The 70,495-nt window shown below is 41.7% G+C and overlaps 1 protein-coding gene across 3 annotated transcripts; it reads right to left on the bottom strand.

Moving 5' to 3' along the window:
• Positions 1-14,005: 14,005 nt before the first annotated feature.
• Positions 14,006-40,089, bottom strand: SPACA1 (sperm acrosome associated 1). 3 transcript variants are annotated; one of them, XM_084624483.1, is made up of 8 exons: positions 39,465-39,759; positions 33,077-33,133; positions 28,846-28,947; positions 28,350-28,456; positions 26,812-26,947; positions 19,202-19,280; positions 14,657-14,777; positions 14,181-14,352 (listed from the first exon to the last, which is right to left on the bottom strand). In XM_084624483.1, exons 1-8 carry the CDS (start codon positions 39,619-39,621, stop codon positions 14,314-14,316), a joined length of 798 nt encoding a protein of 265 aa, XP_084480609.1. In that variant the 5' UTR covers positions 39,622-39,759; the 3' UTR covers positions 14,181-14,313. The 3 variants fall into 3 exon arrangements, with proteins under 3 accessions (XP_084480608.1, XP_084480607.1, XP_084480609.1); XM_084624482.1 differs by lacking the exons at positions 19,202-19,280; positions 39,465-39,759 and adding an exon at positions 40,024-40,089 and having other exon boundaries at positions 14,006-14,352; XM_084624481.1 differs by lacking the exon at positions 19,202-19,280 and having other exon boundaries at positions 14,006-14,352.
• Positions 40,090-70,495: the final 30,406 nt, after the last annotated feature.

The raw sequence follows: 70,495 nt of genomic DNA, 5'->3' as shown, positions 1-70,495 counted from the left end.
AAAGTTTTTCCTAATATCCAATCTAAACCTCCCCCATTGCAACTTGAGACCATTACTCCTCGTTCTGTCATCTGCTACCATTGAGAACCGTCTAGAGCCATCCTCTTTGGAACCCCCTTTCAGATAGTTGAAAGCAGCTATCAAATCCCCCCTCATTCTTCTCTTCTGCAGGCTAAACAATCCCAGCTCCCTCAGCCTCTCCTCATAACTCATGTGTTCCAGTCCCCTAATCATTTTTGTTGCCCTTCGCTGGACTCTCTCCAATTTATCCACATCCTTCTTGAAGTGCGGGGCCCAAAACTGGACACAGTACTCCAGATGAGGCCTCACCAATGTCGAATAGAGGGGAACGATCACGTCCCTCGATCTGCTCGCTATGCCCCTACTTATACATCCCAAAATGCCATTGGCCTTCTTGGCAACAAGGGCACACTGCTGACTCATATCCAACTTCTCGTCCACTGTCACCCCTAGGTCCTAGAAGCTGCCTGCTCTTGTTACCAAGGGTGAAGGATCCCCAGTAGAAGAAAACCTGCCCAGGCCCTGGGTGCGGGGGGAGTGACAACACAGCACATTTCCTTTCCCTTCACTAGAGGAACACACAGCCAGCCAAAGCAGTTGATGGCACTGGGCTGTGGAGGAAGCATGAGTAAGGGAGGTGGGGAATGTGCTGATTCAATCCATTCCCTTGGGAGTTTCTTCCAGCTGGCCGCTATGAAACCTCAACCATGGTCTACAGCTGCCCTCTCCTAGCTGGGGGGCAGTAGTACCAATCACTGTGTTTATTCTCTTTCCTTGTGGGTGTCCTTCGGGGCACAGCAGCACCTACTGGATCAGGGAGGTTTCACTTGCACATACCTAGCATATGTAGGAGTGAATCAGACTTGGAGAGTGGCAGAAACAATCAGACGGACAAAGTCTGTAAAGTCTTGCATAGAGGCTCATTTTAACGTCATTGGCTGAGCTTGCACGGCCTTACACTCAACTCGACAGCATTTATTTCTCTAATGTGATAACTTTGAACGCCACATCCAATCAATTCCAAAAAGTCAAGAAACATTTTAGGCATGAATGGTCAGAACCCTACTGATTTTGATAAAATTCAGAAAACTAGAAGAGGGAAGTGGGGGGGGGGGGCGGTGCTCAGAGTCCCTGGTATCTTGTTAGTGCACACATCGGCTTTATCCAGCTCTGAAATTCACTGTAGATCAAAGAGCCAGACTATAACACCTTCCAGCCTAATAATACGTCATCCCAGTTCTGCCTATCCGCCCAATACAGTTTAAAAATGTTGATACCCTGAATAATTTATCTCCCATACTGGAGGGGAGGAAGATTGGAGGAGAAGAGGGGAAATGGGGGCCACGCAGAGCTCCTGAGATGGGATCACATAGAACACTGGGTACAAGGAAGGGGGACCCTGGAATGGAGCCCTGGGGGGGGAATTGGACGGCCCATAGAGCATGTAGTGGAGGGGAAATAGGGTGCACACAGATCACCACGGAACCTAGAAATCCGTTTGCCGTGGAAAAACACAAAAAAAGTAGAATTTGCGTTTTTACTGAGAATCTTTAGTTTTTGCATTTTGTGAAAAAATAAAAACACACATTAACTATATTTTACTGAAAGTACCAGTGTTATTTATCCAATGTGCACAACCTCCCCCCCTTATGCTTGATTTTTGAATGCGCTGTAGATGTACGTAGCTAAACGTTCTCCAGTAAACTGCTTCAAATGTATAGAGGTTACTCGAAGGCGTATAGGGGTTTGTGTTTTAATGCATCTCAGATTTCACTTCAGCCTCCAGACGAGAGTAATTAAAGTTATGAAAAGATGCCGAAAACGAAAAATCACCCCTAAAGTCCATGTCACTGAGTTTGGCAAGGACAAACTTCACGTTGACGTTAATGTGCTGTTCTGCACTGTTTGCAGCAAGACTTTAGGTTATGTTCGAAGGCGGACACTTGTAGAACACATGGAAAGCGCTAAACATAAGCTATATGACAAGAAACGAAAACAAGAGGCTGAAACAGCAGCGCCATCGATAACAGCAATGAAACAATGCTAGATCATTCCAGCATTTTACAATGTAAATATATCAATAAAAAGAAAAGGAGGACTTGTGGCACTTTAGAGACTAATGCTTATTTGAGCATAAGCTTTCTCACTTCATCGGATGCTGTAGCTCACAGAAGCTTATGCTCCAATAAATTGGTTAGTCTCTAAGGTGCCACAAGTCCTCCTTTTCTTTTTGCGAATACAGACTAACACGGCTGTTACTCTAAAACCTGAAATATATCAATAAAGCATTGTGTTCTACTGATACGTATACATTTTGTGGCTAGGGGAACCAAAGTTCCGTGTTTCATTTTAATAGCTGAAAAATGTGGATTTTTGGTTTTTATAGGAGAATTTTGTGTTTTTTTATCATGGAAAACTAAGATCCCTGCTGGTCAGCAATCAGACTATACAGTGGTAATAACTAGTAGCAAAAACACAGATTATATATTCTAAGTGGTAGGCTGAAATATGTTTCCAGGCTCCCAAGTCACTCAGACACTTTCGTAAGGTTTATCCTAAATCTACTTAAGCCGAATATAAGAATCTTTTATTCATGTGGCATACTGTCCTTAGAATATCATTATTGGTGTCTCACAGACCATTCTTCTATTGCTAAACTGTATGAAGGCTTTTTCCCTTCCCACTGGTGTAAAGCTGGCTTTTTCTGTCTGTTGGTTACACACACTCCTTGATTATTCATTTGTTTATTTTTAATTCTTAAATATTATATGTGAACATATTCAGCCTATAGGATCTGTATTTACTGTGTGGTTTTCTGCATTGAAAAAAAAAACAATTTTCTAAAAATATACAATACAAACATAGAAGGGTTTGGTAGATGTAAGAAATACAAATTGCAGTTCTATTAATCTTACATTATTAAAATGAATGATGGAACTGGTAGGCTTAAAAATTGTAAATATATCAATAAAACATTATGTTCAACTGATATATACATTGTGGCTGGTGAAACTAAAGTTCAGCATTTCATTTTAATCACAGAAAAACACAGATTTTTTATGGTTTTTATCAGAGAATTTTGGGGGGGGTTATCAAGGAAAACTAGAATCCCTGCAGATCCCGTACAGTGGTGGGAAAGGGGGAACTGGTAGAAGGGAAGAATGAGGGGGCATGCATAGACCCTCGCATGAGGAAGGACGATGGGGACAATGGTATGGGGGAGGGAACATACATAGATGCTGGCATGTGATGAAGGAGGGATTTGGGCAGATGCAGAACCCCTGCTATGGGGAGACTGGGAGGGGTGCAAGGTGTCCCTAAAATAGAGGGGGATGGGAGGATGGCACACAGAGAGTTTGTAGGGAACCGTGAAGAAATGTAAGGAGTCTCTGGTGTGAGCAATGAACTTGGCCTGCCAAAGCAACAAAGCACGTGACTCTCTTGTGTATAAGCATTGCTATCAGTGCTATTATGCAAGTACACAACACACGCTCAGACAGACAGCCGCATCCTGGCCACGGCTGCATAACTGGCTGATGGAGGATTCCACTAGTAAGAGGAAATCCCTGGGTGGCATATTGCTGTTGTCATGGCACCCAACCCACCCCCATCTATTCTGGACCTCAGGATAAGGGACCTGGCTAATGGAACATGAACACAGCTTGGCCATCTCTATGTCCTGGCAATACTCAGCTGGGAGGACAGCACTTTGGGGCCAAAGGCAGCTGGGTGTAGGTTAGAGACAGCATCATAGTTAGGTGGATAAAACTTGCACTTACAAGAGACAACTAAAAAGAGGTATTCTGCACTCTGTTCCAGTACTTGCATGTGGCATCCCACTTACATGCTTTCATTCACAGTTGAAAATTCTGCCAATACAATTCACATCTCAAGTGCTCCTGTGAATCGGTCTTCCAGAGAAGGATGTGGCTTCTGAGAGATGAGGAGTGATAGATATAATTCATTCTCCTGGTAACATTTTGACATGTCACATTGACGAACCAATCTCACAGAATCCGAGTTGAAATTACAAGCTGTTACAGAGACACAAGCCAGGTTCCTTCCAGGATTCTGTGGGAATGATTTCGCCCTGTTATACTGGAGTAAATCCACAGAAATTGCTCTGAAGGCAATGGAGTTACACAAGTGTAAAGCAAGTCTAAGTGAGATCCAAATAAGGCTCTGTCACCATATAGCTTGTGCAAATCATGCTTAAGAAAAGAGGTACTAGCTTTTAGCAACGATGAAAATAACCCCAAATTGATATTCTATAAACATAGAGTCTATACCACCAATCACTGCGTGATAATGATCTCCTATTTATACAGTGGCTTTCAGACCCAAGGACCCCCAAAGCACTTCAGAAACCTAAACACACATTAAAACCCAGCAATTGCTTCACCCACCACTGAAATGCAGCAACCTCGAGGGTGTAATGCAGCAAGTTTTTAACATCTCACAGCAAGACTACATAGTAGCTTAGGACATTTAAATTTATACATAGCTATTGCTTGGATTTAGGATGCAATTTGAGTAAATTAGAGAGGGCTTCAGTCTATTTAATGAAGACACCCATATAAAAATGGCTGTGGCTACCTTATATATTTATTTGTTTAATATATAGATTTGTAAATGTCATGAATATTCCTGTTTTGAGTGAGCCCTGTGGGTGCTTCCCAAGTGAAAACATTGTTGTCACACCAGCCGACACTGCAGTTTTGTACAGGAGAGGAAAAAAATCCTCCCTGTCTCCCCAAGGTGACTCACTTGCATCCCAAGTAGGAGATCTGATTAATTAGCCTGCATAACTTCAAGTGTAAAGAAATTCGTTGACGTGACCAGGGCCGTGGCAGCAGACACTCTAATGAAGAGCTTCCCTCCCCCACTTCTTTTTTCAGTATAAAGTACAATCAAAAGAAAAGGCATGTCAGTGGTATGTTCTCAATATTTAAAGTTCCTGATTGCAGTCACAAGGATTGCTACTTTTATTCACTGTGAAAGGGAAAGCTGCCACAGAGGACTCCGAACTACTGCTATGCTTCATTCTCACAAACCATGAAAGTCCCCCATTGGGAGAGCTGGCTGAAATTTTGTGACTGAAAACTTTTGCTGAGAAATGGGGTTTTGTTGAAAATGAATTTTTTGAAGGGAAAATGTTATTTTAAATGTTGTAATGTTATTTTATTTGGTTATAATGTTATTTTACATTTATTTTAAATGTTATAATGTTATTTTTTTTCCCTGGGGGAGAAAAAGGTTTTTTGAAATGTTTTGTTTGTTTGTTTGTTTCATTTCCGTTTTTGTAAACTGAAATTTCTGAAGCTTCTGATTTTTGTTTCTTCCCCTGACTTGTCCCTCTTTTCCCCCTGGGTACAATAAAATAAATGACTACACCCCTTCCCCCAGCACACCCTTTTTCTTTTTCCCACTGTAACTTTTCAAACCTTCCTCTACTTTTGGAAAGCTAGAGTGGCAAAAGGCTATTCTAACTCTTGAAAAGTTTCGGGCTAGCAGCGTTAGAGAGTTTCACTTTTCCTTTTGCTACTGTCACTTTTCAAGAATTAGGGAAATTTTGAAAAGAATTAAAAAAAAAAAGAGGACTAAGTGGGGTGACGAGAAGGGAAGGAATAGAGCCCTGCAAGCTGGGGGTTGATTTATTTGATTGCAGTCATGGGCCAAAAAGGGGGGGGGGAAAGCGGGGCAGAAATGAAATTTCACAAGTTTGAAAATTTGGAATGTTTTGAAAAAGATTTCACCAAAAAGTGCCAAATTGCTCCATTTCAAACCCTTTGAAATGGAAACAACGTTGAAAATTTTTGTGAAGTATTTTTCCCCTTTTCAGCCAGTTCTATCCATTATCAGGGGAGCGGAATTTCCTGAGGATCTATATACCATGGAACCCCTACATGTGCAAGTGAGTATTGGGACAGCAGAACACCCCCCACCCCCCAAAGATACTCTGCTGATGTCAATGGCATCATGGGAAAGAGGACTGGGACAAGGCGGGGAAAGGAGACTGAATCCTCATGCATGTGGATTCAGTGGCTAGGGTGCCCTCAGTTGGAGTAGTGGCCATGAAGAGCTACAAAGAAATTATTAAAATAATGGAAACGCTGATATGGGATTCAACTGATAAAGAATTAATGGCCAGAAATATACTTGACGCCAATCAACAGGTTTTATGGTTTTAGGTCTTGTCAAATACAGCTGATTTCATTCCTTGAGGACATTGAAAGTGTGGTGGATAAAGGTAAGTTCATAGATATAATATACTTACACTTTTGTAAGGTGTTTGACTTAGGCTACGTCTACATTGTGTACCAATGAGCAGCGGTAGCTTTGTCGGCAGGAGAGCGTCTCCCGCCAACAAAGCGCTGTCCACATTGGCCTTTTTGTTGGTAAAACTTCTGTCGGCCAGAGGTGTGTTTTTTCACATCCTTCACCGATAAAAGTTTTACCGACAAAAGTGCAGTGTAGACATAGCCCTAGTTAGCCAGTGTGCTCTACTGACATTGTATAATGCTAATTTTTAGCTGCACTGACAAATCTCAAAAAGTAGTTGTCAGTGAAGAATCATCATCAAATGGGCGTGTTTCTAGTGGGGTTCCCTAGGGATCAGTACCAGGCTGACCCATTTCAACATTTTCATCAGAGATCTGGAAGTGAAAATAAAATCACTGCTGATGAAATCTTTGTGTGGAGGACACAAAAAGCGGCAGAGAGGTAAATAATGAGGACAGGGCAATCATACAGAGCCAACTGGATGGCTTGGTTAGCTGGGCCCATTCAAATAAAATGTGTTTTAATATTGCTAAATGTAAAGTTAGACATCTAGGGAAAAGGAATTCAGGCCATTCCTAAAAAACAGGGGACTGTGCTGGAAAACAGTGACTCTGAAAAGGATTTAAGGGTCATCGTGGACAGGCAACTGAACACGCACTCTCAGTGTGATGCTGTGGCAAAACGGGCTAATGCAATCCTTGGATGTACAAACGAGTGTAGGAGTAGGTAGGAGATTTGTCCTCTCTTTGTTGTTTTCAAATTAATACTGGATGCCTTTTTGGAAGATATGCTTTAGCCAGCCACAGGTTATTAGGCTCAGGATAGGGGTACCTGGATGAAATGTAATGGTCTGTGGTATACAGGAGGTCAGATTAGATGATCTAATAATCCCTTTGGGCCTTAGACTCCATGCACTTTGACTTTTCATGCTTTCTGTGGAAATCAAAAATGTCTTCCCCTGAGACTAGTAAGTGCTGTCTGTGCAAAACACAGGCGGCCTGAATAAAACACACTGAAATAAATCAACACTGGAAAATAAAAACAAGAGATTTAATTATATATGACTTGCCTTTCGAATATTCAAAGAGAACTGACATTTTAACTTCCACTGGCTGGGGAACTGCTGCGAGGGTCACTTAGACCAGGAAGACTGATGGTCTTTTGAAAGAACTACATAACTGACCTAATGAACGTTTCATGAAACAAGAGATTTACCTTATTTTTTAACAGGAAAGGAGGACTTGTGGCACCTTAGAGACTAACAAATTTATTTGAGCATAAGCTTCATGAGCTACAGCTCACTTAAATAAGCTTTCGTGAGGCTACAGCTGAAGTGAACTGTAGCTCACGAAAGCTTATGCTCAAATAAATTGGTTAGTCTCTAAGGTGCCACGAGTCCTCCTTTTCTTTTTGAGGATACAGACTAACACAGCTGCTACTCTGAAACCTTATTTTTGTAACTTTAAAAGTCTGCAGGTTTTAAAACTTAAAAAAGGTTGTGTTTTATAGCTATTTACAAGGAAATACACACTTGTCTATCAGTAAATGTGTGTGTGTGTCTGTGTGTGTGTGTGTGTATTCACCATCACATCATATTCAAGATTTTAGGGTGAAATAATACCCCCACCGCACCTAATGGCAAAATTCCCATTGACTTAAATGGCATCAGGATTTTTGTTCCATGTACCTTTTAAGCCCTTCTCCACTTATTAGCTTGTGTACCCCATCCCATTGCCGTGCTTCTTCTGCTCTGTCAAGCATATCACATTTGATTGCTTTTTTATCCACCTCTCTAATAAGAACCTTCAAACTTTGTTCTTTGTTGCCTTTTCTGCAGGGAGTGTCTTCCCCAGACTAATCCATAAGCCCATGTGCCATAACGCATATGCACAAGGAGGCCAAAATAAGGTTGCACAGGTAACTTTAAGTCTGACATTTCCTAACTTTTGAATTCTTGGCTTTTCTACCTTCATAATGTATTTTAACATAGTTTTTATGCATAATTTCCTAGGTTTTTAATAGAGCAAACTGAAAAAACGAAATTCCATCATGTGGCATCATACTGATACCCGCATGGATCATCAGCGGGACTGGTACCTTGAGAACTACCATGCAGACCTCTGCCATTTGAGCTAACAGAGTTAGCAATAGTAGGTTGTCACCTCTATATGGACCAGCATTAGAAGAGTAAGACTCACATTTTATTAGCAAACTTCACAGATATTTGCGGACAGCAAAGGAAAGGAGAGACCTGGGAATCTTGGGTTCCATTCTAGACTCTGGAGGGGAAGGCACTCTAATGAGCACCGACTCTTGCCCATTTCCCCTAAACTTGATCCCTTTTGCCCCATGCCTTCTGAACTCTCTCTGTCCCAGGCCTAGCTCTTCCACAATCCCAATCTCCTCACCTACCCAGCCCCAGGATCTACTCCTCAGGTTTCTCATCCCAGTCCCAATCACCTTGCCCAGTCATTCCTTGTCTCCTCCCTCGGGCTCGCTGGCCAATTTCCCATTCCCCCCCATGTGACTCCCAGCCTCTCCTTGTCCCCATGCCCTGTCCCATGCTACTTTCTCAGATAGTCTCACTTCCCCACCACCACCCCAACTCCATGTCCCAGGCTCCTTGCCCAACCAGTCACAGTTTGCCCCCTGTACTCCAGATCCTTGTCAGATCTCGCTCTCCTCCCCTACTTGTGCCTTGTCTTTTCCTTGCCCAGCCAATCCCAGTATTCCCCCTCTCTCCAGTCCCTCACCTAATCTCAATGATCTTCCCCCTCCTCAGCCATTCCCTCACAAATCCCAGTCTCATTGCCACCATCCACGATGCACCAGTTCCAGTCTCATTGCCCAATCACTCCCAGCCTTCCCTCTCTCCCGCAGCTCCCTGTCCCAGCCTCCTGTCCCTCACATTCCCAGACTCCCCCGCACCCGATGGCTCCCAGTCTGACCCTTCCCATCCAACTAGTCTCAGACTGCCCTTCCCAACACAACTCGCAGTTTTCTTGCCCAGCCAGTCCCATTCTCCCCCTCCCAGTTCCAGTCTCCTTGATCAACCATTACCAGTCTCTTTCACTTCAACTCCCTGTCACAGTGTCTCTCCTCTCACCTCCACCAGTCCCAATTTCATCAGATTCCTCATCCCAATCTCCTTCTTTCCCTCCTCCTCATCTGGCTTTTGTCCCCTCTGCATTTGAATCAGGCAGCTTTCTCATCCACGCTGCCCGGGTGTCAGAAGGGTGGATCACTAACGAGACATGCTCCATTCTCTCAGTCCCAATGCCTGGCGCCATCCCAGTCCAGAGACTTCAGTGTTAATTTTTCTGAGCCCCCAGAGCACTAGGCTGGAGCATGCTCAGTTGCAGTAGGGATGGCACATGTTTAGTCCAGTCACATAGGAGCTACAAAGGGAAGGTGGATGCATAGTCGGGTCAGCAGCCCTTGGAGTTGTGGGGGCATGGAGCATGCTCAGTTGTTCTGTGGGGATGGAGCGTGTACACTCTGATCAGCACTACGGTTTGTGAGAGATTCAAGCCTGTTCAGTGAGGACAGAATCTTCAGAAATTTTAGCTAAATTCTAATAAATCTCTACTGAGCATTTGTGAACTCTGATTTTATTTGGTGGGATTTTCATGAGAATGGCAAAAGACACATCCTTTTCACAAAGGCCATACCTGGCCTAATTTCAAGTTCCTGATCCAAAGTATGGGGGTGTGACAGCTGTGCAACAAAAAGATCTCAAGAGTTTTTTAATGTGGGCAAAACAAGATATTTTCCCTAGCTTCGTTCTCGGAAATGGTTGAACCATTTGGCTAACATTTTCCCAAAAATTCAGCCAAGGCAGACGGCCAGCATAGAAAACTTCTGCTCAAACAGTCGAAGTTTAACAATGTTATAAGAATCTGAAAACAGGATCTTATAATGGAAAGTGTTGGGCACCCTAAACAGCAGCCAGTGCTAACAGCCCTGCATATAATAAGACTGTGAACTTTCCATATATAGTACAGTGTAGTTTTAGCCCAAGGGCTTAATTGATTCTTGTGTACAGTATGTAGATATTAATATTTAATATTTAGACTGTGGTAACATCCAGAAGGCCCAGTCTGGATCAGAGCCCTATTGTGCAAATACGTAATAAGACACTTTTCAGAGTAGCAACCGTGTTAGTCTGTATCCGCAAAAAGAAAAGGTGTACTTGTGGCACCTTAGCATTCATCCGAAGAAGTGAGCAGTAGCTCACGAAAGCTTATGCTCAAATAAATTTGTTAGTCTCTAAGGTGCCTTTTGTTAGTCTCTAAGGTGCCTCTAGGTACTCCTTTTCTTTTTTCAGTAAGACACTGTCACTCCTGCAAAACGTTTGCAATCTACCCTTAAGAATTCATTGGTTACAGCCCCACTCTCTTCAAAATGGTCATTAGACTGCCTAATTTGAGCTGTGGTCTGTTCCACATCTTTAGGGTAGATACAGTACAAAACATATATTGCTTAAGAATTTCCAATAATCAATTGCACATTTTCCAGTCTGTGCACTCTGATCCAGTTATTCACCCAAAATTATTTCTAGACAGCTAATGTGAAACTTAGTAGTGAAACACAAGTGCACAGAATTGGCCTAATTTAAAGAGATGCCCATAATGAAGTGAGTGGAAGCTGAGGGTGCTCAGTACCACTGAAAAATAGTCCATATATTTTAAAAAAATAAGTAAATTGCAGAACTCAGGCTTTCTACTATTTCTAAAAAAATAATTGCATAGCCAGCATAAACTACTGTATATTTGACTTAACATTTAGCTGATATACAAATCAAATTATTTGCCTCCTGTACTTTCAGAACACTGCTGAAAATATCACTGCTAATCACAGAGAACTAAATCTGTTTTCAACTCATGTTTTTTTAATTTCATTTTATGGAGCATCTGGTTAAAAATGACCTTTATTTATGCTGCTAAGTTATCCACTATGCATAACACCAAAGAAAAAGCTTTGAGTGCCTAGTGTTTTGTTAAATGTGTTTGACTAAATAAAGTGATAAAATATAATGAAAATCTTTGCAATTCAACATAAAAAATTCATTTCCAACAAGGACCAGTAAAGCTGTCAAAGAAAAACTGATTTCCATCATATATAGTATTAGATCAGACGTAAATGAAACATACATCAAGACTTAAATAACTATATAAAAGTATCCTAAATTTTCTGAGACAGATGGTGGATCGCATGCAGACGAGTTATGAATTCCAAAAGGATCATCCTTGAAAAGAAAAGAAAAGAAAAGAAAAGAAAAGAAAAGAAAAGAAAAGAAAAGAAAAGAAAAGAAAAAGATTTTAAATCCTGTCAGATTAAAACAAAAATAGCAAGGTGATTAATCAAATCTAGATAATGCAAGGCAAATGAAATAATGAAGATGACATAATCAATTTGGCCCCCATTCAGGAAATCACTTCGCAGAACTTAAATAGATGTTGAACTTTAAATGTAGGTGAGATTCTCACCCCTGTTCCTGCCCCTTTATGCTGGGTAACAGCAGTGTAAATGAGGCTCTAAAAGCCCTGGATCTAGCCACCGGAGAATACACCTAGTGCAGGAGCTGAGGTTGACAGCTATGGCTGTCCTCTGAGGACTACCTCATGTGAGCAACTGGCACTGAGGACATGATGGAATAGGTTTCAGCCTGGGCTGGCCACCTCAAAACAAACCCGCAAGGAGCCCTGGGGGCATACTTGGGTGGCTGCCCAGGCTGGGGTCCATGCCACCATGTCTTCTCTGCTATTGTTACCCGAGATAGCTAGCTTAAAGCTAGAGTGGGTACATCTGCCTGCGCTGCAATGACTCCTTCATTTGCAGTGTAGACTTACCCTTAGACAGGCCCAGATCTGTCTAAACTACTCTGAGAGCTGCTCTGGTCCCACAGGGAGCTCAGAATCAGGAGGGCTGAGTTCTGTGCTTCTCCTGCTAGGGCATGTCTACACTTCGAACTGGGGGTATGATTCCCAGCTCTAGGAGACATATTTGTGCTGGCTTTCATCAAGCTAGCATGCTAAAAATACAAGGTAGCCACAGCAGTACGAGCGGTTGGAGGAACTAGCTGTCCTGAGTATGCTCTCGGATGGGAATGCCCTTGGGGTGGCTAGACCCTCCCAGCGCTCATCCTGTTGTGTCTACTCTCTATTTTGAATGTGTTCACTCAATTGGAGCTTGTGCAAGTGTGTCTCCTCAAGCTGGAAATCAGACATAGAAGAGCCCCATATGCTTAAATCCCATTGACTCCAGTGGGACTTACACACATGCTTAAACTGTCCTGAATATAGGTGCTTTCCTGACTTGAGGCCATTGTGAATTTAACATCTATATTTCCATTGCATATGGCTAATAGGAGGAAATGCAAATATTATGCATACATCCTGCAGAAAGCAAAATTTTGGTTTGGGGCTTTGAATTAATTCAGCTGTCAAAACATAACAACAAAAAGGTGTCAGCACGATTTAAATTACTCAAACACAGCAGACATTATAAGACATGTTTAGAGAGAGAGAGGGAGAATACCTCTGACTTTTGAAAAGGAGGACTTGTGGCACCTTAGAGACTAACAAATTTATTTGAGCATAAGCTTTCGTGAGCTACAGCTCACTTCATCGGATGCTCACGAAAGCTTATGCTCAAATAAATTTGTTAGTCTCTAAGGTGCCACAAGTACTCTTTTTTTTTTTTGCGGATACAGACTAACACGGCTGCTACTCTGAAATTGCCTTTTGAGTGCTTGTGATCTCATAACCTTAGAGTTGTAACAGAAAGTGAGTTGCAACCTTAACTATGGAGCAGCTAGGTACTGTTCCGTATTTAATGCTCGACTTTTGCATTTAATTTTCTTGGGACAGCGGGTATTGTGGGAGGTTTTAGAGTGCCAAAAATTAAGAAGAATAAAACCCAAAGATCACCATTTTTCACAATATACAAGCTCTTCACCAGTTGAGTGTAAATTTCCTGGATCTGCACCTTTATGGCTACGTAGCTCACATATGCAGATTTGTCCAGTAGTTTGTAAATTCTATGTTCTGTATATATTCTTCCTGTGCTTCTTTTTTTAAACAATATACTTTTTGTTTATTGAGAACCAATTTTGTCCATTCTTGAGTATCTGAAATGAGTCATAATTTTTTTTTTAAAGTCACTATGATGTAAAATACCAAAACTGTTATTTCCTAGGGCCCCTTTTCAGAGATTTCTCTTATCCAAGGAATTTGGTCATAACATTTATTTTAATTTTTAATTATTTGGGGGGCAAATTTTTAAAGGGCCCCTGTGGCGGTGTATGTACACCCCATCCGTTTGTCCATCTCTGATCTCACCATGCTGGGGCCTAAGGATCAGCGAAAAGTTAATAGCCCTGGTGCCTAGGGCAGAGTGGCCTAGCGGCTAGAGTTAATAGGGCTGCCCTTCAATACAGGACAGCTTGGCTTAGTAGACAGAGTCAATAGCGCAGCCCTTTGGTGCAGGGCAGTGTGGCCTAGTAGCCAGAATCAATAGCACAGCCCTTTGGTGCAGGGCAGCGTGGCCTAGTAGCCAGAGTCAATAGCACAGCCCTTTGGTGCAGGGCAGCGTGGCCTAGTATTTTTACAACACCAGCTTTAAGGTTCAGCTCTATATACCCAATGTATGTAAAAAAATTCTTGAAACTAGTTATGTGAGTATTTTAAACATGCTTTATTATAATCTGTTTTTAGATAATTTTTTAATATAGTCTAGCCTTATTTTTCTTTCTAATTCTCTTCTTCATTGTTCCATTCATGGAAAGACTCCTGTTCTTGTCCAGTAGTATCTACATGTGATGCTGTTGGTGTTGGTACTGACACTGTTGCTGATGCTAATCTTGATCCTGATGCTAATCTTGATCCTGACGCTAATGCGGATCCTGATGCTAATCTTGATCCTGATGCCAATACAGATCCTGCTCCTGATGCTTCTTCTATGGTTCTCATTGAACCTTGAGAGCTTGATTGTTCTTCTTTGGAGCTCTTACCAACTTTTGATGCCCAGAATGCTTTTACAGCTGCCCTGATATGGAAATAATAATTGAACAAAAATGTAAACTTAAGTAGACTTACATTCCCATTACCTCACACAGAATATGCTATATCATGTCCCTTCCCATCAATAATCTATGGTACTGCTTTGCAGACTACTTCTTTTCAAGCTACTCTAGTAGAAAGAGAAGCTGTCAGATATACTGATCAATAGCAACATAAATATCCCAGTGTAGAAAAATTAAATGATCTCATCTGAGTGTCAGGTTTGCAGTTAGTAGTACTATACTTTGATCAAAGAACACAAAAATTACATTTGTGTGCTGTCCACCTACCAGTGAAGAATTATGAAGATTAATGCAAAGATCACACCAATACAAACAATAACTCCAGTTATCAGGACAAACACCAGAACTATATCTGTGTCTGGTCTCCTTAATCTTCTTGTTTCCAATTCTAAAGAGAAGAAATACTTTGATCATTATTGCTCAAACATCTTGTTGAACAGATATTAAATGGAAGGAAAATAATAGAAAAGAAATAAGGCCTGATTCTCCATTGCCTTAAACCTTGTGTAGCCAGTTAGACCTGTGAAAAAAATTAGTCCAAATCAGAATAGTAGTATTTTACACCCACTTTGCACAGGTGTGTGTATAGAAGATGCACGGCAATGGAGAACCAGACACATAATGCCTTTAAAAAGCCTAGGAGTAGTAAGGGATAGTAAATTACATTAGTGCTTGCAATGTAATATGATGGAAGGAAATAAGAACCCAAATCAATTATGAGCTCTGTCCAAAGAGGCATCCCATCACAAGCAGATTAGATACATGGTAGTCCTTCTCTAGACAGCCCTAGTAAGACTGCACATAGTTCTGCACACATCAATATCAGAAACATGGTAACAAACTGGATGGAATTAGGAGCAGCACAAATTATTAAAAATATTAAAAGATTGAGATTAGGAAAAAATTAAAGCATGCATATATATATATATAAGCACCTAGCTGGTGTTATGAAAAGAATTAGTAAAATAGTAATATTTTGCTTTTTAGAATTTTTTTTATAACCTTTGAATAGATTAAGGCAAAGGTAGGTGGACTGTATACATTTAAAAAATAAAAAAATAAGTAAATTAAATCGTTTGCTTAGATTGTAAATTCTTCGGGGCATAGATTGACTCTTTGCTCTGTGTTTGTGCAATGTCTAGTACAAAGAGGCCTTGATCCATGGCTGGGGGTCCTAGGAGCATGCAAATAAATAATAATAATAATTAAACAATAATAAAAGAGAGGATGTTAACTGTATTGTATTTGAAGCATGAAGCACGGAAAGGAATTGTTTTGGGTGGACCAAAGAGGTAGAAGTAGAAGTAACAGGATGAAACTGAGCAAGGGAAAACTTAAGGTATCAGAAAATATTTCTTAACAATGCAGTACGTTAAATGCCAGAACAATCTTCTAAGGGAAGTACTGGCAACCCCATTAACTGAGACATTTTTCATGATATCAGACAAAATACTTGAGAACAAACCATAAGGAACAATCCAACATTGGTAGAAGATGACCTAGTAAGTCTTTTCCATCTAATTTATGAGATTCAATTGTCACAGTGCGAAGAAAAATGTGTGGTGGACAAACACTGTCAGCTCTATTCAAAAATGTTGACAAGTGTCCAATAACAATCCAAGTTCCTGAAATGTAATACACCCGCCTCTGATCACGCCAGGTTCACCAATCTACAGGCACTGTGTTCCCTCTCAGGTGCGCACCTGCGTGGTCGCACACGAGGCCATCAAGGGCCACACAGCAGACAGCAGGCGCATACACAAGTGAGTGGGGAGAATGTGGAGGGTGAAGGCAGTGTAGTGAGATGATGGGGGGTTGGGGGAGCTTGGGGTGTGCAGGGCGAGTGGGGAGAGACGCCTCTCTTCCCTGGCCCCAGCTCCAGCCGGGGCTGAGGTGGGGACAAGAGAGGCACCTCTCCCCTAGCCAGGACTGCAGAGGGGAGATGTGTGTGTGTGTGTGTCTCTCTCTCTCACACACACATACACACTTTTTCTGTGTTTCACACACATACACACACAGTCTTTCACACTCACCTCCCAACACATACTTGTATTATTGTTGTTGTTGTTACTTCTTGATAATTCCGGCAAAGCACATACATTCTCTGTAATTTTATTCTTTCAGAGTGCTATTTTATTTTTTTGATTAGTCTATGCATTTCATAATTTTTATTTCTCTCTTATGCTTAAATTTAATTCTTTGAGTACTGAGTTCTAAAATGTCTGACCTGTCCTGGCTGGAGTAATTATCCTTATGGTAACTTTTAAAATATATATATTATATCTAGGTTTTTTGCTTCTACTGGTGGCACACATTCGCACATTACCTCGATATTGGTGTACATAACAAAATTAATTCCGCCCATGGGTGGAAAAAATTAGAGGGAACATTGTACATACACAAGCAAATTTTAATTTCAGATTGATTTCTATCTGGCAACATATATGTTAAAAGCACAGGGTGTGATCCTGACATTCACTGCTATGCAAAATTATCATGGTGATTGCAGTAATCCATAGCATCACTTGAGTATTAATGGGCCCTCTAGTCCATTTTCTTGCACCACAGCAGTAATGATTTCATTATGCCTAAATCATAGATCATTCTTATAATCCCCATGGTCTTACTGCATTATACAGGGTTGACAGGGATGATCACTAGACTGGTTGGAAATTCCAAAACTAACTGTTCTGCATATAGAAAAGGAGTACTTGTGGCACCTTAGAAACTAAGGTGCCACAAGTACTCCTTTTCTTTTTGCGAATACAGACTAACACGGCTGCTACTTCTGAAACCTGTTCTGCATATAGAAATTGTCAGATAAGGTTAAACTAATTAACTGTTTTTAGGTAGCTTCATTTTAAATGCTGGACTGTGACATTTTGGAATGATGGGGGGGATATTAATTAAAAATAACTTCAATTTTGCTATTTAATTAATTTAGATTTTTTATTTTACTGCTTAGTAATAAGCGATTATGATGCTCTAAGGATATCTCTATTTGCAGGCTGCAACAGGGGAGTCTGCTAATGAGAAGTAGGAAGTATCTCATAGTTCATCCAGTATTGATCAATTCACCTTTGCTTCGTATGGCAGATCCACATAATCCCGAACTAGAGTAGTCTATCAGACAACACAAGCAGAGATGCCTTCAAGGCTAGCACATATGATTAAAATACAAGCAGAACAGAGAGAAAAGTGAATGTCCAATCAAGCATTTTACTCTGAGGAAATACTGATTCAGGTATCACAAAAAAGCACTTTAAGAGTATTTTAAAGCAATGCAACTGGCTTGATTCTGTACTCATCACTCAGACAAAACTGCCATTACAATCAGTGAGAGTTTTGCCAAAATGAGCAGTGCAGGACATGGCTCAGTATGTCCTTGATCCACTGATTGAGCCAGTGTAATATTTATTCCAATAATTCTGAAAAAAAAAATAATTTGTTTATTAAAAGTAGAGATAGGAGAATATTCTTTAAAATGCTCTAATAGGAATACTCTAGTAAAACATCTTAGAAGCTGACTACTATTTTCAAATAGCTCCACTCCTGTCAACGTATATTTCATAAGTCTCCAACCTTTACACAGCCATATGTTTTCAATGTAGCTGTTGATTCTTTGATCATGCTTTTCTGGACTGAAAGAGGAATGTGTGGTAAATTCAAGTGAAACTTCTTGTTTTGTTTGTTTGTATTGAAGAAAAGAGAAAAGAAAAGGACAGATTTTCAGCTGCACTTAAGCCTCCATTAAGTTAAATTGAGAGGGGAAGCCATAAATGAGGCAGTTGTAGCTGTCTGATTTTGGGTCAGTTCTGTGACAACTCCAGAGTACTTCAGAGTAGTCTAGATTCTAGTACATCACTAACTATAAGGGTAATTAGCTCTGGAATAGGCTTCCAAGGGAGGTTTTGGAATCCCCATCATCGGAGGTTTTTAAAAACAGGTTGGACAAACACATCAGGGGTGATCTAGGTTTATTGGGTCCTGCCTCACCACAGGGGGCCAAACTTGATGATTTCTTGGGATCCCATCCAGCCCTACAGTTCTATAAAGGGCTATCCACCAGATGGGGACTGCCAGAGTGCAATATGCTTCTGCCGTACCCCTTCTCAGGCCCCCATTCTATGGGTTGGGCAAGGGGAGCAACATTATCTCTAGGCCTGGGACTTCCTGGCTAGGGAGATCCAGCTGCTTTTTGCCCCCTTTCTGTCACCAGGGTAGCACAATTAGGCTAGATCAAAACTCATGACCTGACCCAACGACTCTCCAAAGTTATTGCTTTTGGATTGGGGCCGGAGGAGAAACAGCTTTTAGGGGGGAAGAAGTGAGAATATTTAGGTTAATAGGAGAATTATAAAAAGAAAAGTCTCAAGTGAGTTGTGCACAAGTCAGTGTAGCCTCAAACCAATACAAACATTTTTGGAAGATATTTTAGGAATTTCTGTAAAAATCTGATTTTGTGCAAATTAACAAACACATTAATTTTATTTGCAGTATGAAAGAGCAACATATTATGAGTAACTGAATACTCAGGGCCAAACACTTCTCTGATCCAAAGCTCATTGAAGTCCATGGGAATCTTTCCATTCACCCCAAAGGGATTTGGATTAGGCCCTTAGGGCTTGGCTGCACTTACATTTTATAGCGCTCTAACTTGCTGGCTCAGTGAGTTGATTTAATTTATTCAGTCACTTCTTTTTAAAAAATAGATTAATAATTACATAAATTAAACACATCAACCCTGGAGCACTTTCTCTTCCAACCCAACTTCTAGCCAAAGGAAACCCATCAAATGAGAATGTTACTCACCCTGTGCAGTAACTGAGGTTCTTCAAGATATGTGTCCCTATGAGTGCTCCACTTGTAGATGTGGCAGCATCCCCTCCGCCTGGGATCAGAAATCTTCATCAGTAGTGCCCATCAGACCGCACATGCGCACACACACATACCCTCACGCTGTGAACAGGACATATATACAGTGCTGTGCAGTCTGACTGCCCCCACTTCCTTCTCTGCCCAAGAGCATATTTTTTTTGGCTCCAAAGCAGAGGGGAGGAGGGCAAGTAATAGAGCACCCATAGGGACACACATCTCGAAGAACCTCAGTTACTGCACAGGTTACGTAACCTTCTCTTCTTCTTGGAGTGATGTCCCTGTGGGTGCTCCACTTATAAGTGACTAGAAAGCAGGGCCCCTAACTGGAAGGCTGGGGCTTCAGAGCAACATTTACTGTCGATAATAGGACTGCATATCCTAGGAAAGTGTCTGCTGTGGCATCGTGCATAATAGTATAGTGATGGGCAAAAGTGTTTGTTGATGCCCATGTGGCTGCTTTGCAAATTTCAGCAATGAGGACATTACTGAGAAAGGCTATCGAGGTGGATAATGAACATGTGGAATGTGCTCTGATTGTGGTAGAATGTTGTCAATTGTGGAGTTCATAAGATAAAGGTATACACTGCGAAATCCACTTTGAAAGGCATTGTTTAGATACAGCTGTGCCTCTGACTCTTTTGGTGGTGGAGAGCAATAATCATGGTGATTTTCGGAAAGGTTTAGTCCTGTCCAAGTAAAACACTAATGCTTGTCTCATGTCCAGTGTGTGTAGAGCTGTCTCCTGTTGGTTACTGTGAGATTTTGGGAAGAAGCAAGGAAGTTGTATAGGTTGGTTGAGATGGATAGATGTTGGAACCTTAGGTAGAAATCTCGGGTGTGGATGTAGTGTAACTTTGTCCTTGTAGAATAGTGTGGATGGTGGACATGCCATAAGGGCCATAATTTCACCAACTCATCGGGCAGAAGCGATGGTGACAAGGAAGGTCATTTTCATTGATAGATGCACATAAGAATAGGTTGCCATTGGTTCAAATGGGGGTCTAGTCAGAGAACGTAGGACAAGGACAAGATCCCAGGCAGGGGTCGGGTCTCCTATGTGGGGATAAAGGTTATAGAGACCCTTCAGAAGGCGTTTGGTGAGCAGATGTGTGAAGACACAATGACCATCTATGTGGCAGTGAAAAGCAGTGATTGTCACCAAGTGTACCTGAATGGAGGTGGTGGATAGATCTGATTGTTTAAGGTCTGGCATGTGGTCCAGGATAAGTCCAGGGGAGGCTCACCAGCATTAAAATCTAGTCCTTCAGTGAACATATATGTGACTAGTTGTGTCCCACCTACTATTTAAAAGTATTTGTTTGACTGCCTCTGAACAGGTTACTTCCAAATCCTGGAACCATGGAGGAGCCAGGCTTTGAGATGGGGCACCTTTGGATTGGGATGGAGGATGTGTCCTGTGTCAGGAGCCGCTGCGTTGGAGGAAGAGAGATCAATTGGTGGTGAGACAAGGAAGCAATTGAGCCCTCCTCTTCCTCCTCCTCATTGCTGGGGAAGGGAGGTGCCATCCTTGGCAGAGAAAAGTAGGGGTGATGTGCATTCTGAGAGGAGGGTGGAAGTGGGGGGAGGTCAAAGGAGTGGAGACTCAGAAGTGTCAGATACCAGCAGGTCTTTAGGGTACATAAAGTCTTGTGGAGGGGGAAAAAGCATCATTAGTGCTGGGGTGACTCAATGCCGAAGAAAGAGTGTATTCCCCTGAAGTGTCCATAGATGGTGCCAATGATTTGGCCAGTGCTGCTGACTTGGCTGGTGCCTTGGCCAGTGCAGATGATTTCAATGGTGCCGAGGGTTTGCTTGGTATTGACGGTCTTGTCGGTGTCCAAAAGAGTGCCTGTGCCGTCATTTTTGTTGGTGCTATAGCTCCTGAAGTCAGCCTATATTGTCCCCCAGAGCTCGGAAACAGTGCCAAGGGCTGTAGATCTGCTCGGTTAGGGTCTTTAGACCATTTCTTTGCATCAGTACCAGAGGTACTCGGATGGGCCCTAGAGTTTTGTCCCTGCCAAACAATGTTGAGGCAACAAACCTTGCTGGGGAGGATATGCCTCAAGGTGTGAGGAGGGAGCCCATTTATTTTCATCTGAGTGAGAAACAAAAGACTTTCTTTTCAAGGGACATGGGAGTGAAGATAGGCAAACAACCTGGCAGAGAGTGAGGGCCTCTACAGGGAAAAGTCTGGGCCCGGGTCCGATGCCAGTTGCAGCGATTTCTCCATGAGAAGTTTTAATCTAATGTCTCAGTCTTTTCTGGCTCTGGGTTTCAGGCCAAGGCAGTGGGAACACTTTTGTGGGACGTGTCCCTCTTCCAGACAGCGAATGTAGTGCAGATGTCCATCCATTACCGAGAAGGTGGCCTCACAAGAAACTCACTTCTTAAACTCGGGGGATCTGGGCAAAAGGGTGAAAGGAAAAGGCTTCCTAGTTGGGAAGGGCGGGAAGTGGAGAAATGGAAACCTAAGCTGTGAAATAACTATGAAATATTAAAACAAAATATATATATATATTTAGATAGAAGAAAGAAAGGAGAAGAACATACTAACTGCCTTACACCAACAGATGAGGCACTATCTAGTGAGGGAAATAGGGGAAGCGGGCTCTGCTGCGGATTCCGTCCCAGACCAAAGGCAATAGAGATGGAACTGGGGGCGGTCGGACTGCACAGTGCTATATATACGTCCCACTCAGAGCATGTGGGGGGGGCATGTACAGTCCAACAGGCACAGCTGATGAAGATCTCTGATCCCAGGTGCAGGAGGTGCTGCCACACCTACAAGTAGATCACCCATGGGGACATCATTCTAAGAACTGCCACTGCACCTTGTTTCCCAAAAAATTTTTCAGTGAGTTGGAGCTGTTCCTAGAGCATGATGTTGTAGATGAAGATGATAAAACAGTATTCTCTCTATAAGCAGAATGCTTGACCATTTGTTTACACACTTCAGCAGCATATATGCATTATTTTCACTTAATTTCAGACCCAGCTTTCTAAGTATATATTGTTTGTTTTGCTCCATTAAATAGGAATGCACTTTTTACTCCCTAGTCAGATTTTTTTGTACGTATGTACTACTGGTGCACATATCTTTGTTCCCCTTTTAGATCATCTGCAAGACTCTTTACACATTAAAAATGCATGTGCATGTCCAGATGTGGGAGCAGACTCTCTCTCTCTCTCTCTCTCACACACACAAAGACCAGGAATTCCAAATATGGTCACTGGGATTCCCTATTTCATTACTATATAATGCAACAGAAAAAATGATAATATGTAATATGTCCTTTGTAGAGTAGTCTGTTAGAAAGAGGCAGCCTCTGCCTGAATAGGAAGTGAACTGAACTCATGAGAAATGGGCTGCAGAAGTGCCTCAGCACAACCTACTGCCCACGTGGGTGACGTGCCATTTCTGATGCCTGACAAGCTGCTGCCTCCCCCTCCTCCACTGCTGGTGCCAATAAACACACTCACTAGGGTGATGGAACAAGGGGCACAGTCTGGATTTTGGCAGACTGGCTCCCTTCACATGGCACCATGAGGAAAATCATTCTCTGTCTTCACCCCTTCCCCCGCAAAATCCTCCCTCCCTACAGAACTATAATTAGAAAACATGAATAAACTGCCTTATGGCACTGGAGTCTTCAAAAGCAACTTAACAACATAACAGGAAGGAGTATGAACAAATTCTTTACTGTATCTCATGATAGTGATTTGATAAGAGGGACATATGGAAAATTCAACTCCTAATGGGTGGGTTTTTCCTTGCAATGGGCATAATAATGTTTACTGAAGGAAAAACAAGTAATGGTTTTCTGTCCCCAGGATGCTACAGAAGAAGAACAGAACCAATCAGTCTGGAACTGTGTTGAAAATAAAGAAGAAAAGCCCATTTGTGATGACAGCTCATTGTGAAAAAGCATTATTATTGTTCAACAGAAGGTCAGTGAGAACTATGGTAATCTGCTGAGAAGTGCAAATGAAATCTCTCTATAGGCAGCTTTACATTACACCAAGTTCTTTCATATAGCCACTTGGAATATGTGTGTGAACAATTCCTACAGGTCTCTTCCTGCCCTTTTGCAAAATGCATACTTCTTCCAGCTTTCTAACACATATCCTAAAATTTGAAGTGAAAAAGATCATGCTACATGTTTTAAACAAAAAAATGCTTATACCTGTATGGGGCCAAATTCTCAGCTGGTGTAAATCAGTGTTCTCTATTTCTTCCAATAGAGCTATGCCTATTTACACTAGCTGAGAATTTGGCCGTAATGTTCAAATTACACAAGCATACAAGTCAAAAAGAGGGAAAAGAGAGTGGAATGAGGCCAGAACAATCAAGTTTTCCTCTTACCTGTTCATTTTGTTTTTTATAACTGTTGATCAGCACAAGGTTTTCCTTTCCCTGGCAGCAACAAGCAGGAAACCCAACCAACCAAGCTGAAGCATTTCCACTCCCCTTCCCCAGCCTTGCAGCTCATTCTCCATTTCTCTAGAGGAAGTGGAAGGAATTGGAAAACACCCATTATGATCCTATTCACTTCTCTCCAAGAACACATCTGGATCCTCTCAGGGAAAAGCCACGCTGAGTACCCACTGAACAAAGTTGTGTCGGTCAAAACCAGACCCTTCAGCTGGCAATGCTTCAGATAAGTGTGCACAGATCACCAGAAAGCCACATGCCATAGGTCATCTACTTAGGCTTCACCTCCTTCTACTGGGAAAAAAAGGAGACAACCTGGGTAGACCCTAGCCACACAAGGCACTTCTGGTACTCTGTATGATTCCTGATATACTTTTCAATGACAATCACTGATTGGGGCCCTTGAAATGAACAAAGGGCCCAATCCAATGCCCTTTAAGGTTTATGGGAACCAAGGACACCCATTGATTTTAATGGGAATTGGCTCAGGCCCAAAGAAACTCAGCTTTCTAAAGGGTTCTGTTTTCAAGCAAGCCTTAAGAGTGCTCTCTAGATCTAGGGTATGCCAAATAGTCCCTTTCCTAGTCTTACATTGCTGACAAAAACTGGGCAAGAAAATATCTTGATTGATGTGAAAAGGCAAAAGCATTGTGGGAAGAAAACTAGGGAAGGTGCAAAGAACCCTATATCTGCGGAATAGCATATAAGGGAACAATCTAGAAGGTGTTGAAATCACTCTACTAGTGGCCATTACCACAGCAAGGGAGACTACATAGAAACTTACATTCTATGGATTCAAATGCCTCGAAGGGAAGGTGAAACATCATCTTAGTTGGAGGAATCTGAGGAAGTAACTCTAGGAGATACTGAACAAGGTCCACTGTTATCCTAAGTAAAACTGATCCACTGGGACAAAATCAGCCTGAGACCCTTCCCCTAGTGCCAATTCCATTCTGGTCTGAAACCCTTATAGTTAAATATGGATGCTGAAAAGAAGGGTTTGGCCTTGTAATTGGCCTTGGAAAATGACCAATTCTGCCCCTTGTACCTCTTCATTCCCCATCCCTCCCCCAAAAAATTTGCTTTTAAGGCTCTACCTCACTGGAGATTAACAGATGGCAAAGAAATGGATCCACTCTGAGGAGAAAGGTTTAGATTTTCTGAAATAGGCAGAGATACCTTCTTGTTCAAGAGGTCTGATAAAGTAATGCCTAAACTCTCTGCAAAATATATTTTCAACTTTGGGGTGGGAGGGACAGCATTCTAATATGTGAAGTAACATTTCCCCCTCCCCCACCCCTCCAGAGTCTGAGCAACAGAGCGCTGCAAACTATCAGAGAAGAACTAAGAATGTCTGCATCTAAACACAGGGAATCCTGTGGCATATCTCTACAGCTTTTAGCAGCAAAAGGGACCTTTCAAAAGTTCTGATCCCCTTGGAGAGGTACATGAAGAAATCCTGATCTTGCTGGATCTCAGAAAGCCAACAGACAGCAGATCTGGCTATAGAAGAAAAAGGTCTCTGTAGAACTGTATAACTCACAATCAATTACTTTACTGATGATCTCTTCCACCTTCAGTTTTCTAGGTCATAACAGCTGCATGCACGTTAGGTGAAGTAAGCCACTCATCAGAAAATCCACTGGCAGTCTGTATAGCTTTAGAGCAGATTTAGAGGAAACCAGTTTGGCACTGAGCATGGAATAGGCTTTTTCCATTGTCTTCCGAAGAGTGGAACTTGATTATTTTTTTTTCCAAGGAACAGAGGCAGTAGATCTTGGAGCCAGGCTTTGCTGAGAATCTTATAATTGCATAGCCAAACCAATCATTTCTGAATAGATATTCGTAATCCCTGTGAGACATTCTGTTGGATGGACCTCAGCCTAGCCCTCCTTCAGTAAACAACTTAATCATGTGTTTAAGCTCAAGCATGACTCCAAGTAAATGGGACTACTCAAGTGCTTAAACCTAAACACAGGAGTAAGTGCTGTGTTGATCAGGGTCAAAGGTAACCACTCCTTCCTACAAATGGAATTCAGAGATAGAATATAACCTGATAAAGCCAGAGCTCTGGAAGTTTTGCGGGAGCCTGATGGATTTAAGTATGAAAAAAAAAATTCTGGATACTCTACAGAAGAAAAGAGAAGAAACCTTACCTATGTGAGCAGAGTTCCTTCATGAATTAAATGTCGCTTCAGAAGGACATGAAACCATGGGGGAGTAGAAAAATAAGGGACTTCAAGAGGTTTCCAGTCCCATGCCCTCTCCTCTACAATGTTTATTTGGATAATTCAGTCTTGCTGGCAGCACACTTTTAAACCAGACTCTTTTCATTCTCCTCAATAAAATAGTCCTCCATGGCTCTAGGTCCATCTGAATCCGTATTTTTTTCAGACAGGGATTCTGTCCACATGAATAAGGTCCCCTCTCTTTTCTACTGATTGGGAAGACTGGAGTCTCCAGCTGGCCTCTCTGAATCTGAAAGGCAACTGGGACCACTGCTGTCTCTCCTGACAATGCAAGCAAAAATTACCTGCAGCAGAAGAGGGAAGAAAGCTGTTGCAGATGAACCATTTTATGAAATCTTCTTTTTAATTTTAAGCTTTTCTAAATCCAGAATGCATAATAAATTCAAGATGGCACCTAAATGTGTTAAAATTCAAAAGGTTGTCTTCCTACTTCTGTACTGCACTGGGGAATTTAAGAGGGGAGCTGAGAAGCAGAGAACAAGGTGCCACCAACTGGAGTAGAGCTGCTTCCATTTAACTGGTTGCCTTTCCTGCTTTTTTGCTAGCAGTGAGAGAAGACACCTGTGATCTGTGCAGATTGACCAAGCCATAGTAATGAATTAACAGGACGAACAGAAATAATTTATTTTAGCCTATAAATTTAAGAAATTACTTATTGCTACCATCAAAACCTCGTATTTTCCATAGCCGTGATTTCTTTTATATTCGTCTTTTATTGATAAGCATTTATATGGCACTCATTATTATAGTATGTGAGCACCTGCTCTGATACTAAGGTGAAGTACAGTCTCATGAAGGCGTATAGCTACTCATTAAACACAAGCAATATCTTGTAAAAGGTTTAAAAGCTACTATGTACTTACCATCTGTTGTATATACTGTATATTTTACAGAGGCAACTATCTCATTATTTTCTTTTGTGTCACACTGGAAAGCTACTGGATGGGTATCCCTGTGTACCTCCAGAATAGCCGAATCATTAGGAAGAATCAGTGATTGCTATCCATATTAAAAAAAAAAAGACAAAATGGATTTTTTTCGAATAGCTTTATAAGGGGGAAATGATCTATATCAAAATCATATGGAAAACTGGTTATTCTACTCAAGCACTTCTCAATCAGTTCCATACCAGGATCTCTCCCTCACTATCCAAAACCCCATCACATCTAGGCAGAATCCCCCTCCTATTCACCAAAGGAGTAGGGCAGTATGGTTATGACCCACTGACACTAGTTCACATCCTCCAGGTTGAGAACCCAAGTTCTAAGAACATAAGAATGGCCATACTGGGTCAGGCCAATAGTTCATCTAGACAGTGGCCAATGCCAATGAATGGAACAGGGCAATTATCAAGAGATCCATCCCGTCCTCCACTCCCAGCTTCTGGCAATCAGAGGCTAGGGACACTCAGAGCATGGGGTTTCATCCCTGAACATCATGCGTATTAGCTATAGAAGCACCTATCCTTCACGAACTTATCTAGCTCTTTTTTGACCCCCATTACGGTTCTGATCTTTACAACACTCCCTGGCAACGAGTTCCACAGGTTGACTGTGCGCTATGTGAAGAGGTACTTCCTTTTGTTTGTTTTAAACCTGCTGCCTATTAATTTTATTGCGTGACTCTTGGTTTTCATCTTATGTGAAAGCATAAATAACACTTCCTTATCCACTTTCTCCACACCAGTCAAGATTTTATTGACCTCTATGATATCCCCTCTTAGTCATTTCTTTTCCAAGCTGAGAAGTCCCAGTCTTTTTAATCTCTCCTCATATGGAAGCTGTTCCATACCCCTAATCATTTCTGCTGCCCTTCTCTGTACCGTCTTTGATTCTAATATATCTTTTTTGAGATTGGTGCTCAGAACTGCACGCAGTATACCAGGTGTGGGCGTATCATGGATTTCTATACTTGCACTATATTTTCTGTTTTATCTATCCCTTTCCTAATGGTTCCTTACATTCTGTTCACTTTTCTGACTGCCACTGCACATTGAGCAGATGTTTTCAGAGCACTATCCACAATGACTCCAAGATCTCTTTGTCGAGTGATAACAGCTAATTTAAACCCTATCATTTGTATGTATAGTTGGGATTATGTTTTCTAATGTGCATTACCTTTTGCATTTATTTACTCAAGTAAGAACAAAAAAGGTTACCTTCTAAAATACATTACAGAACTTATTGCTTACTTTAAATAAAGGAAAATTGGAGCTCTACAAAGTAGTGGGGCACACAAGCTCTTGTGCCATCTGACTGTCAAAGAAAAACTGAAAGATTTCATTTGTATTATGATCGCAAAGAAAAGAATTAAACCAGGAGTTTGCGTGAGATTGTTGAAGCAGCTGGTAAAAGTATTGAATACATCATTCTCCTGCACAAGGTGAGGTTCAGTTGCTCACCTGGTCTGGAATTAACATTTTCCAAAGATATGTAAATCGATTCTCTGGAGGTATAAAAATACATGGGATCTTCACAGTTGCAAGGCTTTCAGAAATTGGTCTACCCCCTGTGGAAGAAAATTTTAATAGATACATCTATAACACCTCTGTATGTACCATACATTTCATAATTTACCTAATCAAGGAATGTTATTTTGAAATTGTTCTTTCAATTAAAACCATTTAAAATATCTGCAGTTTGGCTTAATATTTAGAACTACATACATATCTACAAAATAGAAAATAAGTGCAGAAAATGTACTTTACAGCGACTTAAAATCAAACACACATCAGTACAGAAATGAGTTCTGAAATGTTACTAGATTGCCTAATGGGGTAATTGGAGAATAGAATGCAATCATTTCATTCCACTTCTACCACACTCACACAGAATAAGGATGTTTCCCTTGAATAAACACATTCACTCTAAATTCCTATATCATAGGATTCTACTTACATCCGCAATCTACTGGTCCTCTGCATTCCTCTACACGAACAATACATTTTGTTTCACTTCCAGGGCACCCGTTGGTTAATATAACTTCTCGAATGCCAATACCTTTGCAAAAAATATTTAAAATATGTTTTAGTTTCCATTTCTTCTTTTTCTTCCAACATTTTTTGCCTTCTCCCTCTTTATATTGGATACTAAACTAATTTATCTACCATACATTAGGAGAAACAGACCCTCTCAGAGCTTCTGCCAAGGCTATGCAATATGTGTGCTTAAGATTTGGCAGAGAACACTTACTTTTGCCCACTTTCATCACCTAAGGTCCTTTAAAACACACAGATCCTCAGAGTAACCATGTCACATTTTTAAAAAGTCATTCTTAAACTTCTTTTAGAAGAATTCAAAATACAATTAAACTTTATATAGTATACTCCAGATTATCCAAAAAGCATGTGGGACACGGATTTTGTTTGGATAATCCAGAGGGCAGGAGCCATTCAGGAACCAGTAGCGGGGTGGCCTCCCTTGAGACTGAGGGCTCATCCTACTTCTTCTCTTTGCAGCCTTGGCTGGGGTCTCTGCTCTGTCCCACTAGGACTACAGGTTCCCCACCCACGCATCTTACACCTTGTGCCTGCAGGGATTGGGTATCACTGGGCCTGCAGCAGCAAAGGGACCTCTCTCTGCAGCACTGCTGTCACAGCCCCACTCACTCACTTCCATGACAATGGGGTTGCAGAGGACTCCCTGTGCTACCGCAGGAGTCTTTCACCAGCAGAGTGGCCTCCCCTGTAGACAGAGCTAGTCCTACTATACCTCCTTATAGTCCTGGCTGGGGTCTCTGCTCTATGATATGCTTTGAGCAAGGGATTGGACTAGATGACCTCCTGAGGTCCCTTCAAACCCTGATATTCTATGATTCTATGAACCCCCATATTACTGAACCCCTTTCTTGTCCCCTGCATAATATACATGCTACAGAGAGCATGTATTTCCTATATCTCATGCTGGGGGACAAGGAAGGGATTCAGATAACACAAAGGGTTTTGGATAAACAGAAATATTCTGTGTACTGCTAAAAAACAAAACAGCGAATCAAACATCAAAGCTGACTAGCAGTATTCATGAACATGGCCTTTCAGTGCCCAAGTCAGCTGGTGCTGGGAGCATGGTAGAGATAGCCTTCCCACTCTGACCCTGACCCTGCAGTGCACTGGGCACCTTTAATTCACACTGATGTCAACAGGGATTGAGTGTGCTAAGCACCTCATAGGATAGGATCCTCTTAGAAGGAGAGCCTTGAATCACTGAACAGTAACCAGTATTGACTGGCTAAGGAACAACACTGACAGGCTCTGAAGTGAATCCCATTCAGACCTCCTCATTGTGACCCTCATAACTCCACCTAAGACATGGAGGGTCCTACTGAAGATAAGGAGGGGAAGTAGGTAATCATAAATATTGAAGGTTAAGGGAAATGTCTGTATAAAATTCCATTAAATAAAATGTATTTACTCTCAAACATCAGTATTTCAATGGGAACACTGCCTCATTTTAACCATTACAAATTCAAAACAAATGCTATATTTATTTTTGCCAAACAATGTGTACACAGTTCACTGAAATGACATAGGGTGTGGGGGTGGAGGGAATAGTATGTTTAGGCCCAGTAAACACTGAAGAAATTGCCATTATTCTAGCAGCATGTTGTTTACTAAACTGCAGGGGCATGGGAAAAGGGGAGTTAAAACTCTCCTGAAGTATGATAAATGGGAAATTGATTTGAATGCTGAATTAACCCCGCTGATGTGAAGAATAATTTGTTGTGATGTATCTGCCTCCTTTAAATGTGTAGGATACACACTGATAGATTTTAGAATATTTCACAGATGACATATAGCTCATGAAACAATACTTCAAGTGACAGAGTGAGACCACAACACTTACTGAAACTGTCACAAAACAGGAATCATTCTCCACTGCTGAGAACGTCTCATCTCAAGGATGCAGAGACAGAGGTGTAAATGACAATGAACTGACACTTTTATTAAAGACATTCCTCTTACTTTAGAGCTAGGTCTTTTTGTTGTCTGGGAAAACAGAAGGGGAGTGAGCAGAAAACCTGTGAACATCAAAATGGCTTGTTTGAAAAAATCTGGATGCTGAGCTAACTGTGGTCACATTTAGTAGGAAAGAACATGCCTGTTTTAACTACCTGAATATTAAAACTATGGCACCCTATCAAAGTCAAAGAGTTGACTAAAAGAACCCCATCCTGAGACCTACAGGCCAATTCAGTACTCCCCTGCCTCTCCATTTTGACCAGTTTTGTCTTCTATTCCCAGAAAACTTGTTTCCCTTTTCCCCTCCCTATTAGCAGCTGCCAACTCTGCAGAAGTTAATCTACTGCAATACCTGTAAAATGAAGTCTTATTTTAAAGAGTTATTCAAATTAACTTGGACGGAAACATGGTCATGTTGAATTAGAAAGATTAGAAACATGGAACTTGAAAAAATGCAAGTTAATAATACAGCTGGGAAAAATAATACAAAAAGTAAACATCAGTGGGAAGGAAAATACAAATGATGAAAGAGACCTAGAGGTAATAGCAGACAGAAAAATTAGACATAAATTTATTGGGACACAGCAGCAAAAAAGACTAATGCAGAATTGACCAAAATATTAACAAGCATCATTATTATGAAGAAATAAGGCTTTGTGATCTCTCTATAAGGTGAGGTATTACAACGTCAGGTATATCGAATTCTTGCCACAACATTACCAGAAAGATATTGAGAAACTGGAGGCAGTTCAAACAGCAACAAAAATTACTGAGAGATGTAGGGATGAATTTATAAGTAAAGATTAAGAGAGTTAAATGTGTATCATTTGGCTGGATGGACTGGAGGGAGTACCTTTCAACCTGCCAACACCCAACTAATGTGTGACTGAAACACAAAATGAGGGACACAAAATAATACCCAAATTCAAAATTATGGGGAACACCCTTTAGTGTAAATAATCCTTCATCCAACCTCTAACTGATGATTATTCATTTAGGATTTAAACAACTGACATCAATAAAAGTGAAGGGACATCACATTTGTTGGGAACACAGGTAACTTCGGGACTAAACTGAGTTAAGTCCCTCAAGTGGAGGGACATCTGAGAGGTCCACTGAAGAGGTGGGCCATGATAATAGTCTCTAAATATCTTAAGGGTGAAAGCATGAAAGAAAATGAGATTATTTAGGATGGCTCATAATGAGGAGAAGTGAGGTGTATAACCAGCAGTAAATGATTAAATTAAGAAAGGGCATAATTAAACTGAATGTCAGAAAAAAAGACTTTTTGAGATCAAGATGTATTAGCATGTGGAATAGTTTCCCAAGGGCAGTAGTGGAAGCCTCATCATTTGCGACATTCAGAACTAGTCAGGAAAAAAATACTAGAGAATGTAATGTACGAAATAATACCATTTTGGCTGGGGAACAGACTAATTGATTTGAAAGCTGGTGGTTCCCCTCCTCCCTTCTTGTTCCCAGGTACTATGATACTATGAGAGACAGATTCTGTCCAAAACAAATTCAATACTATTTCTGAACCTTCTGCTAAATGGGTATTTTCTAAGCAATGCAGTGCCACTCCATTCCAGCCCCTATCACCACTCTAATACCACAGATGTGTTCTTTGCAACATGTCCAGTTTTCATCAGATGGGTGAAGCAAAAATTCTGACATTCTGTGTGCTGAATTTTCATCCTATCTTTCTCCAGGATACCTCTTCTTTCTATTATGTAGTTTATAAATTATATAAATGTGAAATATAGAATAGACTACTGCAGATGAGCGATTTTTTGATAGAGCTGGCAATACTGTATGTGGGAAGACATCTGTGAGATGCATCAGAAGATCTTTCATCTTCTGAACATCTCACAGATGTTCACAAATAGAGAAAATTGTTACTTTGGTGAAGGCAGCTCATGTGCCAATAAATGTAGGGAACTGGTTTAAAATAGGAGCTTGCAGGCTGTGAAATTAATAAAACAACAGATCTGACCTAAACTTCTAATGACAATCAGCTTGATTGTTTTTGTTAATTATAGTTATTGGAAATTGAAATCAATGAGAGGTGAAGGAGAGCAAGCAAATTACACCTGCTAAATTGCTAGAGTTAGCACTTTTTTCCACCAAACAAATTACAATATGCTTTATTCATCTGCTTTCCTACTTACCACACGTAACTGTGCATACTCCAAATTCTACTTCCTTGGATACTGTAGCATTCAGACCTAAACACAAAGTCCGAAGTTACATTTCTAATACAATGACACCTGCTTGGAGGGCGTGTGGGGGATCGGGCAGAGGGATGGGGAGGAAATACCCAATTACCAGGAAAGTCACTTATTGAAGTCTTCCCTAGTCCTTTTCAGAAAACCAAGTGCAAATAACTAATATTTAAATCTTAATCTCATTTTTGAGAAAATACTCTGCATTTCCTTATAAATCAATCTACTCTGTTAAATTAGTTTACTGCAGTGGTTCTCAAACTTTTGTATTGGTGACCCCTTTCACACAGCAAGCCTTTCAGTGCAACCCCCCCTTATAAATAAAAACACTTTTTTTATATTTAGCACTATTATAAATGCTGGAGGTAAAGCGGGGTTTGGGGTGGAGGCTGACAGCTCGCAACCCCCTCCCCCCCACAAAATAACATGTGACCCTCTGAGGGGTCACGACCCCCAGTTGGAGAATCACTGATTTACTGAATACCTTGAGAAGTACAAAATATCTATGCACAATATAGGTCTTCCCTAAAAGAGAAGAAGTGGGGGCAAAAGATCTATTTGGCTTTAAGATTAAATTCGGTAAGTTTATGGAGGAGATGGTATGATGGGATAACATGGTTTTGGTAATTAAATATTCCTGGTAAATAGGCCCAATGGCCTGTGATGGGATATTAGATGGGGTGGGATCTGAGTTTCCCAGGAAAGAATTTTCTATAGTATCTGGCTGATGAATCTTGCCCATATGCTCAGGGTTTAGCTGATTGCCATATTTGGGGTTGGAAAGGAATTTTCCTCCAGGGCAGATTGGAAGAGACCCTGGAGGTTTTTCGCCTTCCTCTGTAGCATGGGGCATGGGTCACTTGCTGGAGGATTCTCTGCTCCTTGAAGTCTTTAAACCACGATTTGAGGACTTCAATAGCACAGACATAGGTGAGAGGTTTTTTGCAGGAGTGGTGGGTGAAATTCTGTGGCCTGCGTTGTGCAGGAGGTCAGACTAGATGATCATAATGGTCACTTCTGACCTAAATATCTATGAAAAGAGTTAAGCAAAATTCTCTGTAAACAATATTTCAATCAACTCATTTCCTAGTTCTTTTTGGCAAATGCAAGCCTTCCCACATGATTTTTTTCTCCATCACACTTTAAGGTCAGCTTTAGACAGCCAGCACAAGCGATGAATCAACCAGGTACAGTCTTTTAATTAATTCTTGTGGTTTTAACCACTATGATTTGGCTTCTTCCATTTTTCTGGTACTTCTCAGACTAGGAAATGGGTTTCGCAAAATATGCAGAAGCAAAAGGTTCACATCTCCATCTGGGATTCAAATATGGATGATATATTTTATTAATATTAGCATGAAAGTTGAATGTTTATAAGGATGCTAAGATAAAGTAACTGCTCAATAGAGGAATTAAACAACTTTATGCAGTGTCTTTAAAACAATTCATTAAACAGGCAATACATCTTTTTAATCTTCTAAAATGCAAAGGGATAAAGAAGATTTATTTAGCTGTTTTTACAAGTCTACATAATGAGTGTATCCTACTCCAAATATGTTGTTATGATAATAAATACCATAAATGCAAAGTTTACTTTTTCTATTCCTCATTTTTTTTTGTTTTGGAATCTCTTTTACACAAAATGTTATGTTAATTCAGTAATACAAGTTTATATTTCTCTTCTTTTAAGCTGTTAAAACTTTACATAACATTTCTGTGGTTGAAAAATTAGTGGGTCCTTTCCACTAGCAGTCAGTGATACACAAATATAAAGTAGCCCTCCTTACTCTACAGTAAGGGATTAACACTACAGTGGTAGTAGGCATAAATTGATATCAAACTGTTATAACCTCTTTTCCAACATTATTCATGAAACTTCATAATTCTACACTTGTGCTATTCCTGTCACTATGACTTTGTGATTTATTTAAATATATAAGCTGTGCTAATCAGAACAGTCTTTTAATACATGTACAACAATATTTAAAGAATAATTTCACAATTTAGCTCATTATTATTAACTCTCTCAAACCAGAAAGGGAGGGGAAAAAATAGGTTCTGTCAGTATCACCTCATGCAAAATCACGTGAAAACAGAGAGATGACCCATAACTTAAGACACCATGCCTTCAGTGTCCACCTTCCCCACCCTTTCACCCCCCTCCCCCCCAACAACCACCATTTAAATCTGTGAGATGTTAGCTCAAGAGCTTTGGCTAATCTCAACCACCACAGCACAATAGAAAGGGAGAGGAGATTTCCAAGATCCCATCTATAATACAAATGTAAACATATTTAAATGTGGCTGTGATCAACCCATATTATAACATGGTTTATTTTCGTTCATAGGGACAGAAAAAAAACATGTTAGAGAACTGGGAAAATTGGAGGGCAGATCCTTGGCTGGTGTACATTGTCATAGTTCTATTGATTTCAATGGAGCCATCACAATTTACACTCGCTGAGGAACTGCCACAAGTGGTAAAAGACACGTGGCACACTTGCAGCTTGCCAGGTCAGCTGACTCAGGCTTGCAGGACTCAGGCTACGGCGCTAAAAATTGCTCTGTAGATGTTCAGGCTCTGGCTGGAGCCCAAGCTCTCAGCCCCTCCATCCTCACCCACAATATGAGCCAGAGTCAGCTGACTGGGGCCTGCTGCAGGTTTTTTACCCAAGGTGTCTACCCCAGAGTCTACGTATTACAGTCATCCAATCTAGAGATGACCAGATCTGGCAACTGTGGCAAGGTGTGGTCACATCTGAAAGGAGGGTTTGCAATCTCCCATCCAAATACAAATGAAAAAAAGGATTTTGGTCACCGCTACTACTTGATTTAAGAGCAGCTGGGGACCCAACAGATTCAGAGATTACTAACAAAAGGTGAGCAACCTTACTACCCAAAGCAAGCAAACTTCCTCTATGGGGCAGATATCAACTATGCTATCCTCTCTGGAGGCTTCCCGCAATCCAGTAGCATTATTATAAAACATAATATGACTCTTTTGTTGCAAACTTAAGCAAACTAAGCAGTCATGGGATAAGAGGGAAGGTTCTCTCGTGGATCAGTAACTGGTTAAAAGATAAGAAACAAAGGGTAGAAATAAATGGTCAGTTTTCAGAATGGAGAGAGGTAAATTGTGGTCCCCCAAGGATCTGTCCTGGGACCAGTGCTGTTCAACATATTCATAAATTATATGGAAAGGGCAATGAACAGAAAGGTGGCAAAATTTGCAATGGTTACAAAATTATTCAAGATAGTGAAGTCCAAAGCTGACTGCGAAGAGTTACAAAAGGATCTCACTAAACTGGGTGACTGTGCAAGAAAATGGCAGATGAAATTCAATGCTGATAAATGCAAAGTAATTCACATCGGAAAACAATCCCAATTATACATACAAAATGATGGGGTCTAAATTAGCTGTTACCACTCAAGAAAGAGATTGTGGAGTCATAGTGGACAGTTTTCTGAAAACATCTGCTGAATGTGCAGCGGCAGTCAAAAAAATGAACAGAATGTTAGGAACCATTAGGAAAGAGATAGATAATAAAACAGAAAATACCAGAACGCCACTACAGAAACCCATGATACACCCACACCTTGAATACTGCCTGCAGTTCTGGTCACCTCATCTCAAAAAAGATATATTAGAATCGGAAAAGGTACGTAGAAGGGCAACAGAAAGGATTAGGGGGACAAAACAGCTTCCATACAAGGAGAAATTTAAAAAACTGGGACTGTTCAATTCAGAAAAGAGACGACTAAGGGGGGATACAATAGAGGTCTATAAAATCATGAATGGCGTGGAGAAAGTGTATAGGAAAGTGTTATTTACCCCTTCACATAACACATCACACTGGAGCTAGGGGTCATTAGATGAAATGAAAAAGCAGAAGGTTAAAAACAAAAATAGGAAGTACATCTTCACACAATACACAGTCAACCTGTGGAACTTGTTGCCATGGTCTGTTGTGAAAGCCAAAAATATAACTGCATTCAAAAAAATAATTAGATAAGCTCATGAAGGATAGGTTCATCAATAGCTATTAGTCAAGATGGTCAGGGATGCAATCCCATGTACTGGGCTTCCCTAAACATTCAATTGCCAGAAGCTTGGACTGGACAATTGGGGATGGATCACTCGAAACTGCCATGTTCTGTTTATTCCCTCTGAAGCATCTGGCACTAGCCACTGTGTGAAGACAGGATACTGGGCTAGATGAACCTTTGGTCTGACTTGATATGGTCATTCTTATGTTTTTAAACTTACAATAGTAATTTGTTCATAAGAGATGAATAACTCTGAATTTTAAAAAAAGGATTTTTTTATTTTCAAATACTATGCCAACTAAACTTTTAAACATATTTAGTCACTGAAAACTGATTGACTCTAAATTAGCATGCCAATCAGAAATAATTATCAGTGGACTCAATCCTGATGTCAGTGAATTTGAAAAAAAAACAACAAAGAAAAACAAAAACAAATAACAAAATCTTTATGTGGAACAGGAGCAGACGCAATGATATAATACTGTACATTTCACTGTTATGATGTAATCTCACCTTTTTACTTGCATTTCCTCCCTAGATTTTTTAAACCAATCTAAAATTTGAGAACTCTCCCCAGAAAAAAAAACAACCTATTGATCCATACATTTATGTATGCCTTTTTCATTTTGCATCAGACACTGATAAAAAGGTATAGCATCCTCCCTATACAAAGAGATTTATGTACATAACTTCCACTAGCATTAATCGGAGATATATAATGCAAACCTCACACAAACTGAGATGAGCCTATGCTAAAATAATATATATTTCACATTCCAGTCATAGGGCTGCAATTAGTACCAGCAAAGCATAGACATCTCAGGTTCTTCTCTACATTTGTAATCCTGGTAAAAACGATGCAGAGCAGAAACTGTTTCCATTAGTCTCTCTTTTCATTACAAGTCACATCACAGGATGCACATAATACATTTTGATAAACACTTAAAAATCCTATTTGAGAATGTCAGTGGAGGTTGTCCAAGTCATGCCTGTGAAGTGAACTAATAGAGAAAGTCACTCATTCATGTTTTAAATGTTTTACCCTTATTGTGGCTTATTAGCAATATTTTCCACTACGCTGCATGAGGCCTGAACGTCCAGGGGGTAACCTCAACACTCTCATTTCTAGTTCCAGGATTGCTGGAACTCAGGTTTTGTAGTCAAAGCAGCTGGCTGCATTGATCCCTCATGATGCCTGATAGGCAATTTCTGTAATGACACTGAGAGTGGTTACATCTGAGCAGGGAAATGGCATAAACACAGTATGAAAAATTATGTGGTAAGGAAAAATAAGATAACCCTATTTGGACAATGAGACAGATGAAATTCTGTAAAAGGAAAAGTCCACTTTCAGATGGCTGAAGGAAGGAATACAATTCACTATATAGCTGGCCTTGTGTCTAATGACACACTAGATGTGAACTTAGGTGTCTCATTGCTCAATGAACTAACAGACTATGAGGGAGTTTACGTATACCCAACACATTCCTTTAGCCCACACTGTTCAGCTACAAGAATCACAAGTAAATCTAGAATTTTTAGAATTCCCCTTGCTCCCCCTTTAGGAGGGCCCTAGAAACTCTGTGACTCGATAAATCATGAATGAACAAGGACATCTTCCCACTGTTGGCATATGATATGAACTACTCTCCTGCTATCCATGCACCAGGGGAGCCAAGCTCCTTCCTGGTGAAGGTAAAGGGGGCCAGGGAGCCTTTCTGCACTTCCCCACTCCTAGCACGCTCAGGGAAATCCTGCTTGCCCTCAAAACCCAGGGACCATCCCCGCTGCATGATACCCCCTCACCCTGCCTGGCACCCCACAGACACTCCCCCCTCATCCTCTCTAGCACCCCCTGAAATCCCCTCACCGTGCCTGGCACCCCACAGACACCCCCACCCTCATGTTCTCTAGCACCACCTGAAATCACTTCATCCTGCCTGGAACCCCACAGACACTCCCACCCTCATCCTTTCTAGCACCCCCTGAAATCCCCTCACCCTGCCTGGCACCCCACAGACACCCCACTCATCCTCTCTAGCACCCCCTGAAATCCCCTCACCGTGCCTGGCACGCCACAGACACCCCCCTCTCACCCAATCTGACACTCCACAGACACCCCCCCTCATCCTCTCTAGCACCCCCTGAAATCCCCTCACCCTGCCTGGCACCCCACAGACACCCCCCCCTCACCCAGTCTGACACCCCCCCACCACCACCACCCTGCCTAGGACCCTGCTGTCCAGCCCACCCTGCAGGGACCCGTCGGTCCAGCCCCGCCCCTCACCCGGCTCTAACAGCTGCACTATCGGCTCCGCCGCGGCTTGCTCCAGGGCAGAGCCGCTGTCGTTCTTGGCGCTCACGGGCTGCTGGGCCAGCAGGCTCAGGAGCAGCCCCAGGCGCAGGGCGAGGCGCCCCGCGTCCCCGGCCGCCCGCCGCCCCATCCTCCGCCGCGCCCCGAGTGGCCGCCCCCGCGTCCTGAGCCCAGCGCCGAGCCGCCCCGGCGGAACCGGCCGCCGCAGCCCGGCAACCCCTGAGGCGTCACAAAGGCCCGGCTCTGCGTTCGGAGCTGCCGCCAAGCCAGGCGGGGGGCGGGCTCCGCGCGCCCGCCTCTGCGTGATGATGCCAGGAGGCACCCTCCCGACCACCACGCCACTGCATGGTCCCCCCCTCCAGACCCTCTTTCCATCCTCCTTGTCCTCAGTCCCCGCCCCCGACTCCCCTCCCCTGTCCCTTGTTCTCCATCTGGCACCCCAAAAACATTCCCACCCTTCTCTGCCCCTCCCTCCTGGCTGGGCACCCCCCGCCAGACCCTCCTTCTCTGCCTCCTTTCCATTGCACCTCACCCACAGACATCCCGTTTCTGTCTCAGAGCACCCCAGCAACGCCACCTTTGCTGCCCCTTCTCCCCAGGCAGCCACCCAGATCCGAGGGCCATCTGACTATCACAGCACCGGGAGCAGCCCTCCTTCTCAGTCCCACCCTAACATGTGGGGGCCAGGCTCTATTCAGAGTTACAGATTCAGACTAACTTTCTCTGAAGTCACTGAGGATTTAAATTTGTCCAAATGAGAGCATGATGCTTAAATACTAATTTGTATGTGCACTAATTTGTATGTGCATCTATGGCATCAATCCTGTATTTGTGTGCATGGACCTCAAAGCCCTACTTTCTGAAAATGTGGACCACAAACTTTGTACTGCCTGAATGTTGAGGACACTCATTACAGATAGGCCTCAGTAACAAAATGTGTATATGGAATTGAACCCATAGAGCACTCCCCCAAACTTCAGGGGGAAGAGAGTTTGGATTCAGTGTTCTGCTTCAGGCCTATTCCTAATAGAATTACTTACAATAGTATCTTACCTTTCCATAGCACCTGTCAACCCAAAGTATCCCAAAGCTCTTTACAAGCTACATACATGCAGCCCTGCTGAAATGCAGTCACATCTGGGGTAGAAAGATGACAACAATATAGTTAGCAGGTGTGCAAAACAACAGTTCTGGAGGAGAATGGGGATTCTGGCCAACTAGTACCCAATGCTGCAGTCCAGCTGCTTAACATCAATGAACACGTGTCCCTAGTGCTCTGGTCTTTACACTGAACAGAGTGCAGTTCATGGTCTCTGTCCTGATGCTCAAAACCTTGTCTGGAATTGGCCCAAGCTACTTAAAAAAGCGTGTCTCCCTCAGCGACCAATACCTCCATTGACATGTACGTTCTGCTGGAATGATGAAACTCAAACAATAGGAGAAGGCTTATGAGTGAAGGAGATAGAACTTTCAAAGAAGCTGGACCAAGACTATGGTATTAACTCTTGCAAGAGATAAGAATGAGCAGAGATCATGCCCCTTTCAGAATTAAATGCAAATCTTATTTCAATTTAGCTTTCCCCTAATAAATTCTTCCCACACATATAGATACACAAAACAGCCACTCACTCACATGCACAAACATAAACAAGCAAACAAATAAAATTCCTGGGAACTGATGAAGCTATTTATCCTATAGGCTGGGAAGGAAGGAAGGGAGAAAGCTTATTACTTTTTTAAAATACTTGGTAGGCTCTCATTTACTATAGTGATAGGGACAGGAATTTCACTCTGGGGAGTTTAGAGCACTGCAAGAGTTTGATTTGATGGGTGGAGAGGCATTACCCATTCCATCAAATGCATAAGACTTTCATAGTTTATATTAGAGAGAGAAAGTGGGTAGTTAACATCTTTTATTGGACCAACATCTGTTGGTGAGAGAGAGAAGCTTTCAAGCCACACACAGTTCTTCTTCAGATCTGGGAAAGAGTAGAGTGATCCCTCAGAATATATGCTAACTACTCAGCTAAACAATCTGTTCCACCTTTGTCAAGGTTCCTTCCCCACTCTGAACTCTAGGGTACAGATGTGGGGACCTGCATGAAAACCTCCTAAGCTTACTTTTACCAGCTTAGGTTAAAACTTCCCCAAGGTACAAACTATTTTACCCTTTGCCCTTGGACTTCCACTGCCACCACCAAACATTTATCTGGGTTTATTGGGAAAATGTTGTTTGGAAACGTCTTCCCCCCCAAAAAAATCTTCCCAACCCTTGCACCCCACTTCCTGGGGAAGGTTTGGTAAAAATCCTCACCAATTTGCATAGGTGACCACAAACCCAAACCCTTGGATCTTAGAACAATGAAAAAAACATTCAGTTCTTGAAAAGAACCATTTTAATAGAAGAAACAGTAAAAAGAATCACTTCTTGTAAAATCAGGATGGTAAATACCTTACAGGGTAATTAGATTCAAAACATAGAGAATCCCTCTAGGCAAAACCTTAAGTTACAAAAAAGACACACAGACAGGAATATTCATTCTATTCAGCTCAGCTTAATTTTCTCAGCCATTTAAAGAAATCATAATCTAACACATATCTAGCTAGATTACTTATTAAGTTCTAAGACTCCATTCCTGTTCTGTCCCCGGCAAAAGCATCACACAGACAGACAGAGACCCTTTGTTTTTCTCCCTCCTCCCAGCTTTTGAAAGTATCTTGTCTCCTCATTGGTCATTTTGGTCAGGTGCCAGTGAGGTTATCCTAGCTTCTTAACCCTTTTCAGGTGAAAGGATTTTTCTTCTGGCCAGGAGAGAGTTTAAAGGTGATTACCCTTCCCTTTATATTTATGACAACCTTGCATTTAGCTGTGATGCTCAGAGTACTTTTCCCAGACCTGAAGAAGAGCTCCATGTGGCTCAAAAGCTGTCTCTCACTGACAGCAGTTGGTGCAATAAAAGATATTACCTCACCCACCTTGTCTTTCTAAAATACTGGGACCAACACGGCTACAACAACACTGCATACAACATTTATATTGTCAGAATGATAAGGATATAGTCTATAGCTTCAAGTCCCACTCAGTGGAACTTTTAAAACTAGTTTCGAAAAATGTAACTAAATGTGAAATAAAGAATAATCCTCTGTAGGCAATGAAATGATATATTAGATGAATTAATAGGCCATCTCCCACCCTACATTTTGATTCTTTCATCCTGAAGGATTTCAAAGCACTTTACAATATAGTGCCAATGCAATGCACCTCTGGTGTGGAGGACAGAAAACAACTGGTGCATAGAACAAATGACAATGTTGAGACAGTGGCGAGGAAAAACCATGGCTCTCACATAAGTGGATTTTTAATGTCCACACAGAGTAAACAGGAGCTCAGTTTTTAAGATCTTACCAAAAAACAGGTTTTTTTTAAATGGACACAGAGTAAACTGCAGAGAACTAGTGGGTGGCTAGTTAACGTGCTTTATGTCAATATTATTCTTTAGTATGGAAGTTTATTCCATTTCTGCACTGCACCCCCACAAATACTGAGTGTCCTTCTCCATAAACTTGTGTCTAACTATTCCCCATGCTGTCTCTCACTTTTCCAATCCTCCTTATTTTTCACCCCTTCCAGATAGGACAGCATTTGAAAGTTATAAATGAGGACACAATGGAATTAAAATAAGACCACGTAACTCCAATGAAATACACAGACGTAGGAAAGCTTTTTGAAGGGACCAAGTAAAAAGCTAAAATTTTTGCTCAAAAATAGAGGGTGTCCCTCCTAAATAAGATCAGTGTGCACGAGTCTGCTCTCCTCACCCCCCTTACTCACTCTGCTAGTGACTCCACGGAGGAGCACAGTGGATTGCCAAGTAGTGGGTTTGCCACACCTACCTGTACTGCTCCCATGGCTAGTTGCACCCTGGGCTGCCCCAACAGGAAAGGGGCCGGCAGATGAACATCATTGAAAGAGATTGCAACTGCTTCCTCACCTCTCCAGCACCAGGACAGCAACAGAAGCATTTCTGCAGTGGAATGGGTGTTTGGAAGCTTTCTTCCAGGCTCTGCTCTTATCACTGGCACCATATGTCACGTAATACTTTCTCTCTCCCCTGCCAGTTATAGGAAGGGGGGAAGTAGTCTTCCTGGGCCCATAGCAGCCACCACCACTCCAGGATCATAGAAGCAGGAGTTACACCAGTGATCAGAGTTGTATTTTCCTTACATGTGCCCACATAGGTATTGAGGAGGAAGAGATGCACCCCAGGTAAAGTTAACACCTTCAGGAAGTACAAGGCTTGTGAAGTGTTATAAATATCCCTATCTTCATTAGTGCTCTTGGTTAGTGCTCTGGCTGTATGTGACAGACCTATTTAGCCACATAATGCAAATTAGTTTCTTGCTTATTTTGTTAGGCTTATGGCCACTATTAGAAGAGGGAATGAAAACAATTTGTATTTTTACCCTAAATCCTCACTCATTCACATAAAGAGTACAACAAACAGGGATGTCTCACAGAGTTTCTTTAGCTAATAATTGGTGTTTTCATAGCTTTGTAACTGCACATAACCAAAACACACACACCACTAACATGGACCTGTCAACATGTCTCTTTTATTCACAGTGATAAATATGGTGGCTTTAAATGCAAGAAAGATGCTTGATTCTTTCAGAAAATGTGAATTCCATACCATGTTGTCTTCTGTGACAGCGTGCTGGAGGTCAGTAGTATTTCTTGATTCACTGGGCACAAGCCAATGAATAATTCCCTACGTTTTATTTAATAGACACTTCCTGCAGCAGGAGCTGATGTCACAAGGTCAGCACATCTGTAGTGGGTGGGTAGAGGGAAACACATTGAAAAACACCTCTTCCTATTTAATTCCTATGCACAGATAATGCCATGCTTCTTCCGTGAAGTAAGAATTGTTGCCACAGTAATGTTTTCAACATTCATTTGGATCAATAACAGAGCAGATTTTTTTTTATTATTAATATTATTGTTTGGAAATCTGCAATCATGTCCTCAACATATTTGTACTCTCTCCTGTAAAATAAATTATTTCAAATAAATTTCAGTACTTTACAGTAATGTGAAAAAAGTAACATACCAAGATATTAGATCATAATCAGACCTGGGATAAGCATATGCAATTCTGTTGAAGCCTGAGTAGTTGTATCTACTTACTCCAACATCTGAATTTGCTCCCCAGTATCTATCAACAGGGGACCAAACACTAGAATAAACTTAAACTAAGAGAATTAGTGGGATATCTCATGTGGGACCTGTGGTACTGCGGACTGTGCCTTTAAGAGCTGAGCTTCCCAGAGTGTGGGTGGGTGCTGTGAAACTCTTGTTGTTACACACAGCCAGTTAAAATTGAACAGAGCCATTTTATACTGGACTCAAATGAACAGCAACATAGAGGAAGCTGTTAAGGCTTGTTACATATGCTAAAAATACAGGCCCAGTCAAGTGAAAGAGACCACACTGTTGGCACAGAAAAAAATGGCACTTTGGAGCAAAGTAGGCATGGATTTGTTTATGTTGGCTAGAAAAAACTATGTATTTGCCCTAAGCTATTATTCTCACTTTCCTGAGATAGTCCTACTAGAAGATACTACATCTAAACAGGTGATTGTGCCTATCAAATCTGTTTTTGCTAGTATATGGTATACCTGGCATAGTAGTATCAGTCAATGGGACACAGTTTAGTGGGAATGAGTTTAAGCATTTTGTAGTGAAGTACAGGTTTAGACATATAACCATTAGTCTCCATTATCCCCAATCCAATGAGTTGGTGGGAAGCAGTATCAAAATAATAAAGCACCTACTGAAAAAAACTGTGGAGTCACACTGAGCTGTATTTAGCACTGTTAAATTACAGAATAACATCAATCAAGCAGGGGTTGTTACCTGCTGAAATTTTGTTGGACAGAAAACAAGAACATCTGCACTGTTAGAAACTGATGTCAGTCTCTGGGGACTTGCAGCTGTATAGAGATAGATAAGGCCAAACAAAAAAAATCAATGTGATTTGAGGTCCTGGCAGCTGCCACCACTTCATGAAAATGATGATGAGTGTCTCTATGTTGGGAAACAATGGTTGCAATCAATAGTGGGGTCACAAGAGGTAGGTTGCCCTACAGTCATATGAGGTTTTCACCTTAGGTGGATACATACTATGGTGACACCTTCTCCAAATCCCAAAAAGGAGGATGATACTGGGCACTGGACCTGCCTTTTTGCCCAAAGAGTCTCAGACAGGCAACAACTACAGCAGATTGAGACAACAGAGGCCAAGGACATAAAACAACCAGAAAAAGTGAGGCAAAAGGGCAGAAAAGGGCAACAAAAATTACTAGGGGTATGGAACGGCTTCCATATGAGGAGAGATTAATAAGACTGGGACTTTTCAGTTTGGAAAAGAGACGGCTAAGGGGAGATATGATTGAGGTCTATAAAATCATGACTGGTGTAGAGAAAGTAGATAAGGAAGTGTTGTTTACTACTTCTCATAACACAAGAACTAGGGGTCACCAAATGAAATTAATAGGCAGCAGGTTTAAAACAAATAAAAGGAAGTATTTCTTCACACTGTCAACCTGTGGAACTACTTGCCAGAGGATGTTGTGAAGGCCAAGACCATAACAGGGTTCAAAAAAGAACTGGATAAATTCATGGAGGATAGGTCCATCAATGGCTATTAGCCAGGATGGGCAGGAATGGTGTCCCTAGCCTCTGTTTGCCAGAAACTGTGAATGAGTGACAGGGGATGGATCACTTGATGATTACCTGTTCTGTTCATTCCCTCTGGGGCACTGGGCACTAGCCACTGTCGGAAGACAGGATACTGGGCTAGATGGATCTTTGGTCTGACTCAGTAGGGCCATTCTTATGTTCTTAAGTGGCTTGGCCACCTCCTGACAGCAGTAGTTCTGAGGTTCCAGGGGCGCACTGCAGGTCCAAATACAGGGCACCTCAATGACTAACTGAATGTTATTAGTAAGTGTAGTTATTAGATTAGTTATAAGTATTTGTAACCGCATGTTATATTAATATTGGTTCTTTAATTGTTATTGTTAATAAGTTTTTACTAGGAAAGAAAGATGTGGTGGTGCAGCCTGTGCCTTTAAGGACTGAGCTTTCCAGACATAGAGTCTGGGCAAGGCACTGCCTGAAGTTCTTGTTGTTATGCACAGCCAGCTGAAATTATACACAGAATAAAGCAGAGCTTTTGCATGCTCTGTAAGCACTGAGAGACCACAGAACACCTCAGGACACAGTCCTAGTTCCATCCCCAACTCAATGGGAATTTTTCAGTTGACTTCAATGGGAGCAAGAATTGGCCGCTGGTCATTGGACTTGCTCTGCACGTACTTTATATATGTTACCATAGCTGAGACTCAGACAGGTCAGTAGGCTTTAGCAGGAGAATTAAATGGAAATCTCCCCCAAGCCACTAAAAACGTGAGCTAAGCTTTTCTCAGCTGGAAATTGCTCTACTTATTTTACAGATCCATAAGTAGTTAATGAACACACTGTTGGCAGCATTTCAGGAAAAAGTATCTGAGATTCTGCTCAGATTCCCTCTCATGGGAGAGCAGTTCTGTTCCTTCTGCAGTTTACATTCAAATCCTAACATAGTCAGACCTGCCATGCATTTTTTTGTCTTATGTATGGTTGTTGTCATTTACAAAAATCAGAAATCGGTACACTGTGGTATATGAGATACTACAGTTATTTCGCTGTACTGAGAACAGGAAGAAAACATGGTATCCTGCCACAGTATAGTAATTGTTGATAAGCAATGACTCTTTAATGGTGACCAATATATCATAGCCTGCCCAAGACATCACAAAACCAAAAATACAAATTTATTATTTCTGAACAGCAATAATCAGCACTATAGACAAAACTCAGGGAAACTTTTCAAAGAGTAAAGCCCCATTCACGTGACTAAAACCAGCATGTAGTACCTCATCTGATGTGCAAAAGTCAGGCAATGTCTTCCCTCCTGCTCTATTCTGACAGCTACCTGCTTGACCTGCCACAGATGGGTACGGTTTTTCTTAGCTGCTGCTTTTCTCACATCCCTGCTTTCAACTATCATTACCAGGAGCAGCCACAGCCATTTTTCTGGCCAGGGAGGAAAACATTTTCGGTGCCCCCTGCCCACTTCCAGTAGAAAAATAAACAAAAAAACCAAGAGCCGGACAATCAGTGGAGCGGGGGGGAAGCCAAGCAGCACAGTAGTATGGTGCCCCCCTGGAAGTTGGTGTCCAGGGCAATCACTCTGCTCACCTGCCCCTGCTTACTAGAGTAGCTATCACTGATCTTCCACAGCTCCTTCTTTACTGCTGGCACACTTCCTGCTTTGGTGGCTTTTGGTGGACTTTAAGTGCGATTTTTTTCCATGAGGGGCAGTATAATTAATTCAGTAAGTCATGCATTATAGTTGCAAAATCAAATGTAAACCATTTGATTATCTATGTCTATATTATTTACTGGCTACTTGTATCTTCCTGAAACGATCCTTTTAAAAACAAAAACAATTGTTTTAAAAAAAAAGGCCCAAAACATCACCGTATCCATATATATTTTCAGACTTTTCCATATATTCCCACTGACTTTCATATTTTAAATATATCAGCACATTGAACACTGGCTTTGGAAAGACAGTTTAGCAATAGGTTGATCATTATTTCATGTAAGGAATGAGAGATTAATAACTTAGGGAAATCATGACTAAAACTGCTTGCAAGTCTTCATAAACTAGGAGTCAAATTTTGCTCTCACAATTGTGCAGCCTTTTTATCCTCAACAGGGTTGCAGGGGTGTAAGTGAGGGCTGAATTTGGTCCCCATAATCTAATCCTGCTCACTTAAAAGTCAACGGGAGTTTTGTTGCTAACTTCAGTGGGAGCAAGGCCATGGACCTTCAAAGGTGCTGAGCAGCTGCAGATTTCACTGATTTCAACTGGAACTGTGGGTACTCAGCACCTATGAAACTCAGGCCCTATCTATGAAGGAAATGCCAGGGTTTGCAGGATGTGAAGGGAAATACACAGATTTTCAATCATTTCATGATTGTTATGGCCTTAAAATACATTTTTTCTGGCATGTACGGTTGCATATCAGATGCACATACTAGCTGTTCAAAATGACTGTGTTAACGCCTAGTCTGCTAGCTTTAAATCGTGTTTACAGCAGTGCTAAAAGTGCATCCCTGGACTAGTTCTTGCTTTCTAGTTGTTTTATCATACTAGAGCCACCATCACAATAACAGTTCAAGACAACTGGGCTCTCAAGACTCTTTTGGCAAGCTTTGCCTGTAAAAATTTTTTTCAGGAACAAGAATCTATTGACTGCATATCTCTAAAAATTATCAATTAAGCAGCTGAGGGATATGTAATAGAACAGGCCTATTCAATTAAAATACTGTTAAAGGGGAAATCCTGTGGCAGAACAACATCTGGAGTATCTTGAAAAACAGATCAGTTCAAGAAATGTGCATGTATTGGGTGTCCCCTTGGATACGAGAGAGTCTGACCTTTTGACTCTGATAATGTTACCATCAATACTGGTAAACTGAACATGTAGGGAGACTATTTACACAGAACACCAGCAGGCCTTCAGAATTCCACTGTGAAAAGGCAGTGAGGAAATTAATTCCAGAGGATCCTGCATCCCAAAGCTACACGGAAGGATCATGTACATCCTGGGAACAGCTCACACACTAGGCCACTGAGTGTAAGTGGAATAAATTATTTTCCCTCTGATTGAAGCCCAGCCACTCAGACAAAGCATAAGGAGGTGGCCTTAAGAATCAAGAAATTGCCTAAGTGGATCAGAGGAGTGACCCATCTAGCTCAGTCCTGTCTGACAGTGGCCAATACAACATATTTTGGAAGAAGCTGCTAGAATCCCTATAATGGACAAGTATGGAATAATCCACCCACAGGGAAAGTTTTTTCCTAATTCAGTCAGTTAGTGCTTGGCTATTAATTATTATTATTATTAATTTTCATTGTGGTAGTTGCCTGAAGGCCCAAATCAAGAATAGGTTCACTTTGTGGTAGGCACTGTGCACAGACATAATGACAGATGGTCTCTGCCCCAGGTAGGATTTATATCCCTTATTAAAATACCTGTCTTTTTAATGTAACAGTGGGTGTTTTCATGATCTATATAAAGTTTTTATCTCTCTGATTACCGTCACAGAGGAAGTAGCTGAAACTGTATTGTCTTTGTTTCTCATGAGCGGACAAACTGTCAACCATTTTGTACCCTCCTGTGGAAAAGCTGTCAAGTGAACAGACAGCCCAGGAAACTCTGTACCACCTTGCAGATTTTCCTCCACATGTTCACCTCAGAGGAGGAAGCAAAGAACGTGTGCCTGCAAAACCTCAGAGCCTTGGGAATCCTCAAGGAAACCTCCAGCCTCACAGACTTCATTAGAGAATTAACTTGCTGTTAATCTCTTTTGTTGCTGTTACTCTCAGATGTTCCTGTTAACTTGCTCCCCGTTCAGACATTAAGTCCCCACTAGTTATGTTCTAGTCATGGCACATAACGGGGCAGCTATCTCACTTGGACGTCTAGGGCAGACTGCTAGTCAGGTTGCCTTGCTGTTTGCTAATTGAGAATACTGGTCAAGCTCCCCCCAATAATGAATTGTTGTTTGCCCTCCAGTCCTTTCCCACAACCCACCACAGCACTCCAGCCTCAGCCTGAGTCATCTCTTTCCATCTCCCTGTTCTCTATATCCTGACTGAAAGTCACCCAACTTCATATGGGTGCTCACTGGCGTCCTCACTACCAGACTGCTTGCAATACCCCTAGCTTTGCTTGTCTCCATTCTCTGGTACAGCAAGAAGAATGCCAGCCCACAAGTCATCATATCAGCATGCTGCCACCTGGCCAGAAATGCACATCAAGGCATTGATGCCAGAGCCTCCACACTGCCTAGCAGCTTCCCTTCTTCAGGAAGCACATTGCATCTAAGAGACATGCTGTTGTTGGCTGCTGTACCTTGCAGTTGGGAAAAGCATGGGACCTAACAAGAGTTAATGCCCATTAATTCCCCCTTGGATATCTGGTCAGATAGCCACTGCTGTGGAGGCATCAATATACCATGGTAATGAGTGCAGTATAAATCCCTAGACAGATTGACTGTCCGTAGTAGTCCCACAGCTGTGGGAGAAATGGGGGTAGCAGGTCTTTCGCTAAATTAACTAGTAGGTATTTTAAACAGAGGAACATATAAAAAGGCAACTTTGTGTATATGCTGAACAAATATACTGATTGCTGTGACAGAGTACTGTGGGATACTGCAAAGCCCTTGCAAATATTGTGAAATTTATAAAACATTTTAAAAATAAAAACGGCATCTACTATTTGACAAGCTCTATTTTTAGAGGACGTTGACATTTATTTAAGCAATCAATAATCTTTTTAATTAACAGATAATAATGATGAAGCTAAAACACCCCCCAATTTTCCAGAATCAAAAATCTTAAAGGAAAAGATTAAAATCAACAGGATGTCCCCTTGTGTGATCTGGGTTTAAGAACTGCCACATCACATTCTGATAAGATTTTAAAAGTGTAGGATGCATCTCTGCTTTAGATGCCAGTCAGCTCTGCAGCGTTCTTCACTGTGAATCTGGCTTGATAAACATGAATCTTGATAAACTCAGGTGCAGAAATTAGGAGTTGCCTTTAACCGGTTTGCTTGTTTTTCCCAAGGGTAAACTGGAAACATAAGGACATGATTTTCAGAAGGGCTGAGCATCTGCAGCTCCCGTTGCAGCCTGCTGGAGCAGTGAGTACTTAGCACCTCTGCAAATCAGGTCCTATGTCTGCCCATTCTGGCAAGCTCTTACCTGGTAATATAGGTCTAAACCTGAATCTCAATATTTGTTGTCTTTGTCCTTCCAATTTACCTTGTTTAAAGAATGCTCCACCCGGTGTAAAAAATTAAGAATAATTTTGTTTAATTAAAAGGCTGCATTGAAAGAAAAGAAAGACAGAGATGTGCCTTCTTCTGCAGTACAAGAAAAATAAGTAAATATAATTAATCCATCACTCAGTATGGTGACTTCTATTTAATTTAATCCCTAGCTAATTAGATTATCTATTTTATTTGATCCGATTTACAGTAATCAAATCATTTGCATGATCCTTTGCCTGTTTATTTTGACCACTGTTATTAAAAAGGTCACTGTTGGGTCAATTTAGGCCTACATTTTTTCTTTAATATGCAGGTAGGAAAGGATAATGACACCTGGGCAAGTATGTTTCGGAAGTTTGTATCGGGCCGAAGAACAGGAATGTGCCGCAACTGCTGAAATTTGTGGCTGCCAGTGACATGGTGAATCTAAGCACAGCATGCAAGAAATCTGTGTTGGACTTCTGGACTGGAAAACCAAAATACTGTTCTTAATTTTTATATTACATGTTTAACTTACAATGTTATTCCTATAACATCCTGTATTCTGAATGCCCAGTTACTGGATTGCTTCAATGGATTTTTTTGTATTTTCAAAAATATTTCATTTGCATGCTCAGCTGATTGGTTTCTTTTTCTCTTCGCAATGCACTGATTTATATTTGCATTGTTGTATTATGAGAAATTTTATCTTCTGACAAAAAATACGCATTTCCTAATGTATTTTTAATGCTCAGTGTATTCTATGTGTTGTTTTCTACCTATTACGGTCAATGCATGCACTTAAAATAAACCAGCTACATTAAAAGGCAATTGCTTGATTCCCTGCCTGCATGTGGTTGGCTCCCATATTGAGATGGTGGTGGAGTGGGGGTGAAGATTTCAAGGCTGTTCAGTAAGTTATAAAAACAAACAAACGCATGCATTAATACACCTGCCTGAGATTCCTTCCCCTTTCTCAGTGGATTCTGTCTCTTAGCTCATCTGACTGGGCTGCAAAGAGCTCCTGGATATCTGTTGGAACTGCATCCTCCACATCCTGTCCTCAAAGAGCTCTTTGTCACTGTTTCATTCTGGGGTGCCTTCCTGCATTGTCACTCATGGAGTACTGATAGGGACCACACTCAGTATTGCATCAAGCTCTTCATAGTAGTGGCAACTCTGGGGGGGACAGCACCAGTGGTTTTGTTTGCCTCCTTTGCCTTTTGGTAGGACTGATGCAGTTCCTTCCCCTTTGCCCAACACTGCTGCTCAGCCCTATTGTACCCCAGCTTCTAAATGTCCTTTCCAATGGCCACATAAACATATTTATTCCTGCAGCAATTTCAGAGCTGGGCTTGCACTGCCCTTTCCTCCACATGATAAGGAAATCCAGGACTTCTTTCTGAGACCAAGAAGCAGCACAAGATTTACCTGATTTTTTTTACCTAGGGCCACACCTGTGTGTAAAGTAGCAAAGGTGTATTTGCAAAGGTGGGTTATCAGGGTCACAGTGACCAGAAGCCACTCCCATGCCATCCTTTAAAATCCACAATGGCATGGGGTGGCTTCTGGTCACTGTGACCCCTGGCAGCATAGCTCAAAAATTCAATCAGAGTGGTCACATTGCAAAGAAAGGGGAACTATGGGATTGTTGCTGGAGGACTGTTTGTATTAGCCTGTGTCCACATAGGCATTGTACTGGTGGAAGAGCACCAGTACAGGACTTATGCTTCTCAGGGGTGCTTTAACTTGACCAGCAGAAACTTGGGGTTTTGCTGGCAAGACTCAAAATACAGTGCAAGGATGTGCCAATAGAAGGCAAGTCTCATGTGGCGCGGGCCAGATTTTAGCCATCTAAGTCACTTCAGGCCTTCCAACACTTTTGGAACGTCTACACTGAAGAAAAAAAAAAAACAAACCAACCTGTGGCAGCGAGTCTCAGTTGACCTGGGCTCCGTTATGGGGCTAAAAATAGTGTAGGTGTTCCTCGGCTCGGGCTGGGGCCTAGGTCCTGAAATCTGGGGATGGTCTCAGAGCCTGGCCTCCAGCCTGAGCAGGAAGGTCTACACTGCTATTTTGAGTTCTGGAGCACAAGCCCAAGTCAGCTGATCCAGGCTCTCTCTGAATGCTGGCCTTTAATAAACAACACTGAAAGGCGCGATGCCTAAATACCTTTAAAAATCTGAGCCTGTGTTACTTCAGCCTCTCTCAATAGTCATCTCAGGGATGGCTGGGTCGTGAGATTGGCCCCTGGGATCCCAGTAGAGGCCGTTGACTTCATAGTGCTGCTAGAGCTGAGGGGCCAATTGCTCTGCCTCCTGTCCCTTATTGCCTACTCCTCACAGTTTCACTTGGCAAATTTTCTTTGTGGCAGCTCTTCAGGATCAGCAATAGACCTCATCTCTCATCCAGCATAGTAAAGGTGATTCTTTTTTCCATATGTACAACCTCTCTGCCCCTGCTGCTTCACCTTTTCATTGTGTGTGGAATTACTTCACTGCCTCATTCAAAAAGAAGTTACTTGATCTTTCTCAGGGTGTTGCTTTCTAATTATTATTATTTGTATAGTGATAGTGCCTAGAAGCCTCATCCAGGGATCAGGGACCCATCAGGCTAGACACCCTACACATATAATAAAAATGGCAGTTCCTGCCCCAAACTAAATGTGAGGCTTAATGTCAAATGGAATATTATCCAGTGAGTTTTCTGGCTGCTGAATCAAGAGAGGGAAGAAGAATTTAAACAATGCAGAGGCCTAAACTTATTTAGGAGTCCATCCTCAATCACATAACACAGACATTAAGCCAGCTCACAGGTGCAAACAGAAATTATTCTCATAGGACTGATGCCCTGTGGACATGATGGTATAATTTATAAATCAAAATAAATATATACAAGTGAAGCAGAAATACAAAATAATACTGTCCAGAGGAAAATTCGATCAGTCCCCTGGGGATTAAACAAGACAGAGTTGGCCTCTGTGATCTTTTTCTGACACCAGGCTGCCTCTGTTCTCCTTGTAAAAATGATAAATAAAAGAAATGGGAGGTTTAAGGATTCTCAAAATACCAAATAAAGTCAGTTCCCACATATATGAAATATCTCAGTTCCCAGGGTGTATAAACGTTAGTCTGATTCCAAAGAAAATGCAGGCTGAGTGAAATAATAGAATTAGGCTTTTAAATGAATTATTGAAGGTTGTTTAGGTTTTTAATTCATTCTTTTGTCTTCTAGAAGATCAGGTTGGGTTTTTTTTTCAGCACTGGTTATTCTCTAGGGTGTATCTGAAGCCACTTAGAGATCCTTTAAAGGTAGTTGGGATATTTACATGGAGACATTTTTTTCCATCTCCTCATGAATGTTTGTTGTCATTGTCAAGGTGACATAGGTGCTGGAACAATTTGTGTAGTGGGGGTGCTGAGAGCCATTGAACCAAACTGTAAATTCTGTATATGATGGAAACCACTTCAAACTAGGGGGGTGCAGCTGCACCCCCAGCATCCCTAGTTCCAGCACCTATGCAAAGTGATATTTTCTGTAAAAGTAAAAGACTAGAAAAACACTGAGCCTAATTCTGTTCTCACACTACATTTATAATAGTTAGATCCATAGACTTCAGAAGACTTACTCCTGTTTTACTTCAGTGTGGCAGGAGAAAGAGACCTGATATTTTTCTGATTAGCTTACAGAGAGAAGTTAACAACAGATACATTTGGTCAGAGAAACAGAGTCAAACATCTCTAATCAGACTAATAAATATACAACCTGGAAACATATATATTTGGTAACTGATGTTATCCAGTATTTTGACATGACCTTCCTGGCCACATTGGCTCAGCCGGGGAACTAGAACTGATATATGTGACTTGAATCGTGGGTGTATCTGTCACACACTCAATTTTTCACCAACAATTCATCATTACTTAGTCCCCTGGAGAGTTAAATGGTCTTGTTGCTGTCTGTGTATCTAGTGCACTGCTCTTTTACCACCACTTCCAATTATGCAGCAACTGACCATGCCCCTTCATCCTTCATCAATACAAGTCAAACAGAAAGAAACAAACAGAGGAAATGCCAAGTAATGCATGAAAGGACAATCCCTGGGCAGATACATCCCATTCAATGCAATCAGTTCGCAGCTACCTCACAGGAGTTCAAAATAGACATACACCTTTCAGTTCTCCTGAAACAGAATTTGTCTGGAAATCCAGTCTCACAAAAATTTCACATTTTTAACTTTTCAACCCAATATGGGACAAAACCATTTTCAAAAATGCATAACTTGTTATGATTTCCACTTCCAGACCAGCTCTCGTGTCCAGGCCAAAGTGACAGGTCAATAAATGTGTCAGCTGTATAAGTTGCCAAATGGTGTGGCCAGGAGGTTATCGTGGAATGGAACTCTGTATCGATCTTCAAACAACCATTAGCTCCATATGGTTTGTTGATTGCCAATCGGTACATTAGAATTACTCCAGATAGTGGCTTTTGTATCGTGTTGGGCATGAAAGTGAAATTTATTGGCCAAAATGGTCCATACTCTCCTGGTACTTTACAGAGGCTACTTTGTTTTTCTCTGTATGATAGTGTACCCCCCACCCCTCCTATTCACCATCCCAGTACGGGGTAATTCAAGATAGGGCAAGTCTGCTTTCTGGCTTTGTGCACAACTTTGGGGGACCAGGCCTGAGGTTCCTCTGTGTGCGCTGTGTTGTGTGCTAGCATGTGTCACCCCAGACCAGACCCACTTAGACAAACCACCAGGAGCAAAGTTGTATTCTGTAAGGAAACCTAGAACAGGGATTACAGTCCAGCAGCCCCCTCTTTGCTTGCCTCATGCTCCCGGCTTCTGTGCTAAAACTTCCTGCTGGGAGGGAAAAGGATACTTCCCAGCAGGAACCAGGAACTTCTCCAAACATGCAGCAGTTTGCAGTCCACACCTGGTACTTCCCAGCACTGCTGCTGAAGCACACTGGAGCTTGGGCTACACAAGGATGAAGATCCCAAAAGCCCCAATAGGGGGATTGGTTTCATCATTTCTTTTTTGATCCCAACCTGAAAGCGGGTATTCTTGTTTATATGTTGGAACCATAGTTAGATCCATAGACTTGCGACATGATGGAGGCAATGTAATCATTCTGAAGGACTAGGAGTCTGAAACCAAGACAACAATGGTGAGCTGAAGCTTCCTCCAACACAGCGTAAGGCATTGACTCAGACCCCATATAAAGGCTTTGATCTTTTAAAATCTTTTAAAATAGAATAGGGAGAGGATGACAGGAAACCAGTTCAAAATATGCAAAAATTTAGGTAAGATGTATTGCCTAAACTGTATTAATTTTACTTCAGAGGCTTAGAGAAAGCTCTTGCCACTGATTGATGTTGTCTTCTAGTTGTAGGATGAAAGGTTCTAAATTAGTTTTTACAAGTTTTTTTTTAAAATGTTCCTTACTATTTTTATCCCCAAGTATTTAATTTCCTCTGATTGCCTCTGAAAATTCCACTGGGAGAAAGCCCCCACTATAAGGCAGCCAGGAGATTTCAAGTAGTTTCAACTTCTCTCAGTTAATTCTATAGCCTGAAAGTGAGTCAAAATCTTGGATTAACACTAGAAGGCTAAGCACTGTGATTTTGGGATCCATTATAGACAAGAGGTCATTGCTGGTGTATAGCATCAAACCATACTCCAAATGGGCAAATCTTGATGCTCCAAATATTCAGGTGACAGTGTATGGTGATTGCCATGGGCTTGAGGGCCAGATCAAACAGGAGCGGGGCCAATGGACAACCCTATCTAGTGCCTCTGAGGAAGTTAAATGAGTCTGAAATTATGCTGGTGGTTAAGAGATCATATGTGGAGTCCTTATAAAAAAGTTTAACCCATGCTACAAAAAAAGGCCCCAGACTAAATCTCTGGAGGGTATATAGTATGTTTTCCCAATTCACTTGATCAAAGGCCCTTTCTGCTTCCAAAGCTAGAAGTGCTTGGGATTCAGGGTCATCATGCCATACTGCTATTACACCTACTGTCTTAAGTTATCCAAGCCATGCTGGCCTTTAATAAATCCCACTGAGCACAGCTTTCTCCAGCCTAAATGCCAAAAGTTTGGCCAATATTTTTATATCATTATTAATTATGGAGATTGGTCTCTAATTCAAGCATGTCATGAGATCCTGATCTGGTTTGGGAATAACTGAAGTTAAGTGTCACGACTGGGGCATGGGCGGTCTGATCTGGAGACAGAGCAGGAGTCAGGCCAGGTCAGCTATCAGGAGGTCAGAGGCCAAGGCAAGCCAGAGGGCAAAACTGAGAGCCAGGTGTCAGGAGGCAGGCTGGGTTAGGAGATCAGTAGCAAGGAGCAAGTATTGCAGGGGAAACAGTCCTATGCAGGGACTTTCTGTTGCTGTCCTGGGTTTATACAGAAGCTGTGAACCAATCGGGAGGTATCCTAAGTATCCAAGATAACATAAATAATATTCACTGTCAGTTCTCTTTGGAACAGCACAGAAAGTCCTCTAGATTTTGAGGTGTAGCAGCAGTACAGAGTTTTACCAACCCAATCTCATTCCAGTGTATGAGGCTCCTCTACAGTTAAATGAGTCTCCTGTAAAAATAGTGTGTCAACCTTGGCTCTTTACAACCAGACATAAATTTTCGTATATTAAATGTGAGTGTTAAATCCTTTAATGTTCCAAGAGATTACTTTAAGAACAGAGCCATAGCAGTGCTGTTTAGGCAATGGCATCTTAGAAAGGTTTTAAAACATAAATAGGAAAGAGAGTTTAAGGTACATAAGGTGCCCTGTGCCCCTTGCAAAAAAACCCAGGGGGGAGGGAGGGAGGAACTGTATTGCGACAGGAGTCCCAGACATCTAGTTTTACTTGCTTTGTCTTTGTGGAACATTGGTTCACCATCTATGTGGAGAGGGAGCTGTACAGTTTGCATGGCTTTCATCTGAGTAGCAGAGGAACCTTACCAATTTTCTTAGGGATAGGCTGACTAGAGTAGTCAGGAGGGCATTAAACTAATAAGAAAAGGGGAGGGTGAAAAGAGAGAACAAATTACCACTCATTTAGCACAAGGTAATGATGTTGAGAACAAAATTAATCAAGAAACTAAAGGATGTGAAGAAAAGCATACAAGAAGATGGTGAGCTGTCATTCTGAAGCCATGAGATGAGTGACTATGAGACTCAATGGGTTTCTGAAGTCAGTGGACAAGGATGATACATATGATAGTACATATTGGCACTAACAACATGGCTACATGTGATATCTCACAAATTATATATGACTTCAGAGAACTTGGGAGGTTGTTAAAGGAGAGGAATGTCCAAGTAATCTTCTTGGAGATCCTTCCTATCCTGGCACCAAAAAAAGCCTGAAGGCAGAAGATTCTGGAAGTGAACCGCTGGCTAGAAAAGTGATGTAGGATAGAAGATTTTGTGGAGTATTGGTCCACCTTTGATGGGGAGAGGAGTCTGTATAGTTTTCCTGGCCCCCATCTCATAGAAAGGGAACAAAACTTCTAGAGGATAGACTAGTCAGGAGGATGTTAAAATTAATAACAAAAAGGGAGGGTAAAATGGTGGAACTAAAGGAGACCTAATTTAGTACAAAATAAAGATGTCAAAAATAAAATTCATCAAGGCTCAAAGAGATTGAAGAGAAGAAAAATGTTAATGGTCTATACCTCAATGCTAGGAGACTGGGTAACAAACAACAGGAATTGGAATTGCTCGTTTAAGAGCATAAAATCAATCTATTGGTATTACTGAAACCTTGTGGGATGATCCTCATATTGGAATGTTAAAATGAATAATTATAACCTATTTAGGAAGTACTGAGTGGGCAAAGGTGGAGGGTGAGTAGCACTGTAGGCAAAAGTGGCATTTCAGTACCTGTTTCAGAGTTACTGATAAGTTGGAAGAAAATTACCTTGAATGCTTATGAATCAATATCATAATTGATAAAGCACAAGATGGACTACTAGTTGGTGTCTGCTACAGACCACCAACTCATACCAGGTAACAGGATGACAGGCTTCTTAAGCACGTATCTAGCGGAAAAGAAGCTGCATTATCATGCAGACTTCAACCTTAGAGACATATTCTGGAATCATCCTTGGAATTTCTAAATACTGTAGATGACAATTTCCTAACCTACAAATTGTTGCATCCAACACAGGGGAATTCTATATTAGACCTAGTCTTGACAGAAACAGAGGAATTTATCACAGAACTAAAAATTAATGGTAGGTACAACAGTTCATGACTTGATCACATTTGTTATGTGCAAACATAATAAAGTCCAAATCTATAATATATATACTTGGTGCTTTTAAAAGGTCAATTTCACAAAGCTGAAAACAATTATGAGCCAAACCATCTGAGAGGAAGAATTTAAACAGAAAAATATTAATGATGATTGGGAATATATATACAAATAGAAGAAAGGTAAAGTTGATAGTAATGAATATAAATCAGAAGCTAGCTATAAATTAGGACTTGTAATACTTTAGCTCCTTTGGTACCGAAGTGCCCCAGCGCCTACTGAAAGCCACCCTATGACACACAATCTCCTTTGTGAAATCTTGAAAGAGCAGTATTTTAGAGGGGGGATTGCCCCAGTAAAGCTCTCTTTTTTCTCTTGCCTTGCATAGAATGGTTTCTTTGGTTGTGAACCCAAGAGACTTGAATATCGGGGCCCTGGGGGCAGCCATTGGGACTAGGGACCTTTGGGCTTTTTAAGTGTCAAACATAAAGTCCTCAAGCAGAACATATATTTCCATTAAAAATCTGGGAATAAATTCCAGGGGTTTCTCTTGTTTTGCTCTCTCAGGGACTCCTATCTAACAATCTAAGATGGTTTCTGGGTGATCTGCCTTCCAGAGTGGCCAGTGTAGATTTAATGACATTTATGTCCCTGAGGTGTTTCTCAGATTAGGCAGTCATGCGCTGCAGCTGTTCCTCTACTGAGGAAATACAACCCTCTGCCTCTAGCAACCTATCAAATAACAGCGGCAAGGAGGTGACAATAGCAGGCACTATTCTTTGGAGAGTAGTGACTGTAGCTTTAAATATCTGTAGCTACCATTTTGAGCAGTCAGTACACTCTAACTGTCCTCAGCAGCAGCCATCTTGGGTGAGGGAGTCTCTTCTTCTGGATTTGCAGGTCAAAGAGGAGCTCACCATTACAGTTGAGCTTCCTATTGGCTTCAGCATAGTTTCAGGTATGTATGTTTTGTCTTGCAGGGCAAAAGCGGGCTCCCAGTGGTGAATAGGGGTTGATGCTTGTGGATTGTGCCAGAGCTTATTTTGCCATGTTCATGGCCCCCAGTGGTCATCATCCTGACATGTTTCAATCTCCACATAAATCACACTCCAATACAATAGCCCCAAACCTCCTATCTGAACTTTTCACTTTAGGTTTCTCACAAAAAATATCTCCACACACACACAGCAATATCCTGACTTGCTCCAGAACCTGGATGTAGACTAAGACAGGCTATTTCTGCCTCCGAGATCCGGGTCAGAACGCCTCCTCTTCTAAGTGAAAATAAGAATTCTTCCCATCTCAAGACAGGAAGATTCATTATTCTAGTCTATAGCAACTTGCATGGAACTTGGAGGGAGATGCACAAGTTGCAGGAGGGAAGAGTTTGGATTAGGCATCAGGAGGTCAGTCTGTGTTCACGTAGCTAGAATGCTAGCTGCAACTGCAACATCACTGCAAATAGTTACCTGAATAAATTTCGTTTCATAGGCACGGAGCCCACCCAGAAAATGCTTGGACCCTGCCTAATTCTAAAACTTACAGAAAATTCTATCCAACCAAGATGCCAAAAAACAAAAGCATTAGTGAATCACTAACCCAAGAGAAGCACATTTACACCCCTGCACAGTAGAATGAGACAGAAGTAGTCCCTTTGCTACAGTGGAGGGGCTGCTCACACCTAAGGGCTCAATATACCAGGTTTCCTCCTATAACTTGTATGGCATGGTCTACACCACTCTTAGCCCAGGTCAGTATCTATATGGCAAGTTTGAGACCTTTATGGTTGCTTTACAATGCCATTCAGAAGATCCAAGTTAGATTCTCAGAGTCCCATTCTCCTCTCATGCCTGTTTAACCTAGTGTAACTACAATGACTTCAGTGGAACTACTCCTGATTTACACAGTGTTAATGAGAGAAGAAGCTCTAGGTCCCTGAGCCAACATGATATAGGAGCAATAGAGAGGCAGTACAGTCAGTGCCAAGGAGGAAGACAGCTTCTCACATTGCTCAACAGTGACTTCTGATGACAATGAAAGAGGGAAATCCACCCAAACTTGCTTGACCGGAAAGTTATTAACTTAATAATGGGGCCTTTAAAGCACACATCCCAGCATTTCAAGTGACTAAAAGAGGACACAGTACCACTTAGGTTTAGTTCATTTGCCTCTCTGCAGATGGAGACAGAGGAGTGGAGGACCACATTTGATTGAAGTTGTGAGCTAGCATATAGGGTCGCAATGCCACTCAAATTTGGCCCAGCCACCCCTCCATACACAGAGGCAGAGGGGCAGCCAGGCCAAATCTGAGTGGTGCTGACCCTATGCAGCAGGTTGCAATACTACTTGGTTGTTTGTGGGGCCCTCTCAAACAGGGATCTGGGTAAAACTACTCCTTTTACACTCCTTTCCCCTCCCCACTCCAGCAGCCCTGAAATGCGGGGACCGTTCTGCTTCAACCAGGACAGAGTGTATTGTGTGGGGGTCAAAGCAGAACAAACCTGTAAAACTTAGGACTGTTTGGAGATCTACTTTAAAGGGGACAGAGGTTTTAAAAAGGGTGTAAAAGATAGGATTCCCAGGTCTTGGACACATTTAAAGATGAACCCTGGGGTGAAAAAGCAGAAATCTTTTGCTATAAACTTGAAATAATTTAAGTAATACAATACGTCAGATAAAATATATGAAGTCCCCCCTGGAAGTCTTCAGTTTTCACTTCACTCTTTCAGAATTCAACTTAATAGGCTACAAAGATAAATCATTTTAACAGCCACTATTCTGACACCTCTTGCCATTTTCCAGAAAATGTCAGCAACTGAAATGCAGAATAGAAATGCTGCTTCAGTTTTCTTTCAAGTAATTTATTTTCTTTGTCCTTTGACATCTAGCAACTGCAGCTATGAAGGCTTAATTCCACAAGTAACTGCAATTAAGTGAAATGTGGTAAAAAGTGACATCAGATTCCAAATAAGCTTCAAATGAATTAAATTAAAATTTAAAATACAAGAAAAAATAAAGAGCACTATAAGTGCCTGTAAAATATAATACAAGATATTTTCTTTTTTTAAGGTAGGCAACTCTAGTTCTCTATTGGGACACGGCCTGTACAACTAAGGCACAACTTAGTCAATTTAAGAAAAAAATTAAGAAAGATATCTTGAGACAGACAATCTCTAAAATTGCTGCCTAAGCTAGTTAAAAGCTTGATGTGAGCAAAGCCTTTCTCAGAACTTATACTCCATCTTCCCTGACCTATCGGGCTACCTTTGAAATTGTCAGCCATACTTAGGGTGACCAGATCACAAAAATAAAATATCCAGACACATAGGGGGGCAGCCACAGGCTCACTGCCCCACCGGAGCCATGGGGGATGGGTGTGCACAGCCCTAGGAAGCTGCAGGTCAGAGCCGCAGGTCCCCAGCTCTGGCTCCGGCCCTCACCACAAGCCCCAGAGCAGGGGCACAGGGCTCCAGCTGCAGCCCCCAGCGACAGTCTCACCGCAAGCTGCCAGCCGCAAGTCATGGGTTGGACTGGGGCACACAGCTCCATCTGCAGCCCCCGGCTGCAAGGGGGGGGGGTCTCAGGGCTGGGGCAGGGGGTTGGGGCGTGGGGGTGTTTCGGGCTGCTGACTCTGGGAGGGAGTTTGGGTGCGGGAGGGGGCTCAAGGCTGGGGGTTATACTGCAGAAAGGGGTGCGGGTTCCAGGTGGCGCTTACCTCACACAGCTCCCCAGGTGGCAATATCTCCCTCTGGGTCCCAGGCGGAGGCGCGGCCAGGTGGCTGTGCATGCAGCCTTGCCCACAGGTGCCGCCCCTGCAGCTCCCATTGGCCGTGGTTTCCAGCCAATGGGAGCTGCAGAGCAGGCACTCAAAGTGGGCACCTAGGACCCAGAGGGAGCTGTCACCCTTCCGGGGAGCTGCACAGAGCTGGGTAGGGAGCCTGGCAGCCCCGCACCAACCGGATGCCTGGCAAGCAACCCTACAATATCAGGACAAATGACATCCTGATCGTACGTCGGTTGGGACGCAGGACAAAGAGTTAAATATTGTGACAGTCCCAATTTTATCAGGAAATCTGATCATACCATAGCCATGCTCTTCTTGAATCATTTTCTTTCTTGGCTTTCATGATATTGTCCTCTGCTGATTCTGCACTTATCTCTCTAACTGTATCTTCAGGGCTTTGTTCTGTGGGTTCTCATACCCTCTACAACTTTCAGTGGGAGCCCCCAAGGCCCCTATCTTTAGCCTCCTTCTTTTCTCCTTCTGCACCCCATCCCTGGCTGGAAGATGAACCTAGACAAATTCAGACTGGCAAAAAGGAATATATTTTAACAGTGAGTAATTAATCATTGTATTGGAATAACTACAATGTTTGTGTGGTGGATTTTCTATCACTGGTAATTTTTAAATCAAGATCAGATGTTTTTCTAAAACATATGGTCTAGAAATTAAAGTCCTATGATCTGTGCTATGCAGGAGGTCAGATGAGATTACCACAGTGGTCCCTTCTGGCCTTGGAATCTACAGATTAATCACTTTCATGGCTTCAACTATCACCTCTGTGCAGATGACTCTCAGATCTTCTCCACTGCAGACCTGCCTCTCTCTGAACAAACACACCTCTCTGCCTGTCTTTGACATCATCACATAATGTTCACCTGTAAACTTAAACTCAGCTTATCTGAAACTGAGCTCTTGATCTCTCCCAGTAAAGCTCTAACCTTTCCCCCTTCTCCATCATCACAGACAACATTACTATCTTATCAGTCATACACAGGTTTGTAACCTGAGCTTTGTCTTTGACTTAATCCTCTCTCTAGACCATAGATCCAGGCCACATCTAAATCTTGCTGCTAACCTTCTTACATAATAGCTCTAAGTCCCAGCCTTTCCTTTTAGTTTGCACCACCAAAATTCTTGTCCAGAACCTTCTTCTCTTTGTCCTTGACGACTTCTTCTTTGGCTTTCAGTATTGCAACTTTGCCACCCTTACTCTATTCAAAATGCTGCTGCTTAATCTTCCTGGTTTGTCCCCACATCAGTCCCCTCTCCAAGTTCCTCCCCTAGCTCCTTCTTCATTTCTACATCACATGGAAACTTCTAGTTTTTACCTTTAAAGTCCTTCACATCTTAGTCTTACGCTAACTTCCAGCTCTAGTGATTTACCAGGAAGTTGATCCTACCTTTGCTCTTCCAGCATTTCCAAACTACACATCGATCTACTTTTCACTCAAACAACTTCATGCTTTCTCCCGTTATGCCTTTTATACATGGGGGGAAAATCTGGAAAATCTTCCATACAGTTACTACCCTATCCTCCTCCCAACCTCTCCTTAAAAACCATCCCTGCTGCAATACCTACAAAACCCTATCTGTTGACCATGGGTAAGCAGGTGATGAGCTATGACTGTCTCTTTCCTCCTTCCTTTTCCAACTCCCTCACTCTTATTAACTGCCACATTCATGCATTTCTCATCACGCTACTTAACAACAACACCAACAACACATATAACTGACAAAATTACACCAATCATGACTATGTTATTATTATTATTGGTTATTTGTATTACATTTGTTATATTCCCATCCACAGCCAGTCATCTTCTAGATCATAAACTCTACAGGTCTCTTTATCTATGTTTATACAGCACAATAGAGTGCAATAGAGCCTTAAACTTGACTAGAGCCTTTGGGTGCTACAATAATATTTATTAATAATAATCATCATCATCTTGACCAACTCTGATTTTATCAGAAATTTACGAAGTGGTTAGATCTGTGGTTTCAGTTCAGCCCATTACAGAACTAAGGGCAAGCCATGAAATTCATATTGAGCTCCAGATCCAAACTGCCTCAAAATCTGAATGTTAGGACACAGGGGTTTGGTTTGGGCCCATCAATTTTAAAAACCAAAACTATGTTAAAGAGGAAGAATAGTTTCCTCAAAGTCATTAAATAGAATGTCTAATTTTGAATTTTTTCCATCCTGTGAAGAATTAAAATCACGCAAGTTCCCTATCCCTCATATACTATAATTTGGATTATCTAGGTGTAATCAGTGTTTAAATATCATGCTGCTAGTCCCTTAGATGAGGAGCAGCGCACAAGATTAAAAAATGCACAGTTGGGAACAGAAGTGAATGTTTTGTGTAGTGCTAGCATAACTCAGGGGGCATCTGTGATTTTTCTACCCACCTAGAAACCTAGGATTTTAATTAATGGATTCTAGGCAGTCACTTATCAAATTATCCTTAAAAGAATTGTGCAAAGGAAAATCACTCATTTTTTTTTGAGCCGTGAGATAGGAATGGCTCAGATATTGCACTGGAAATAAAAGAATATTCAGTTTTGCTCAGTAAATGTCTATCAGTTCTATTGGTCATGCTGGTATACTATAGCTTTTTTGATAAAATATTTTAATAATGGTAAATCACTGAAGAACACAAATAACCTGGCATTCATATAGGTCCAGCTGAGATCTGGTCTGGCTCAGTGAGGTGAAACTTCAGACAAGAGGACAACCACTCAGTAGTGATCATGGAAATTAAAGAGACATATTAATAATTTATATGTGTTTTCCTTTTCAAGGTTATTGTCTTTTGTGGTGGCTGCATGTCTGTCTGTCTGTGTGTGAAGAAGACTTGGCAAATATGTAACTCTGCAAAGCTATTAATCTGTTCTAAAAGTTTAACTCAATTGTAGAAACTTTTGTAAAAGATAATGCTAAGGAATAGTGCCTGTTTTTCACTGAGCAGTCATAAAGAACCAAATGATAAAATGCTGTGCAAAATCTGTTAGGCAGAGAGTCTATGAAGTAAAAGATGCAAAGGTAGGAAATTCCCGAGAGGTAAAGAGCGGGTGAGTACTTGTCTGTGTTATGTGTCCATAATAATTTTCCTGCACAGAAATGTCTATACTTTCAGAAGACAACAAAGCTAGTTACCCACATTCTGCCACTGAACTGTATTTACAGATAACTAAATGGAACCTAAATGGTGAGGATGTGACTTGTGTCGCTTAAATTTATGATGGTTCATCTGCTGTGTGAGTGGTATCTTGAATGGAGTCCAGCAACTCTTCCGTCAGCTGCATCCATATGCTATGCATGTGTTCACTGCTAAGCACATCTTTTAAATTTAGTCCTGGTGGGTGCATGTTCTACACTTTCGCCATGTTTGGGGTTCTTTTTTACATATGCTATAAAAAAATACACTTTTTTTTTCAAAGTTCCCAGCTTATTCTCCAAGGGCTCTCAAACCTTTCATAGTGACCTCTGCAAGTTTCCCAGACCACCTCCAATCTCACATCATCAGCTGGTGTATTACATTTGGCTGAACTGTTTTGTCTGTATGGTGAATTGCAAACTCCATGGGGCATGAATGGTGCTTTCTTATCTATTTACACAGTGCCAAGCATAGAGCTGCTGTTTGAGAAATAATAATAGTAATATTTGCATGTTTAAACTTTGAAGACTCCTGGGTTAAGTAATCAAAAGGGTGCCTCTGAAGCAGGGATAGAATTGTTCGCTCTTCAAATTCCTATGAGAATATGGATAACAGCTAATCCTCAACCACATAAAAGTCACCTTGTTGATTTTAATCCTTCCCTATTATATTTTTAGCCAACACTTGTTATTTATTATTAGAACCCAATAATTTTCTTGCAATATAAATCTGGGAAAGGGGTTGGGGATTAATGTGCTTTTAATAGATGCTTTGAATGATACCCTTCCAGATCTCAGAAGTGGAGAGAACTTTTTCTAGAAGAAATGGAGATAGGCACAAATATTAGATATAGAACAACTGATAGCAATAATGACACACACACACAGCACACTATAAAAACCTTTTGTCTTCCACTGGAACAAAACATACCGCCCGAAACATCTGCAAAGAACTTTAGAGTCAATGGAAGGAAAGAAAATAAGAAATACTTTTCTCACAACTAGCAATGTAAAGGAGCATTGCTCAGACACTGAAGACTAGCACAGTTCTTCAAATGTGATAGTTACGTAACCTTTTTTGGTGAGGAGAAGAACAAAAATTCCCAGAAGAAGAAGGGGGAAAAAAACCTTCATTTAGCTGGATATTGTAAACTCATATCAATAAAGTAATGAGGGAAAAGCCTTAATAGAACATTGTCATTTTTAAAAGCACAAATGTCTGAAAATTCAGAATTAACAGTTAAGGTAGCATTTGAAAAACAAACAAAAAATACACAAATACAGAGATGAAGTGACCTTCCCAAAGTTACATAGGAATGGTGAAGGCAGGAATAGCATCTAGTTCTCCTCATTTTTAACCACAGATCATCTTTCCTCTTCCCAGATACAAGATATTGGTGTCCCTCTTTTGTGAGGGGTGGGTGAATCAAAAACTAGACTCTGCTCAAATATTTAGCACCTATCCAGCGGGTAGATAATTAGTGCCTATATTTGTATGTCAAGTGTTGCACTGGGTAGTGGTGTTTGTGGCTTATATTGTCAGTGCTGAGTCTACATCGGTTGTGGACAGAAATTAAAATGGGACAGTATTTGGTGGGCTGGTCCTTCTTCGAAAGCTGCCTGCTAATGTTTCGGGAGCCAAGCTTTCATTTTCAAAAATTAAGTCTCTAGTTGCAAATCTAAACTTCAAATTGTGAGCCACATGTAAACAGATGGAGTGAGCCACATGTAAACAAATGTTTTGACATCTCATTTTGGCGTTTCAAGTGGGCAGAGCTTGGTTTTGGGTGAGGCTTTATTTGTGAATGGAACTTGGGAAAGTACCTGTTTTTCCAATTTCTCCCCCATTAAACAGCTGGGTAGAGACACATGGATTACTCGTGATTTGGGCTCAAGGAAGTTGAGGATTCAAGGGTTGGGTTAAAGTTGTTTGGGGCACTTTTGTTTCGGGTGCGGGGCGGGTGAGGGCTTCTGCTGGGGGTGTGGGCTCTGGGGTGGGGCCAGGGATGAAGGGTTTGGGGTGCAGGTGGTACTTACCGCAGCTCCCAGGAAGCAGCTGTCAGGTCCCTGTAGCCCCTACGTGCATGGATGGCCACCAGGCAGGGAGGCTCCTTGTGCTGCCCTCCTCTTGGCAGGCGCCGCCCCCGCAGTTCCCATTGGTAGCAGTTCCCGGCCAATGGGAGCTGCAGAGCTGGCACTTGGGGCGGGGGCAGCACGCAGAGCCTCCCTGGCTGCCCATGTGCCTAGGGACCGCAAGGACCTGGCGGCTGCTTCCAGGAGCCACGCGGAGCTAGGGCAGGCAGGGAGCCTGCCTTTGTCCCAAGCCCCTACAGCACCGCCGACCAGACTTTTAATGACCCAGTCAGCACAGCTCTGGTCAGCGGTCCCTTTTTGACCGGGCGTTCCAGTCGAAAACCAGACACCTGGCAACCCTACCTTCCACAAAGTCATACCCATACCCGCCTTTGTCAAGTTACACTGACTGTGACTGGGGTGTATAAGGGAAGGAGATGGGTGAGAGGAAGACAGTAGAATGGGCAGGGAGTATGACTTTGCGTGTAAGGAAGGTAGAATTGGAAAGACAGTTTTTTTCTCCATTTATATTTTGCTGTTGTCCTAAAGATCTCTCAGCTTATGACCACTGCAACTCAGGATATGTCTACACCGCAATTAAACACCTGCAGCTGGCCTGTGCCAGCGGACTCCGGCTTGCGCGGTTTGGGCTAAGGGGCTGTTAAATTGCAGTATAGACTTTCAGACTTGGGCTGCAGGCCGAGCTGTGGGACCCTCCCACCTTGCAGGATCCTAGAGCCCAGGCTCTAGGCTAAGCCTAAACTTTTACACCACAAGTAAACAGCCCCTTAGCCTAAGCCCTGTGAACCCGAGTCAGCCAGCACAGGCCAGCCACAGATTTTAAACTGCAGCATAGACATGCCCTTAGGCTCCACTTTTTCCTCTCAGATGTGTGTAGTGATCCCCATAGCAGGCAGGTGGTGGGCTATGATTTTTCTGGTCACCACATACCCTTTTGCTACTCCCTGCTGAGTCAGGTACATGGATTTCCTGTGGAGAATAAGAGCCACATGAATAACTGAAGTACTGGAAATGTGCCTTACAGGGAGAAATTCAGGGAGCTCAAACTATTTAGCTTATCAAAGAGAGTCTTATGGGGTGATTTGATCTTAGTCTACAAGTACCTAAATGAGGAACAAAAATTTGATAATAGGCTCTTCAATCTAGCAGAGAAAGGTATAACAAGACCCAGTGGATGAAAGCTGAAGCTAGACAAATTCAGAGCGGAAATAAGGCACAAAGTTTTAACAGTGAGGGTGTCATAAATATAAAGGGAAGGGTAAACACCTTTAAATCTCTCCGGGCCAGAGGAAAAACCCTTTCACCTGTAAAGGGTTAAGAAGCTAAGATAACCTCGCTGGCATCTGACCAAAATGACCAATGAGGAGACAAGATACTTTCAAAGCTGGAGGGGGGGGAAACAAAGTGTTCTTTCTGTCTGTGTATTGCTTTTGCCGGGACCAGAGCAGGAATGCAGGTCAGAACTCCTGTAAAGAGTTAATAAGCAATCTAGTTAGATATGCATTAGATTCTGTTTTGTTTAAATGGCTGATAAAATAAGTTGTGCTGAATGGAATGTATATTCCTGTTTTTGTGTCTTTTTGTAACTTAAGGTTTTGCCTAGAGGGATTCTCTTATGTTTTGAATCTGATTACCCTGTAAGGTATTTACCATCCTGATTTTACAGAGGTGATTCTTTTACTTTTTCTTTAATTAAAATTCTTCTTTTAAGACCCTGATTGCTTTTTCATTGTTCTTCAGATCCAAGGGTTTGGGTCT

Source organism: Lepidochelys olivacea (assembly GCF_965140295.1).
Source record: "Lepidochelys olivacea isolate rLepOli2 genome assembly, chromosome: 3".
In the NCBI taxonomy this organism is placed as follows: domain Eukaryota; kingdom Metazoa; phylum Chordata; order Testudines; family Cheloniidae; genus Lepidochelys; species Lepidochelys olivacea.
The sequence above is the reverse complement of the archived record's forward strand: the minus strand, read 5'-3'. Positions and strand labels throughout refer to the sequence as shown.

Bases quoted from the DNA above. Each gene is read 5' to 3' on its own strand.
- SPACA1 (XM_084624481.1), bottom strand. From the start codon at position 39,621: ATGGGGCGGCGGGCGGCCGGGGACGCGGGGCGCCTCGCCCTGCGCCTG. The intron at 14,778-26,811 runs GTAAGTACATAG...TCTTCTCTTTAG, and splicing joins TACAGTATATACAACAGATG to AATTGGAAACAAGAAGATTA. The intron at 14,353-14,656 runs GTAGGTGGACAG...TTTCCATATCAG, and splicing joins ATCTTCATAATTCTTCACTG to GGCAGCTGTAAAAGCATTCT.